This window comes from Pararge aegeria, chromosome 11 (assembly GCF_905163445.1).
Source record: "Pararge aegeria chromosome 11, ilParAegt1.1, whole genome shotgun sequence".
In the NCBI taxonomy this organism is placed as follows: Eukaryota; Metazoa; Arthropoda; class Insecta; order Lepidoptera; family Nymphalidae; genus Pararge; species Pararge aegeria.
The window spans coordinates 11725416-11792544 of NC_053190.1; the positions used below are offsets into that span (position 1 = coordinate 11725416).

The 67129-nt window shown below is 35.2% G+C and overlaps 1 protein-coding gene across 2 annotated transcripts; it reads right to left on the reverse strand.

Annotated features, from left to right (window-relative positions):
* Window positions 1-1068: 1068 nt before the first annotated feature.
* Window positions 1069-56308, reverse strand: LOC120627262 (ATP-binding cassette sub-family G member 4-like). Of its 2 annotated transcripts, none has more exons than XM_039895180.1 (10): window positions 56048-56308; window positions 39512-39629; window positions 13988-14174; window positions 11605-11750; window positions 8841-9079; window positions 6330-6440; window positions 5356-5507; window positions 4676-4862; window positions 3872-4128; window positions 1069-3535 (listed from the first exon to the last, which is right to left on the reverse strand). In XM_039895180.1, the coding sequence occupies exons 1-10, from the start codon at window positions 56166-56168 to the stop codon at window positions 3191-3193; spliced, it is 1863 nt and encodes a 620-aa protein (XP_039751114.1). In that variant the 5' UTR covers window positions 56169-56308; the 3' UTR covers window positions 1069-3190. The 2 variants fall into 2 exon arrangements, with proteins under 2 accessions (XP_039751114.1, XP_039751115.1); XM_039895181.1 differs by having other exon boundaries at window positions 39512-39624; window positions 56048-56151.
* Between the last annotated feature and the right edge of the window lie 10821 nt (window positions 56309-67129).

Sequence of the window (67129 nt, forward strand, 5' to 3'; positions counted from 1 at the left end):
CATCCTTTCGTCTTTATCACATACATTTACCACTGCAGTGGGATCATGGTTTTTGTTCTTTGTTAAGTTAAGTAAAGATTTTAATTTGGTCCACCAACTTTAGGATACGCCCATTTCCTAAATCCGGGCTGGTCTAAAGGCTGCGCCTGCTTACCCAGACGGCATTTTGCTACCCGGCTGCTTAAATTAATCCTTAAAGATTCGGGTCCTGCCTTTATTATTTTTCACCACATGATTTTTTACTTGTTGGAATTGTGTTTAGCTTCTAGTAGGTATATGTTATTTTTCAACTAGTTTACTGAGGTCTGCTACTGGATGTCTTGTTCTTCTCAAAGTTGATGGGCATCCTACTCAAAACACTACACTACGCATATTGGGCCAAGAGCACGTCTTCCTCACCGTCCTTACCATCACACAAATGATCGCGACTTTGGGGACGTCGGCCGTGTAAGCAGTGAATAAGCGCGGTGACAAACAGCTGCCCTAAGGTACTCCGATTTGAATTTGACGTGTTTAAGAATCTGCGTATGGCACTGAGTGAGTAAAACTTTATCATTCTTAAATTAGCTACAACTAGCACCATCGCGTTTTGTGTAGTGGTCTCGAGTAGTTTAGCCTAGGGTCCAGCGCGCGACATCTGGTCAAAGGAAACTCCAACCTTACAGTTCGATAAATAACTCACTGGCAAGATGACTGTTTATTCTCGTTAGCTATAGCGTCTTTCATGGTTTGAGCTGATCCCGGGAGGCTTTCGATTCACACTGTTCTTTATAGGTGATACTGCTATCAGATATTAGGGTTTTTTTATTATCAGGTTAGGATAACTCCTTCGAGTTTCGATTGTGTCAGTATATCTGTATAAGAGGAATTCGATTGAGTAATGCGAGAACGAACGGGATTAGCTGGTAGGTTATAAAATAACATAACTAGATCTCCGTTTTTAAAAAGTATGGAGAAGACTAAGATTGATGACTGTTTTGATGATGATAAAATTAATAAAGGATTGAATTGAGAACTATCATTAATCTTAGGGAATAGAGATAGAGAAGATAAAAAAAAACATAAAACAACAATCAATATTATAATTTGCTACAAACACCACTTTAATATGTACAAAAAGTAACAAAAAGGTAAAATAGTATTTAAATTACCTAAAATTCCTTCCGCACGTAATCTCATCATTTTTATTATATGGAAGTTTTATTAATATTATGTTCCACCTAAAAATATAGACGGGGGCTTTTGATGACTATGCAATATATTTACTGTTTCGTAGGTTTAATCAGACGATGATTATATTTTCAAAATCACAAGCGAGAAAATACATGATGTAAGAAACGAAATTAAGTCATTACAGTTTTTTAATTGATACACCTAAAATATTGCGATATAAAATTCTACGTTCTAAACTTCTCGTAAGCGTGTGAAATAAGAAATACCAATTTGCAGCATTCTACATCCAAAAATCTTTAAAATATTATTTAATTGCGTGGTAAAAGAATCGTTGCCCATGAACTAAAAAATACTATTTTGTTCACTGATTAACAACTAAGGCGCGCATTTCGAGCCAGCGAGGTGGAAAAAGTTAAAAGTATACGAGTGCGAAGTTAATATGAATCGCAAAAATACGCTTAAGATTTTACGGCCACAATAATACAATATGAAACCATTTGTGATTAATTTAAGAATCCCTCGCTTGCTCCAGAATCAAACTCGACGCTCGAAATACCTTCTAGCATTTGAAACAAATTATAAAGACAGAAAGCACGTTTCTAATCATTTCTGATTTTTGATTACGGTACCAAGTTTTAAAAAAAAATTGTATACATGCGAACGTGTATGTGTGCGAATGTTTATTTGTTTAGTGATACCTCAGTTCAGTTCAATTGATCTTGACGAAATTTTCCCTGGAGATATAATAATTTATATCCCGGAAATTCTCCTGATTTAAAATCTCGCATTTGATAACTATGCACGGTTCTACAGTTAAAATGATTTTGACGAAATTTTGCATTAAAATATCTTGCACTCTAGAAACGGACCTAGGAAACTTTCTGTTCCTGAAAAACTAAAGGTATTGTCAGGATTATTAAAAACGCGAGAATTTCGCGAGTGTAGGGGCCTTTTTAGTACAATATATGCAAGGAAAACCACCATACGCGTGTTCTGATACACATTCATCAAGAAATTTATCAGAGTCTTGCCAGGAATGTGACTTGGCTTAACATTAGGAGGCAAGGGTATAACATAGGTGGAAAATAGAACTAAGAATATATTTAAAAATCTTTGATCTCGACACGAGAAAACTGTGTCCCTTTTGATTTTGTAATCATATTTGACTGGGCTAATGTGTGCTCGCCAAGACACTTGCGCATATACCATGTACAAAAATTACCTCAAAGATTATGATTAAGAATTTCTGAGTCTGTATCTGCGCAGGCACTTGTGGCTCATTTCAGTCCGGCTAACTTAGATTGCGTATGATGCGACTCAACGTTTATTGTTACCGACTACCGTGCTTTCCTTTTAATAAACATTCTATTAGCCTTGTTAGTTTCATCGCATATTATATCCAAAAGTGTTTTACGGATTCCATACAATTCAATAAACTTCACTAAGTTGAACATAAATGCAACGAAATTGAGCAGTATTTAAAAAAAAACCTTAGCAACTTAACAATGCCATGCCATGCCATAGACTAGGTATTTTCTAGCGAACTATTTGATATTTGTAATGATTTGTGCGATACAATGTATTTCCAAAAATTTCAAAGCACCTGTACTTAAGCGTATGAAAAGTACCTCGTCATTGAGATTCTTATGGTACTAGAGAATATTTTAGACACAATATCTTAAGGCTATCAAAAACTGTACATAAAGTTCACCAAATTTCTATATATTCACTGAAGTACAGATGCACATAATACCTAAATGTGAAATGTTGTTACACAAAATTGGAATGTTTGTCCTATCTTAATATAATATTTATAACTTAGTTTGGTATGGATTCTTACATTATTATCTACATACAAAGAACTCAAAAATGGGTTTGAGTTCCATGTATACATACTATTACACATATCATTCAACCCTGACATTAAAACCACCATCTACCGAAAACGTTTTGAAAATTTAAATTTAAAAAATGTCTGAATCACAGTCTTTAATCACTTATTATGAAGATAGATATATTACCATTTGCTTTTTAATCTTATTTTTAAAACTATGTAGGCACACGCAATGAATACGAATCCTATGGCAAGAAGGCACATTACAGCCATTGAAAACAACTCTCCTGCCATGTCATTGTCCTTTATAAACTCAGAAGGAAGCGAGTAGTGGCAATATAAATCCGAACATCTGAGCTTAGACCGGTCAAGTCCGAACACGGATATAACTAAACCAACCAGTCCATGCTTCAAAAATGATACTTGAAATAGCCATCGAACAAAAAAGGGTGCATCGCTGTATCTTAGAAAGAAGCCGGAGAATACTGTGAATGGCATTATGAAGAGCGGACCGAAGACAACGCCATTCTGAAACATGTAAAAGAATACTGCTTAGGTACTAAAGGTAACAAAACCTAGTTCAGAAGATAGGGTAGAACAAGATACTAATAAATTGAAGAATAAGAGAATTAACATTCTGAGTGAGCTGATAGAGAGAGGTCATCAATTTTGGGTTCTTCTAGGTAGCTGAATCATCAAACACAACTGCTGGAATATAGGCCTCTCCAAAATGTAGGGCTTCTTGTTGTCACTCCACGCTGTACAGACCGGGTTGGTAATTACAGTAGCTGGTAGTAGTAGGACACTGCTCAGGCAAAATATAAGAATTGATAGCATAGTAAACAATAAAAAACACCGTCTTACCTTAACATTAAACATAGAACCGTTGAAAAGTCCAACGCATAGCGCAACGAACGAAACCAACATAAGCGTACAGCTGAATATGAGAAATCTCTTGTACTCCACCGGTTGACCTGTCAGCCAGTATGTGATGCAGGCAAATAAGATAGTACACACTGTTTGTGTGGGCAAAGCGGATACTAAAGTTGATGCGTAGTAAGCTCCAGTGTTGTACCATCGGTTAAAGTGTTCTCGTCTTGTAACTGGGATCTGTTCTGGAACTTAGAAAGGAGAGAAATATTATATCGTGTTGCGCTGGCCAACTGACAAAAGTACATCGTTCGGCAAATGAAACTTCATAAAGCAGTTAAGATTAAATTAACTATATTCAAGAACTATGCTGGTGGAACGGAATTTGAATTCATAACATAGAACAATATTTTAAGTAAAATATTTTAATACTCCTTAAAATACCAATGTGTGCAACAGACTTAAAGCCTCGTATAACGGGATTGTTTGCATATAATCACCACGCTCGGCAGATGGGTTGACGATCGCAGTAAAGGGTAGTAGAAAAAAAGGAGACGATGCTCCTGTTCTCCGTTATTGTCCCTTACTCGCTTCATACGACACCCTCCGGAAGTGGGGGGTTGGTGACAACAGTATTCTGATCTGCCGTCACCACACGGCACGTATATGTATGGATATTACCATGTTATACATATTTGTCTACAAAAAATATTAATGTAACTTAAACGATCCTTTAATCTAAATCATACAAAATACTGGGATCGGTACAGGGTTTTTGAAATAAAGATTTTTACTTACAACTAATAGTAACTGCATTAAATGCCGTGAACATAAGAAACATTAGGCTGAAGTAGAGGAAATTGTAATTGTCCCGGATGTACTTCGCGTCTCCGCCAATATTGTAGTAGAGAAATCCGATAAAAAGTGCCATGAAACAGTGAATACCGGTCATCATTATTGTGAAGGACGGACTGCGCCAAATGGACTAAAAAACAATACAAAAAACCTAATTTCAGGATTTATTCATTAAGTTATTTGCACATAAACTCCTAACAATGAGTAATAACTTAAGAGGGAATTAATTATAATTAAATTAGATAATATTTTTCCACATGTTGTTTCGTATTGGATACGAGTATCATGGTGTAGATCCTCAATTCTATATTCTTCTTCAAGTCTTCATCTCTTATTTTCTTTTTAGCAATAATCGCCGGACAAAGCATATTTACCAACCAGTGGGGTTGCTGCCCACTGCTGTCGAGCAATTATACCGGCAACAACTTCCTTCAGACCGGAACAAAGAAATACTGCTTGGAGGCAAAAGCATGGATACTATATATAGGTATACTTTTAAACTAAAGAGAATCAGCTAAATGAGTATTAGTTACTTGGTTAAAATTTGTGGCTAGAAGTTAACTACTAGAGATTAGTAGAAAATGTTGAGTTAAAAATAATGTTTTTAAATATTTTTTCCATACCAATAATGCTCTCCAAGTTAAAACTACGAACTGCTTCCAAGGTGAGGTAGGATATGTGCTTTTTAGGGCTAGCAATATTTTACGGGTTGGATCTTCTTTGGGGGCTGGTAATGACGTTAAATACACTTCTTCACTTTTACTCCTTTTATATTCTGAAATAAAAATATTATTTTCAATTGCACAACGTTTTTGAAGTGAAACTTTCTTTAGGCGCGATTTTTGGTGAACAAGAATCTTGGAACTCGCGTCATAGTTACCGAATACTTACTATGAGCTATATGTAAATTGTGTATATATTTACATAGATATCTATACCTTTGTGCGTTTTTAGTATACATTATGTAACACAAAGAGCACGTCTCATATAAAAAGTGTGTAATTTGTGTATCTTGTATCGTCGAGCTATTTATATTATTATTTGTATTTAATTATTTTTAGTTTGTAAAGAAGAGTTGAGCGTTGATAACCCAGTGGTTAGGACTTCAGCTTCACTTTCGGGGGGCCGAGTTCGAATCCCAGCACGTACCTCTAGCTTTTTTTAAGTTATGTGCTTTTTAAGTATCTAAAATATCACTTGGTCCAACAATGATGAAAAAAAAATCGTGAGGCATCGTGAATTTCTAATAGATTTCCATAATATTCTCAAATGCGTGTAATTTCTACAAAGTCGCACTCGGCCAGTATGGTGGACTACGGCCTAAGCCGTTCACATTGTGGGAGTAGATCCGTGCCCAGTAGTGATCCGGTAATTATGAAAGAAGTGTAAAGGACCAATTTACACAATAATAAAGATGAACCATTGAAGTTTAAAGTTCTAAATATAATAGTCTTATAGCTCGACGGTACATTTCTCAAGTAACTTTTCTGTTTTTACATTCAAATACAAAATTTTCTTTGTTTAGCAAGATAATGACGCGCTAGCAACTCTTTTTGCATAAAACTTAAAATTTTCTTACAAAATAAACCAACTTTACCTAAAAATTTTCTATCAGTCTCATTGGGTATATTTTGCGTCCATTGTTCGCTTTTTCCATTTTGCGAACATTGCACTAGTCTATGCTCATTCTCCACACATACTTCTAGAACTGAAAAAAAAATGGTTTCATAAAATTTTCATATCTATTACCCTTGGTTATATCCGAAGTAAGTATACTATAATCTTTGTAATGTAATGTATGTATGTACTTATCTATGTAATTGAGATTTATGTAAGTTTATAATAGCATAAATATATATCATAAATATCTATTATAGTATATATAAATTTATATCAGTATTTTTGTAGTTAATATGTAAATGAAGTAAGTTTATTTTATTTTTTGAAACATCTTTTATGCACCACCCACTTTCCACTTTTTTATCGGCTTCTTACGCTCATGTTGCTTTAAAGATCACTTTTAGTGATAAGGCCTTTGCACCCTAGCACTAAGTTCTATTACTGTTTTCCCTATTGTGTTGTGTTGCTACAAAGTTTTTCTATTCTATTCCATAATCTGAAGACTCAGCGATGGTTCAGTGACACGTGCATAAACTAATAAACCAAGTCTGTTTTTGTACATTTTCACCAATAGCCTAAACAGTTCACTGCTGAACTAATGGCCTCTCCCAAGGAGGGTTTGCCCATAGTCACCAAGCTGGGCATACGTGTTTGTGAACGCAGCAGATGGTAGTATTTGCAGAGGACGCTGCTATCCGCTCTCCTTTATATGATATGTTAATCAAGCAAAATACGTGATTTTTTATCAACAATGATATTTTTTGTATGGCAGTTCTATGTTATAGAGATTGATTGTTCAAGGCATACATTGATAAAATTGAATCACGAATGAATAAACTGCGTTTTTTCCATAAAGTATAGAATTATGATACATACTGCTACTAAACGGCAGGTTGACCTCCCTGGTGCAGTGAAAAGTGTCGTGATATTATGTCACCATAAACGCAAAGTTTGTAAGAGGATGGCTGATGTTAAATGTTTGTTCGTTTGTTTAATTTGAACATTAAAAAAAAAAGTCGGCGGTCCCGGTTTCTTACGTGGCAGTGGAAATTTATGATATACGATTTTTTTCTTAACTGATCTGGGTGGAGGCTTTACTGTACAAAGACGCCAAGCTATTTAGCTTTCCGTTGCGATACCGTGTAACAACCGATTGGGGATGTTTTAAATATACCTGCCATATTAAGGTTTTTCTCTCTCTATGTTTGTAGAATTGGAGATGTTTTTAATATAACTGCCATATTAAGGATTCCAGCTTTGAATTTGTTTAGTTTTCAATTTTAGTTAGTAAAGAGCTAAGTGAAATAAAAAAAGACAAATAAATTGAGTACCTACTTCATAGCGTTACACATTTTATTCCTAAGGACATGACTAATAACAGAAAATAATACAACAAAAGGTACATTCTCTTTGCCTTGAGGTTCAGTCAGTGTCACAACTGTTCATTTGTTGATTCATATTTAAACTTTGTGAGGAATAAGGATGTATTGCAACTACATGGGAAATAGACTTTGTCAGAGATAATGCTTTTATGTAACAATCCACATAAACATTACTTAATCGGTTTTCATGATAATTTTTTTCATTTAAAATGATTATTAGTGCATAGTTTTAACAATCGACGTTAGAGTGCATGTTTTTAACACCATACAGGACTTCTGTTTTAAAAAGTAAGGGTTTATTATTATTTTTGGATATAGCTACTAGTTTGTTTAGTTTCTTTGTTTGTTAATTATTTTCGGTTCAACCTTTTTTTCAAAATTTTGATGAAGTTTAGCACGTAACATGCATCCTAGGGATGGGCATAGGATAATATTTCTCCCGGAAATGCTGCTGGCCAAAAGTTACCCACGGGATTAAAATAATTAGCATTTGTGCTATTCAGGCTGGACAACTTAAATTATCTAGGTGAAGTATTATCGTGGTGACTTGAGTAAGCATTTATCGTATGGGTCTTTTGTCTGATGATTTATTTTTATGTTAGTTATAGGTACACCAATGCATCATGAATCATCCCCAGCCATATTAGTCTCTCACCACTTGGCATTGGCCATCTACCAGGAAGTAAGTTTGCAGTCAATGGGAAAAACTGGCTACTCAAGTCTGGCAACTGAGTCTGAGTTGTGCTTTTGAGGTTCATTATATCATCCCATTCCTGGCCCACGACATGGCACGGGTCTCCCACAATGAGAAGGGGTACGGCCGTAGTCCACCACGCTGGCCCAGTGCGGATTGGTGGACGCCACACACCTTCGAGAACATTATGTAGAACTTTCAGGCATGCAAGCAAGTGATACTTTAATTACTTAAATCGCACATAACTTAGAAAAGTTGGAAGTGCGTGCTGGGATTCGAACTCGCCCCCCGTGAAGTCGAGCTGGTACCCAATGCGCTACCATCGCTTCAAATCAGTCATACAGCGTTAATAAAGCTTACAAAAATTGTCTAGCTTCTTTAAAATATCAAGCTTTCTACAATGCATACTAACAAAAGTCTACAGTGTTGTGATACGGCGGGCAGATGAGCTGTATCTGCTTCAAATAAGGCAGCAAGAGCGGCACGGAGCCCATATAGGCGCACCTGCCAGCCGCCACCGCGTATAGTCTGTCCACCATGTGCAGCAACATCGCTGAGGGTTGGTGCATGCTGATCACCACCGTCCTCCCTTGTCGAGCCAATAGATGCAGGAGGTAGATCAGCTGCTTTGAGATCGAACAGTCGAGGCCGCTGGAACGAGAAATATTACATGATTGGTACATTTCAGTTCAACATTTTCAAACAAACCTACTGAGCTACTAGAGAAAGAATATTAACACAACATATATACCACCCAAAGGAGCACTAATTATTTTATTATATTACTGTTTCCCTGCATTGCAAATTTTATATAAATTTGTTGTAAACTTTCACGCGATCGAACTGGGAGATAGCATTGTCACGAGATAGCGCTCTTTCGATTCCATACAAATCGTAGTTAACTTCACGAGATCGAACTGGGAAACAGCATTTTCATGAGACGGCGCTCTTTCGATTCCATACAAATCGAAGTTAACTTTCACGCGATCGAACTGTGAAACAGCATTGTCACGAGATGGCGCTCTTTCGAATCCATACAAATCGTAGTTAACTTTCAGGTAACAGGCAAAATATGTAGGTAGAATATCTCACACTATGTTTTAATAGCTGCACTTAAACTCACACTGTATCCTAGCATAAAATGAAATTTTATGATACATTTAAGTAATCTTTCTCAGCAAGATCATTCTAGTTTATAATTAAATATCTTAACAGTACGTAAAAATCATAACTGTAAACTAGTACAAAAAATGCTCACGTTTTTGTAGGTTATATCCACCTGGGTACTTGAAAACTTCACAGTTCATTTATAACGTTAATTAAACAAACTGTAACAGCAAAATTGAATGATTGGAACGATAGAGTAAAAAAGGTTGTTAAACATTCTTTTTTACTAAACGAAGACATTCTAATTCTTCCTGTTAATTTATCAACAGTTAAGAAAAATTCCGTGTTTGAGATGAGAACTAATCAATAAACCAAAATTATGTAGTTTGACATATATTAAAGAGGTAATAAAAAACTGATAATTTTCATTACTTTGGTCAATTTCAAGTCAATGCCTGATAAGATTGTGAGTGCTATTTAAGCCTTCGTTATATAATTAACAATGTGTCTACCTATCACAGTGATTTGTGAATTGCAAAGAGCTCCGATAGCGATGACCAAGAGTCAAAGGTTAAATATCTTTGTTTAAATATGTTTAGGTGTTGTCATTTGTCTGATAACCGAAATGTATCGAGCATGAAGTATGCGCACCACAACAAATTATATGTTAAATTAAGGTAAAAATATATTTAGGCATATTGAAGAAGGTTATTGAAGATTGGTAAATATTGGATAGAAGCAGGCGTTACTTTGCGGAAATCCATTATATATTATGAAAATTAAGCTTAATTTTATTAACTAAGCTTATTTTTATAATTGAAGATTGGCATTGATTTACGAGTTATTTTATCATCATATCAAACCATTCCCATCCCATCCTCCCACAATGAGAAGGGTTTATAGCCGTAGTCCACCACGCTGGCCTAGTGCGTATACTTACACGCACTAGGCCAGCAGCAGACTCCACACACCTTTGCGAACATTATAAAGAACTCTACTGTTTACAGGTTTCCTTACGATATTTTCCTTAACTGTTGAAACAAGTGATATTTTAATGGCTTGAAACGCAGATAATTTAGGAAAACTAGAGGCGCGTCTTAGTATTCAAATTAAATCCAAAAGTGAAGCCGAATTCCATTCGATTCATCATATTTATAGGTCACAGACATTAGCCATGACAACTTTTCCTTCCGCTTGTGTCCCTCTTATTACGTTGGCAATGAATATTTTTACATATTTGTATGACAGCAATGATATAGTTTGGCCCTCGTTCTCGAAGCAGGTGTATTTATCCAATCGACGCAAGGGTTCAGTACTGGCAAACCAATAGTTACTAGTTAGACCCGCACTAAAACTAAAAGTTTGGTGCAACATGTTACGTTGGGAATCATGAGCTTTGAAACTCGTCAGTGCTTCGCAAGTGCATACAGCTGGTGTTGATGACGTAATAGTTTAATTTTCTTTGTTGTGGAACACAGATGACAATGAATAGATATATGACACTCGTTACACGAGGAGTCGTGCGATACGTACCACGCATTTGCTACGCCGCGCCGGCACTGCGTTTAGTATGATCATTTAGTTTAGTATAGTTGTACAGTAGTATAAGACAGTAGTAGTATGGTTCTTTAGACAAGTTAAAAATGGAAACTGGGACGGGTAATATTTTTAAACTTAGAGTTTAACCAATTTATCTTTGAATTTACAAAGGTAGACTAACTCTTCGACGTGTGTGTTCAATTCTATTTTATTCTAATAAAACATGCCTTTGCTCGATATACTTTCAGCTATATTAGTGCCAGCTCTTGGGTCACAAGACGCGGGGATCAATATTTTATGTTTATTTCATTATTGACTAGCTTATTGGCATTATCTTACTGTTCTAAGCGTTTATAATGTAATCAAGGTTTATACTCGCAACTTTGTGCTTGTATTATTAATTTTAAATTCCATATACAACCTCGTCAGAGATAGTTATTTGATGTACGATGTTATTAACAGAAATAGGACTTTACATTAGCTTAGTTAAAGGCTAAAAAAAAAAAGAAAATGAAATATTTTAAATTTACCTTGTAGGTTCATCTAGGAACATGACGGGCGGATCGCTGACCAGTTCCAACCCAATCGCGAGTCTTTTCTTCTGACCGCCCGACAAACTTCCCGCTCTGGTCCCCCGGGCTTGACAGACACCAAGTGAGGTTATTATTTCTTCTACCTGAAAAACACTAACTTATTAAGAAGCAACCAATCATAGTTTTACTAGAGTTTGTTTTTTTGATTGTTTAAAAGTTCTCTGGAAATGCCAGTAAGATTTATCATTATCAACGCACTGCAGGCCACGGGTGTCCTTGGGTGAGATGGTCGATTGGCACGCTTCACACGCCTATGATAACTTAACGTAGAACTGGCAGGCACGCAGGTTTCCTCACGATGTTTTACTTCGTCGGTGGTCCGTTCTCCGTCCGCGTTTATAAAGGTTTTCTTACAAATCCTGTGGGAAATGTTTGTTTTCCTGGGATAACAAAGTAGCCTGTTACTCTCCGTCCTTTTAACTAACCCTATGCAAAAAAGTAGCCTATGCGGAATAGGCACACCGGAAATTGTACTGTATATATACATGAATCGCATGTTGATTGGTTCCTTTTTACGATAGTACCCTTGCCTCGTCTAACTGGAGTACCAAGAAATCGACACATAAGATGTGGATCCAAAAACCTCACGAGAAAATAAAATTTGATTGGTTGCTTAGTTAAGAAGAAAAGGGAGGACAAGCAAACACACTTGAGCATTTATAACATCAGTTAGGACTAGTTTGGATTAGGTAGTCTAAAAATATTACTACATATATACATGCATATATGCATACATAATATGTGCATGTATATATGTATACTTAATATTCAACTAAGGTCTTAACTAAGTACATCGACAATGTACATAATGTACATAAAATCGTTATTTTTGTGAATTCTCATAATTACTTTTGTTGTTTTTTTTTGTCATAGCCGGCCAGTTTAGATATTTGGCGCCACATACAATGTAATTGTTCATTTTATGGACAAAAAAAAAAACTTTATTTATGCCATTAAAGAATTACGTATGCTTCTAGAAGGTTCGCCTCATATCTTTGTTTATGCTATTCAAGGATATTAATTTTATTACTGAAACAATAGCCCTTGTAATATAAGATTTAAATACCAAAGTGTGTTTTAGGGTTTGTTCCTTTTTCACGCTTAAAAGAACGTGAAAAAGGAACGTTTTTTTTTTTTTTTCTCTGGTTTTGTCTGGCTTCAGTCGTAGCTAGTTACCACTTCGGTCTATGATATATAGATTAGGACTTATGAGTAGGTACATGTATTATTAAGTCATTGACATTGTGCGAAATTACGTTTTTTGAGTCGGTTAAAAATGAAAGTAGTAGCAATGATTGGAGTCGATGCTCATTTACCTTGGCCTCAAATTTACAATATTATGCGAACCGAGTGTAAATTAAAGCAGATTTTCTGTACTTGAACAATGATTACAGTTTTAGCACTTTATGTGTGCGGTCGTTGGATCTTCTGCAGACTGGGTCAATCAATCAAAGCTTATAAATGACCCACTGATGGGCACAGACCCTTCTAAAAGAAGAGATGGAAATATAATATTAACCTACCATGCTGCTTCAATGGGGGCTTTAAAGTATTATTAGGAATCACATGTTAGTAATGATAACCTGGAAGTGCCGCTAAATTTGCTCCACGAGGCACAAGAGCAGATAACGACATTTTTTTTACTCCTGGCCAATACTGAAAATTTCTTGACAAAAACACATTGACTTGCAGGATGCAATAAGTATATGTGGACAATTTATTTAAACAAGATCAATTTTTTATTTATTTTTTAATGCAGTGGTTGAGTCGAACATGGACGGAACCTATACATTTGCGCATTTATTATTTAGTACGCGCGTTATAATTTTTTGCTTAGCCGTCGGGGTTGGCAGCGGAACCTCTTCCAGAGAATCTCTTCCAGAGACCCCGACCATCGCCGTTACCATAAACGCTGGAAAGCGCAACGTTGGTAGACCCCCCAGGTGGACAGACGACATAAAACAGAGTCACAGAAATAGCTGGATACAAGGAACACAAAACCGTAGCGATTGTAGATTATGAAGCTTGGTGTACGATCGCTAATATTTTGTCCCATTTGCCCCAAAAGAAGGCGTCAACTCAGGGAAGCTACTCAGCGAGCAATTCTGATCTGATGTGATTATTCTCAAATTCTCTTGTACCGGCTCGTTGCCACTATGCAACTCGTCGGGCGTCTACCAACGCTGCCTTTACTGGTGCGAGGTCGCCACTCTAGCTCCTTGGGACCCCAACGTCCATCGGTTCTCTGAGCTATGCCACTTCAGCTTCGCTACTATCGACTTAAATGATGATTAATATGACTATAGAAATATATACTTACTCTTCTACGTTTTTGATTACTGCTCACATGGTTTCCGAGCTTCAGCTCAGCGGCTATCGTGAGGGATTCATGGATGGTGAGCATGTCATGAACTTTGTCGTCTTGCAAGATGTAGCAGGAACGCCTCCTAAACATCTTCTCATTTCTCACCCGGCCATTTACACACACTTTTCCACTGGTCGGCTTTCTGTAACAAAGATAAATGAAATGTATTTAATTACTTTTTCTTTTTAAATTAGCAACGTTCTTTTAGGTAGGAACCATCCATAAATTACGTGTCACGAATTTTGTTACTCTATACCACAGTGTAAAGATAGTAAAAATCAAGTTAACATAAGTTATCAAGTATGTTACTTAATCGCGCAAAAACGGCTATCCGGATTTGGATGAAATTTGGCGTAGCCTTTGACATGGAATAAAACATAAGATATTTTTTCATCCCGGGAAATAAGAGAGTTCCCGTGAGCATAAAAAACCTTCATCCACGCGAACGAAGTCGCGGGTATCAGCTAGTAATAATATAGTTTTGTCGAAAAGTAAACAAAACAAACTAAATAAACAATCGACTTACTAGAAGTGGTTATAAAATAGTGATAATTGAGTATCGTCGAATGGTTCAGAACTTTCAGTATGATATGTTTCTATAACATGATTCCTGAGGTAATTTTGAACCGACCAATGAAGCCACCTTTGCTTGGAAGCACAACGCTCCGCAGAATAATAATTGTAAAAATACAACTACTGCAGCACTTTGCAGTGTGTAGAGTTATATACGCCATTTGATATGAAGCTTATATAAGCAATGTAAGCTAATTAAGGGCACATCAGCTTTAGCATCCACATTCATCCATCCACATCTATCCATCCATATCCATCCATATCCATCCACATCCATCCACATCCATCCATGGACACAGGGCGGCACTTTTTAGGACGTGTGCCTTGCATGTCCTGCGAAGTGTTGCTCTGTTTATGGCCATCTGCATGCTTCGAGACTTATTATAATAAAAAAAAAGTATACTTTGAGTTGAGTCGTTTTTCAGTTGATATGGTGTGCGAAAGCCATAAGCCATGTTTATAGCTTACACAAGTAACAACGAAGGCCACTAATACCCGTTTTCACTAACGACAAACAATGCAATGTCTGGATAAGTAACGCCTTATCAAAGGTGATTCCTAAGCATATATTCAATTCACCGTTCACTTATATATAACCTAGGAGTTAGTGGAACGTTTTTTCTATAGAAATCGCCTAAATAATTAGGTATTCGATTTCAGCGATGCCTAGGTTCAGTAAAAACGGGCATAAGAGTTCTTTGCTCGCCCCGTACTTCCTTAGTCGCCTCGTACAAAACCCGCAGTAAGAGAAGGGATTGTGACAACTGTATTTTGATCTGGCGGCATCACTCAGCACTAAGGTTAATGACATGTCGTGCTGGTGCTTTTGACAGTGGCCTATCTTCATAAATATTTTATAATCTCGTAACTGAAATAACCACCGTTAACTGAATCGGTACCATCTGTTATCAATACATATTGTAATGATAAGATCGTGGTATGACCTAAATAAAAATATTTATTACTAGCTTTATTCTAAGTACGAATTCGCATCAGAACGATTCGGAATCGGGGAACGTTGTTGTACCTATACGATATCTTTAATATAAAACATATAATCTTTAATTCGTCTCCAGGATGCAAGCTAAATGAGTGCTAAATTCGCAATCAAGTTCTTTCTCAATAAGGCTTTTTTTTTCCAATACAATGTAGTAATATAAGACGTATATTTTATGGTCTTTTTGAATCATACGAGATCATAAAATGCCACATAAAACAAGCTAACAATTCAGACATAACACTTCAATCAACATAGAGTCATAAATTAATGCTCATTTTTATAATAGAAGTTTTAGCTAGAATGCAAGTGAAATAAAAAATATTTTAAATAATAATAAGAAAATAAAAATATTAAAAAATTTGCAGCAGGTCAAGCTCTATTTCTTGTACTATAATTCAGCGCGGTGTTAAAAGTCTGGTTTCGTCCTAATTGGTCACTCAACCGATTACAAAATGGCGTTTTCACAATTTGATAGTTTATTTATGCAACTTTTGCAAAATTTTCTCTACGACCACGACAAATAATTTATATTGAAGTGAAGTCATTTCATACAACATTCATACAATCATCAACAAATAATCATGTACTTATAGGTTTTGTAGAATATCAATATGAGTTTTCCGATTTGCTGTGTGATGATAATGTCAGTTTACTTGGTCATATTTTGAATCATCTCTGAAAGTATATAGTAGGTACTTAGATACTTATAAACTTAAAATATAACCCAAATGGTTAGTTAGGTTAGGTTACACAAGACACAAGACTGCTTAGAAAAAGGTCGCTCCGCTCGCATCTCTCACAAGATAGGAAATTTTAAGATTGTAAACTGTAATATGATGTTGAAAAAAGAGCAATCTGCTGAGTTCTCCGCCTATTTCGTAAGATGGCTGTAAAGGTATCAACCTTTGCCATAGTTCATGGAAATTGTTAAAATTCAATACTAATCTAAAATTCATAATTGGAACATTTCGCAGCACGTATTTCCGTTCCTAGAGACAGACGTAGAGGTGCATAAAGTATCTATTGTTTGCAAATCAGAATTAAGCAAAAAGATTTCGTAAGTTCACTAATAAAATAAGTTGATTTAAATAATCTTTATTAAAATAGAATTATAAAACCTTGACTAACATGTTAATAATTTAATTGTCTAAATTATGTAGGTATAACTATTTTTTTTTTTTGATTTTTTTTTTGAACTATATGTAATTTAAATAACGAATATGGGAGATTTAACTATAGGCACTTTATCGTGCAAATGAAGTTAACAAATAAACAATTTTTATTTCTGAATTTTATTTCTACAAGTTGTCTAGGTCCTAGGGTTCCGTACCAAAATTGTAAAATTTTAACCCTTTCGGTGCGACTTTCTTCATCCTTTCATTCATCCTTTCATTTGGCACAGCTATCAAGCGACATGAAATTTGGAATAGTAGTTCATAAATAATAGTGGCTCACTTGGAACAGAAAATATAGAAATAAGATTTTCATTTGAATATTTTTTTTTTGTTTGGAATAATCTTAGGTGACAGTGTTCACAAACGCAGAAGGAGGCATATGATCACTTCTAGATTTTGTTGCTCTACATATCAATTCATTACCGGCCGACTCAAGGGCACAGGTATCCGCAATGAGAAGGGGTTAAAGCCGTAGTTCACCACGCTGGTCCAGTGCGGATTGATGTACTCCACACTCCTTTCAGAACATAATTTAGTACTCGGTAGTAGTTTGGTTTAAACTCGGTCCCCCTAAATTGAAGTCGAAGTCTTATCCAAGGAAGCAGTCGTTTTAATTGTTTAAAAAAAAAAAAATTGAGTTAGGAAATAGTTTTAATCCTGTTGTACCCATTCTCGCGGGAATACTGGGATAAAAAGTATTTTATGTGTTAATCCAGATTATAAAACAACCTACATGCCAAATTTCAGCCAAACCCGTCAAACCGTTTTACGTAAAACAGTAACAGACTATCACAAATCTCGCATTTATATTATTAATGTGATGTGTGATGTGGATTATTAGTATTTCCAATTCCAAAATTCAATAAAACGTAAGTATTTTTTTATATAAACCGGTGCGTAGCCGGACCGAACCTCTAGTCTTTATTAATATTTTTAGTCCTTTCTTCACGCCCTTACTTAGCAACAAATCTTCTTTATTTTAGACATAACTTTACTTGAAAGGACGGAGATTAACATAGGCTACTTTTTATCCCAGTAAAACAAACGGTATTTGTATTAAACGACGACGAAGAAAGCGGGCATAAGCTTGTAAAAAATATTGGTATTTATTTGTACATGAAGTTGAAAATATTTAGTAGACAGAGATTGTACTGATTAGATACATGCCGTATCTAGACTGCTTCAAACCGATGATTCAACAATTTAAATAGATAAAGACTATTCTTATTCATTTTGAGAAGGGCACTGCGGTTGTTGAGAATTATTTAATAAGTACTCCAATAATTCTCAACGAACAAAGGCGTAAGTATGTATTACCGTTACTTCCTAATAACGCAAACTAGATGAATTGGACGGAAGTAGCTGAAGTCATCTATTGAGCACTTCCTCTTGATCTAGATCCTTAAACAGAGGTGGGTGGGTGCACTGAAGTATCGAAATTAGAGAGCTAGGCCTGGTACCAAAGCATAGATGGGTGGCGAGGCGAGAAGTTTATTAAAACGCTAGCTTTTGCCGTTCTTCGTTCACGTTTATTAGACATCCCGTAGGAACCGATTGTCTGCCTACGTTAAAAAGGAAAGTATTTAACTCTTCGTCGTTACAACTAGCTCTATACCAAAAACCAAGTTAATTGATTGCCTTGTTAAGGTGCAAAGGAGGAACAATCTAACAAACACACTTTCGCCTTTACGATATTAGTGAAGACAAGCTTATGTGCGCAATTTCGTTCGCGTTTTTTTCAGTGTTTTTGGATTGGAGCTAAATATGTGAATTAGGCATGCGAGAGTATCAGTTTTGCTATCTCGCGACATCTAAGCATCTCTGCTACACCACTTAGCATTATTAGAAACGGTTACACGAATCTGCCACCTAGCACATTATATCTGTATTTCTCGGTTGACTAACGTAACTACGGCTCGGTCGTTGGATTTGCTCGGTGGGAGCACTTCTTTTAAAGGAGTCGGAGACCTGTATGTAGGCGGGGTGGACGAGCGAGCAAATCTTTTATTTAATAAAATTTCTTTTCAAGAGTCCTTTTCAAGTATGAATTTACTATAAAATGTATGTAGCATTGTGTTAAAGCTCAAATTTACCTAGAATTCATAAGTTTGGGCTTTTAAGTGACAGTTTCATAAAAAAAAATCAGAAGTATAGGATTTGCGATTCTAAGAAAAGTAGTATTAGGTCCATTTTACTAAGACAGAGATACAGAGTTTAGTGCCCGAAAACGACTCTTCGATTGCGAGCGAGAAAATTTTATACTATGGTTAAACCATTTACCTAGCTTAGCTACGAAATCGAGGCACTTTTATAAGTCGCTTTACACGCCTTTTACTGACAGACAATAGAGCACAATCTTATTGGTTGGTTTCAAATACGTCCAGGGCAATTCAGGCTAGAACAGCTTACGCGCTTGATAAAAAAAATATAAATTTAGTGATATACTTTCCTTTTTAATCATCATCATCATCATGTCAACCAACGGACGTCCTCTGCTGGAAACACGTTAATTGTAGGGTCTTGTTCAACTAAGGAACTTCAATGTGTGCATATTTGTCTAAATAAAACTATATATAAGTTCACTAATATAATAATTTACGAGTAAAACCTTGCTCATTATGTGGTCAAAAATAAACGGTCCATCTGTATTGCAACCGCTAATAAAGTGACAACGTCTTATAATTTGAAAGAGCCGGCTGCACGAACGAAAAAACATGACTTATGCGGCGTTACCTCGCTCTGAGGCGTTCCATTCAAGGCTTGAAGTGCAAGCGAGAGCGCGGAACGAGCGACAAAGAGGCACAGTCGGCCTCCGCGTTCGACATCTGTCTCTCTCCTACTTGAGTGAGCGATGCGTCCGCGTGGACAGCTTCTATACAATAATACATTTATGTTTTCGGCAAGTATGAAGTGCAGTTAAAAGTGAATGTGGTGCCAATTGTTTATAGCAACGATAATATCTATCAAACATATAAAATTAAAATTTTCTTTTGAAAAATGCAACCATTCCATCAGTATTTTTTTACGACGTTGTCACGTTCAACTATCGTCAGTAAGCCGACTTTACAGACAACCAATTTTTTTTTAAATTTGAATAATCGAACGCTTGAAAAGTCCACACACGTTAATAATCAATTTTTTTTGGTTTTAGATATGTTTATGATAAATATTGGATAGAAGCAGGCTTTACTTTTATTCCATGATATATTATGAAAATTGAGCTTAATTTGCTATACTCCGCGAACAGCAGGAGAATCTGTATGGACAGATGACAGCAAACGCAAGGAGCCGCTGGACACCAGTTGCACAAGAGCCTATAATTAACTTATGTCCAGCAGTGGACATCCATTGGTGGACATGATGATAATGATAATGAAGAAAGGAAAATATAACTAAATATATATATCTTTTTTATCAACTACAGGGAAGCTCTTGACTGGAGTATCAGATAGTTGTAAGTGATGATGCAGTCTCAGATGGTAAAGCACGCAGTTCTATAGATTTTGACTCATATACCAGAACATATCAAATGAAAAAAAATTACCCGGCTAAGTTTGTTGTGGGCTCTTCTTAGACCAGGGCGCGATTGGAACCCTCGTAGCTTTAGGTTTAAGTTGGCGAACGAAGTTATCACCATCCCCTTACAATTATGTAAACATATGTATGAACGCTCCATAAGTGCCTGTGACAGATCTACATGAATAAAAAAATTTTGAATTTTGAATTTGAATTTTGGAGGGTAGGGAAAGAAAACCATGCCACTTTTATTTCGTGTTTTTGTGGCTTAATTATCACATGTCCATATAGGTAGGTTTTACCTATCTCTATAAAACCAACAATACTATCTTTAAGTGGCTTCGCTCATCGGCATGGATATAATATATTGTTTTTAAACTGTACCGTGTTATATTCCGTACCGTAATATCATTGTTATTTTTTTTATTCGATCATACAACCTTGAATACGGGGATTGTAACCTCTTTGAAATGACCGAGGCATGCTTTACAATAAAAAATCAAATGAAAAATTCGAAAATCCATTTGTCATCCAATTTTTGTGGCTGGGCAAAATCTGCTGTGATTTATCACATAAGTAATGACTTATTATTTGGTTTGACTACGTTTTGTATCGAACATCCCTTGTTTAGTTAGTGTGCTATGTTAAGTCATCCATACAATACAGCCAGGCAATTATTATGAATCATGTCATCTAAGTGTTGTATCGATATCTCTCTAAACAGCTGCATAAGTACTTATACACCTGTTGCCAGTGACTTCGTCCGCGTTAATTCCGTTTTTTGAAAATCCTGCGTATGATTTCATTTCCTGGGAAAACAATATCCCAGGCCCGTTATCAGGTTGCAAGCTAGATATGCAAAATTTCGCCACAATCGATTTAGTTGTGAAACCGTGCATAAGTAATATTTGTTTAAACATTAATTACAACATTATCCGGTTGCTTTATCAAGATAAATTATATATATAGTATCGCTTTTTTGATATTAATGTTTGTTTTTAGCAACTGTACTGCCGCTTGGTAGGCAGATTCTACCGACCAAGAAGTATTCGACAAGAAACTCAGTTTAAAAATATAATTCATAAATGAATATTATCAGAAATTTCTTGGTAAAAAAACCCAATACTTACCAATCTTTGGCACGACCCGGTAATTGAATCCAGGACACGCTACCTGCTAAATTTACGAATCAGTTATGCGTAGGTATGCTCCGAACATAATCAGCCTACTAAGCACAGTTGGGAGAAGCCCTCGTCCGGTAATTGAATCCAGGACACGCTACCTGCTAAATTTACGAATCAGTTATGCGTAGGTATGCTCCGAACATAATCAGCCTACTAAGCACAGTTGGGAGAAGCCCTCGTCCGGTAATTGAATCCAGGACACGCTACCTGCTAAATTTACGAATCAGTTATGCGTAGGTATGCTCCGAACATAATCAGCCTACTAAGCACAGTTGGGAGAAGCCCTCGTCTCATTCATAGGTAAGAAGGATATTGGAGAATAGACCACCAAACTGTTCCAAAGCTGGCTGATGGAATTTAACTATGATTGTTACACATGATTGATAAAAAGATACGTGCTCTCCAAGGCACAGGTAATCAAACCGAGGAGCTCGTGATCTAAAGTCAAACATGGTAACCACTAGACCAATGAAACCACACGATAAGGTATGGTACTGTTGAAAGGTCGAAATACGAAATCGTGTGCACCTGTGGGTATTAAGATTAAGTTTCAAAGATTAGAAATTACGTGAATCATCGCACGTATCCTCAAGAGGATGCCCGAAAATATCATTAAGCCGTACCATCTTTAAAACGATTCTTGTCGGGTTAGCATACGAAAAGAAAGGAACGAAATTATACTTTTTTGTACGACGTGAAACAATATTCTCTATCTTTATTTATCTATCTCATTCAAAATCAATTGCGAACCCATTGCTAGCATTGGTGTAAATAAATAAATAAATAAATACATATAACAATACACACATCGCCATCTAGCCCCAAAGTAAGTGTAACTGGTATAATGGGTAGGTACTAAGATACAGGTAAATTAGTACCTTTCCATTATACCAGTTACACTTAACTTACATTAATAGCGGCTTTTGGTAGCGGACCAACTTGTTAGGGATTATTTCAAATTCAAATTCAAAATTTCTTTATTCATGTAGGCCTATCACAGGCACTTATGAAGCGTTCATACATATATGTTTACATAATTGTTAAAGGGGTTAAGGGGATGGTAAAAACTTATTTCGCCAACTTAAGCCTAAAGCTACGAGGGTTCCAAACGCGCCCAGAGCCCACAACAAACTTAGCCGGGTAATGTAGTCATATCCACTAATAAGTTTCTATGCGACATCCCACCGGAACACTAAATAACACCTTATTGTCATTAGAGTGGTAACTAACCACACCCAAAGTCTCCCATCAGACCAGACCAGAGAAAATTCAGAAATGTTAAATAACCAAATTGACCCTTCCGGGAATCGAACCCGGGACCTCTTACTTAAATTCACAGCGCTCAAGGAGGTCGTAGAATAACACCCAGATACTGAAAAACATTCATGGCAATATTTGGCAGACCAAGTTTATGGGCCACTTGATCATAATTGGAAAACTATAGCCTACAAAGAGAGCAACAATTCCAAGGGGATGACGAATAAATAAATGAATGATGAGTGAATGAATGAATGTGTGAATGTGTGAATGAGTGAATGAATGAATGAGTGAATTAATGACGAGTGCATGAATGAGTAAACGAATGAGTGAATGAATGAATGAATAAAGGAATGAATAAATATACTTTTATTGCACACCACAAAAAGTACATAGAACAAAAAGAAAAGTATAACAAAACAACGGATTATGTGTAGGAGCTAAGCCTCATGTGTATGTAATAACGCCAACAACCATGTCCTTGGGGAATAAGCATGGGAGGCACTTCCCCGGACGCGCTCTGGCACAAAAAGCACTACAACAAATTAACCAAATTCTCTAACTGCAAATTAAATTACCATCAAAATCCTTCTACTTGTCCTTGCCAGTATCACTTCTTTATTTGCTTATATTGATTTGACCTCTGAGCTGTGATATAACTAAAAATAATGACACAGGGAAACGCCATTACATGACGTACTTATTTAAAACGTCACACATTAAATATAACATTTTCTACATGTAACTATAATTTTATACGTAGTAAATAATAAAATTAAAAATAGTACATGTAATAATATAAAGTGATTTCATTAAAATAATCTATACTTATAATAAAACTTTAAATGGAAGATTTCTGTACATTTAATATATTTTGAAAATTTTCACCGGGGGATGCTTTATAATCGATATTGAGTCCAAAACAGATTTTATTTAATTTTTGTCTGTCTGTCTGTCTGTTCGGGCATCACATGAAAACTACTCAACAGATTTAAATTAAATTTGGTATAGTGGTAGCTGATATTCCGGGTCAACATATAGAATACTTTATATCCCGATAAACTATAAGATTTTTCCGGGAAATGGGATGAAATTTTTTATCTATTTTACTTCATAGCTCTGTTAAATTTGAACTTATTTTAATCATTCCTTTTGACGTGACAACGTCTTATAAATTGGTTTGCCGGGTGACACTTCAAGAAACTGCGTTACGCTCCGCTCACGTTATGCGCTCACAATGAGAGCGAGTGAGAGGCACGCGCCCGCCTAAGAGCGAGAGAGACAGACATAAAAAGTGAAAGGCACGCGTCCCTTTGTAGTAAACGCTGTTTCATTGTACGCAAATATATTGCAAGTTATTGTATGTATATTTGTATATAAATACGTATGTATGTGTAAAGGTAAAAATAAAATTTTGTTAATATGAAATTCAGTGCGAGATTCTATGTATAAATTAATGTTTTAAATATAATTCTTTGTATAAATAAATGTTTTAAATTGTTACTATTATTTCATCCTTCTTCCTACTATACGAATGAATATTCACATTAAAATTATTTTACCACTCGTTGTCACGTAAAACTTTCGCCCGTATACCGACTTTACAGGCAACCAATTTTGGTTTTTTTTTTATTTAAAAGTGTATACTATCAAGCATGTATTGTCTAATTTAGAATGAAGATCTGATAAATATTGTCGGAGATAAAGGACATAACTCTTCACAAACATCAGAAAGTTGCAAGGCATATGGGAAAACTATGAATGCATGCATACCGTCCTACTAATAATATAAATGCGAAATTTTGTGAGGATGGATGTATGTATGGATTAACTAATATAATGACAACTTACTAACTCAGTATACAACGTAAAATAATAATATGTACATAGCTAGCCACGATGATCATTACGTTAGCATCAGATCTAAACTAGCTTCACGATTGACTCATACGCGGACGAAGTCGCTAGGGTCCGCTAGTATATGTATAAAAATGAAATTGGTATAATATATCAATTGAAACTACAAGGTCTCGCAGCTGCTTGATATAGATAATACGTTATTCCAATATCATAGTTATTGATAACAATACCAAAGCACATGTTCTTGACATAGTATGCTTTGGTATTCTGATAAGAATTTGTGGATTGGACGCTGTTGTGAGGCGAAGATAACGTGGTAATAAGTCTTTTCTATTTACGCTTCATTGGAGAAGGGACTTCTAAACGGAAGCCATACAAAGGCACTGAGCCCTTACTACGGTCGCTTAAAAGAGTTTTACTATAATATTGTAAACGTTCTGTTTCAGGATTATAATCTCTTATTTTTGTACATCATAATGTCAAATTAACTGTAATATTAAGTTAAGATGAAATATCTTTTTAAGCGATGATTTTAAAGCTCCAAAATTTAACTTCATTTCACTTAACTTAAAGGTAAAGTTCTAATCTTTAGCTGTAAATAAAATTGCAGTTTCTGCTTGAGATTTCTAACTAACTGCCTTTCATTTGGATTAATGATAACAGAACCTAGTAGTAGTACAAAATTTATCACTAAATTTTGTCTGGTTTATCTTCAGAAGGCCTAAACCGATTTAAAAAGGAATTCCACAGACAGGCTTTTTATTTTGTAAATTAAATAAGTCCCTTAAATAAATTGGGGGTTTAAGATTACATGAGAGTCATATTCGCCGACTGGCGCAGTGGGCAACGACCCTGTTTTCTGAGTCCAAGGCCGTGGGCTCGATTCCCACAACTGGAAAATGTTTGTGTGATGTCCATGAATGTTTTTCAGTGTCTCGGTGTTTATCTGTATATAATAAGTATATATGTATATTATTCGTAAAAGTATTCAACAGTCATCTTAGTAGGTACCCATAACACAAGCTACGCTTACTTTGGGACTAGATGGCGATGTGTGCTTTGTCGTAGTATATTTATTTATTTATTTAAAGAGCTTAGCAGTAGGACTTTGTCGGTAGGATCGTAACCAGCTATGGCCAAGGCCTCCCACTAGACTAGAGAAAGTTAAAAAAAAAACAAATTCCCAATTTGCCTCTGCTGGTGATCGAACATGGGACCTTTCACTTATAAGACAACAGTAGTCATTATTGCGCTAGGGCAGTCAGCTTTAGCGGGGGATGAAAAATTTAAATTATAAAATAGTTATGGGAGGGAAATTTACGTGTTTGAGTAAGGAAAGTTCGGCTTCTATAATGCAACATGAAACTACTTTACGACCCCTAGATAACACCTAAAAGTATGGGGCACATATTTTCTGTCTCCTCACTTATCGTTCCGTCAAGAATTTGCCAAGAAGCACTGTTTGTTTAATAATGAAGTCCATGGTGAAGTATTCCTAATGAAAACGTGTTCTTTTTAAGTCAGTTTAAATTATATTGATATCGCACACGCTAATATAATAGTATTATCGCACCATGCGGCGTTCATTAGCTCCTTCGGTATTTCAGTAATCGAATTAATTATACATTGCTGCCGATCGTTCTCTGTGATATATAAAGCCAAGGAAATAACATGATAAAAGTACTTATAATCATTTTTATGGGCTGAGAATGAATGGTTTCCCGTGGTAGTGTAACTAAGGGAGGTGTCCGTTGGTCCTTATGCTATTATAGAGTTAATTTACGAATGATTAGTTCGGATTAAACATCGACATGTCAAATGCACGCGTTCAAGATGTACAGCGTCTTTAACAAACACAGGGTTCGCCTTGCGTGGGTTTTGAATGGAGACTAGGTTAGAAAAATGTGTTGCGAGACAGAGAATGAAGGAATGAGGGGATCATACCTAGTAAGGTATGATTGAACATATAAGAGTGAAAAGGAGCGAATGCTAATTTGAGAGAAAACTGATTCACAGTGACACACACGTCAGACATCAATTGTCTGTTAATTTTTTATCTTCCCTCAAATTTATTACTATATGCATTTGAGATCCACCGGAAGGTATAGATTACTATAATAGTACCCCTAACTGGCTAACCCTTTACCATCTCCACTGCATCAGCACTCACTACCAGGTGAGATTCCAGTTAAGGGCTAACTGGTAATCAATAGCCGATTATTAAACGTCCATCGCTGGACTAAAGGCCTCGCCCAAGAAGAGGATTGTCCCGTAATCACCACCATTCAGTGCAGAGAACGAACGGCAGCTCTGCTATAGGGTGCCTCCCGTCATGCGAACCTCAGCTTTAGTGATGATTGGAATGACGAGGATAGACGGTACTTATGCCTGTAAGTAACGCCTATTCCGAGGCATACTTTCACCAATCAATTTCTACTGGGCAACTAATTTTATAACCTAAATTGTCTATGGTTTACAAGGCGTGGTAGTTCGTATTTGCATTGTCATATTTGAATAGAAGCAGGCGTTACTTTGCGGAAAACTATTATATATTATGAAAATTAGGCATTTAAAAAAAAAAAAATTTACTATACTCAGATCTTCGGCAACCTTCTGTACCCTCTGCGCACGTTACGCCCCGAAACCGGAACATCCTCAGAAGATGTTGACATTACAATAATAATTGTTTTAACAATTATTCATTGCGTAACGTGCGTAGGGTACATAGCCGAAGATCTGTTTGGTGTGGAGTATAAGGATTGAAGAGTTATAAATAACACCATACAGATTCTCCTGCTTTTCGCGGAGTATAGCAAATAAAGCTTAATTTTAAAGGATTCAAGGTTATTAAAAAACCGAATTTATATTTTCTTCCTCTGTCAAGTGTCAATTTAGGATCCGCTGGCGTCGTAACTTGAAAAGGTGCCTTCCGTCGTTAGCGTTTAGACATTACAAATGAGTACGTGAAACTTTTTTGTTCTCTAGGAATCATTTAAATCAATAGGCATCCGATTAAAGCGATTCTTAGGTTAAGGCATTAATCATAGTCCAAGCATCGTGGACTGACCTCATCTATAAACATAATATAATATCTTGTGATTTCATACATATTATTTGTTATCACCATAATCACCCCATTACTAGCCCACTACAGGGCACGGGTTTCCTCTCGAAAAGGGTAGGGCTTAGGCCGTAGTCTACATAGCTGGCCGAGTATGGATTGGTGGACTTTTCGAACTCGGCGACCCTAATGTTAAGCTCAAGTACCACCCACTACTAGGCTGTCACCCCTTCTTTTCTTATATGTGACTAGCGGACCCGCGCGACTTCATTCGCGATTGAGTCAACTTCAAAAAGTTGTCGTATGCTGTCGCGGACTGTTTTATAGAACTTTAAAGAAACAATTCTGATAAATTTACTACCTATTTCAGTCGTTTGGCGTAACGTTTACCGTTCACGCATCGCACGCATCGGAATCTCTCAAAAAGGATATTTTTTGCAGTTTTTGGAACATTATTCATTAATGATGGTAGCCATTGGTTGTAGCGTGATGTTTATTAGCCTTAATTAATACTGCCAATGCAAAGTAAAATTGAAATCGAAACAGCGTTTTACAGAAATCTTCCAGTTACAGATTTATTATATATATTTATTATAGATATAGATTTCAAATTAATGTTATTTCAAAGAGCTATAAATTTTTTGACTGTTGAATGAATTGGTCTCGTGATTCTTTGTTCGAATTATACGTATCTACTTAATTAAACTTCTATAAGATTTATACGAGGTTTGATAAGAAGGAAGCATCGTAGGTATCACTACAATGTTTCAAATCTCAACTGATAAGGTAAGGATTTACATAAAACGTTTGATTGAGTTAATATGATAATGGCTATCCTACTGATTAGCCATGTAAATGTGTTTTGATGATCAGCCAATAAGATTAACTGTTCACAACTATGTATTGGGAAGGTCCCTTGGCCCTAGACTTCCCTGAAAAAAAAAGTTCTTTATTGAAATAATATCGTTAAGCTACCCTTTCTTTAATAGTAGTTTACGAAACGATTGCACAAAATATGTATTATATCACTAGTGGTGGTAGGGGTTATTAAATTACTAGTGTGTTTTAAAACAGCAAGTTTTAATAGAAGGTTGGTACAAAATGAGTTTTAAAATAGGAGTTATGTGCAGTTTTGAATACACTACTTTATCTAATATCATACATTGGGTTTATGAAATAATATTTTTTTCAACTTTGCTGGTAATAAGATTATGAATCACTTCGATCGCCAAATCTAAAATATCGGGTTAAGTCAAATTTTAATTAAAAAAAAATATCCCACCAATATTCAGTACAAAAAAACAGAAAACTTTAAATGTCTCTAAAACGAATAAGTAAAAATATTGTAATGCTAATAATTGGCGCGCCCACATATTACTATTTTCTTTTTTTTGGAAAAAAATGATTGATTTTTTTCTATGACCTTTATAGGTCTATCGGTATCGGTAGGTCGGTTTTGTAAAGCAGTTTAAGGTTAAAGTATTCATTTCCCGGATTTGTCCAGGTTATATCGAGATAGTAAAAAAATTGTATAATGAACATGAAAAAATTTAAATATTTATTCTTTTTTTATATTTATATCGTGTTAGTAAAATATGTCAATAAAAACTCGTTTTGAATTTTACGATAAATGAGTAGATAATGCTAGTTATGCGACTGTTACGTACTGACTAATTGCTTACAGTTGCAGTGGATAAACTTGGGTAATTTATCCACGCCCAGAAAACAAATTAATAAAAAAGTTAGATCAATTACAATAATGTGTCTAAGGGGCGAGGTATCTTTGGTGAATATATTTGCAGCAATAATAAATTATTGGTATGTCGGGTGCTGATGAGCATGGCAGCGTAAACATTTTTGTTAAAAATCAATCAAAAAATTAAAATTGTTAAAGACCTAAATCCAGTATAATAAATAGTAGTGACCTAATTAAAAAACAAATACAGATTTTATAAACTGTCTATTCAATGAATACCTAAAAATGAGCGGTGGCTTTGCAATAAAATTCAACTTGTTTTAGTTTACTCACAGTATTTATATTTATTTCTAACAAACAAAAAACTCTCTCTTCACGGATCTACAAATTTGATAGTTAATTTAAACAGTTGAACGAAGTCAGACGAACTAAATCATAAAGCATAAGTATATTATGCTTATAAGTTGTTTGCCAAATTTAACCATATTATACCTAATGATTATAATTATACTTTCGTGTTTTTTTAGTGCTTTATCTCAAAAAAAGAGACCTTTGTCAAAAAATATAGAAATTTTATGCCACATACTTTATAATCAAAACCTTAAGGTACTTCCCGTTGAACATGATGCAAGAAGCAATATCTTACAGCAAAATCAAAAGTACATATCCGAATATCATTTGAGTGTCCAATTTTATTTGGAGTATTTTATTTAATGAAAATCGCGTTATGGACAATACCGGATGTTTGGTGCATCGTGTGCCAAATCGAATCTGATGATTGGAGGGGTCTTTGGCTATCTCTTCAGCCCTCGTAAAAAAATCTTGCTCAAACGGTTTTTTTTATACTGATTTTAAATTGTTTTTTTAAAAATTGTAAAAATTCTACATTTAAATTTTAATAAAAAATAAAGTTGTTAAGTATTAATTAATTTTCTTTTTAATCTTTAATTTGTAACGTTTTACGCTTCTTTTGAAACTAGAATTACACGCCAGCAACATCTAGTTTTTGTTTTACAGCCCCGCAAAGTTTTTTTTACGTAAAAAAATAAGCTTGAACGTCAACTTTCGGTTTTAATAAAAAAAAAACTAAAAGTGATCATGTTCTTCCAATTTTTTTAAAACATCTCTGGACTGTCCCCTTTCTAATGGTGTGCAATATGCCATGAAAAGTAATTAGTAACATCACTAATTTTCAAATTTTCTAAACTTAGTCACAATTTTCTAATATTCAACAGATGAAAGAAAAACAAGTTTTTGCGTAAATAAAACTCACAAGCAGGTAAAATTTTTAAATTTCGTAGGTTTTACTTGAAATAAAAATAATACATTGCATTTGAAACATTTATTTCATAATTTTTACAAATTCTGCTCAAATTGTTCACCCCTGTTTCGAATGCAGGCCCGACATCTTTGACGTATTGTTACAGTTGTAGTCCGAAGCCGTATTTCGTTCTTAATTGTACCGAAGGCCGCTTCTATGCGTTGTATTAGTACCTCCCTCGTTGGGACTTCTGTGGCGTATACTAGCTCTTTGGCACGTCCCCAGACATAAAAATCTAACGGAGTTAAGTCTGGGGAACGTGGAGGCCATGCAATAGGCCCATCGCGCCCAATCCACGAATTGGGGAACACATTATCGAGGTATTCCCTCACAGTTAAACGCCAATGCGCGGGACAGCCGTCATTTTGAAATACTATGGGCACATCTTCATTAAACACGGGCACCTCGGCCAATAATTCCGGCAGATCATTTTGCAGGAACTCTAAATAATTATCGCCATTTAAGTTATCAGGCAGGTAGTGCGGTCCAATTACCTGATATTATACCTGATATTTTTGCCTGTTTAAACGAACAACGGGCGTATAACTTTATGAAAGAGACAGAAAATGTCATCTGCCTTGTGAATTGTGAGTGTTATTTACGCAAACCCTTGTTTTTCTTTCACCTGTTGAATATTAGAAAATTGCGACCAAGTTTAGAAAATTTGAAAATTAGTGATGTTACTAATTACTTTTCATGGCATATTGCACACCATTAGAAAGGGGACAGTCCAGAGATGTTTTAAAAAAATTGGAAGAACATGATCACTTTTAGTTTTTTTTTTATTAAAACCGAAAGTTGACGTTCAAGCTTATTTTTTTACGTAAAAAAAACTTTGCGGGGCTGTAAAACAAAAACTAGATGTTGCTGGCGTGTAATTCTAGTTTCAAAAGAAGCGTAAAACGTTACAAATTAAAGATTAAAAAGAAAATTAATTAATACTTAACAACTTTATTTTTTATTAAAATTTAAATGTAGAATTTTTACAATTTTTAAAAAAACAATTTAAAATCAGTATAAAAAAAACCGTTTGAGCAAGATTTTTTTACGAGGGCTGAAGAGATAGCCAAAGACCCCTCCAATCATCAGATTCGATTTGGCACACGATGCACCAAACATCCTGTAGATTTACGCACACACAAGTTTTGTCTGGTAGGAGGCTTTGGCCGCAGCTAGTTACAGCCTTACTAACAATTCGTGCCGCCGAGCAATTAGTACGATGCCGCCTCGAAGCCTATTAGGAATATGGGTTTAATGTCTTGTGCCTTACAGGTTTGCCCGCTACCATCTTAGATAAGTGATGACTTACCAGCAGGTGAAATTGCAGTCATGGGCTTACTTGTCATGCAATCTCTTGTCTTGTCTAATATTATATATGCTAAAGTGTGATTATATTTTTGTTTGTTCGTCAATCAGTCATCGTGATTTTTGACATAGAATTAGTTAAAAGGTTAGTTCAGGTCCTAACTAAGCTACTTGGTTTTTGGCATAAAATTAGTTGAAAGGAAGGAGAGTAACGTAGACAACTTTTATCCCAAGAAAAAATTGTAAATAACCGTAATAAATGCGGACGAACAGTTGCAACCTACAAGCGGCGCGAAGTAGGCGTGTGTGATCGCTACGCGAGAACCGGTTATTACGAGCGCACCTTATCGCTTTTTCTGTGTTTTGTTTGTAATAGTTATGTTGGGTCGTATTGACAATGGCTGAAGGCTCACATTTGTACACGAATGTCCCAACTTTTATGAACCACAGCACGAAGAATGATATATTTGTTGATGAAATAACAATGGAGGACGAAACAAATGCGTATGAGGAAGATATGGATACCACGGAAATGCGGAGAAAACGAAATTGGGAGGCTGATAATGGCGAGGAGTGGACACAAGTTAATAGAACTGCGAAGAAAAAAGTTAGGATAACTGAAAATCCACAGGAAGATTTAATCCTTATTTGTGTTACGGGTAAGCAAGTTATACCAAAACAATTTGCCTTGGCGAAATTATTTCGGGAACATAATATTTTAGGTATTTTGAGAGTAAAATATTTGAATCACTATAAAATTCATCTAAGTTTTGATACAGAATCGAATGCTGAAATTTTTTTAGCATGTAAAGCATTTTCTGAATTGGAATGGAGATGCCAGAAGACCTGGGAAGTAGGTCTTTCATATGGCATAGTAAAGAATATTGAGAATGAACTTACCGAGGAAGAGATTTTTAAGAACATTAAGTGTGAAATTGAAATAGTCTCAGTGAAACGTCTCAACCGTCGAGATGGGGATATTTGGGTGCCGAGCGATACTGTGAAGGTTGGGTTTAAGGGCCCCAGTTTACCGAGATATGTTTACCTACTAGATTTAAGAATTAAAGTTGAGAAATACATATTTCCCGTCACTCAATGTTCTCGATGTTGGCGATTTGGGCACTTAAATAAATTTTGCCCGTCTAACAAAATAGTATGCCCGAAATGTACCAAGAACCATGCTAATTGTGAGACAACTTCATATCTGTGTTCCAACTGCTCCGGTACTCATATGGCATTGGATAAAGATTGCAGTGTTTATAAAAAGGAAAAGAAGATACGAGAAATTATGTCAGAATTTAACTGCTCATACAGAAAAGCAATGAGTATGTTCGTCCCATCTTCTCCTCCCCCTTTAGAAAGCTATAACGAATCACTTACAAAACAACGTGTATACGCTCCTGTAAATGAACCAGACGCATTCTCGTATTATGATGATAATATTCATCAAGAACAGGAACCTTGCAAGGCGAATGCAGAATCAAGTACAAAACAGAAAAAAAAGAAAAAGAAAAAGCGTGTTCTGATAGCTGAAAATGTACATGCAGATATAGAATGTTCATCAGACTCTGAAGGTATTGAAGAAAAAGAAGGCAAGGAAGGAGAAGAAGAGAATCGGAGACAGGAGTTTAAATCGTTAGTAGGGGAATTATTGAATAAGATAAAAAACATTATATTTAATAATAACCTTAATTTTACGTCTAAGTTTAGGCACATAGTTAAAACTTTTATAGAGTGGAGCACTTTAGTTGTTGTTAATTATTGTTCAGGTTTCCCTATAGTTAAGAGTATTTTTAAAAATATTTTTGGCAATGGATAATACACCAGCAATAAGTAAAACTGTGAAATTAAATATCTTTCAATGGAACTGTAGAAGTTTAAAACCAAAATTGAAGTGTTTCGAACAAGTTTTAATTAAAGAAAAAGTTCACATAGCTGTTTTAAGTGAAACATGGCTTGAACCAGATGACTTTATTAAAGTATGTGATTATAATATTTTCAGACTCGATAGGGATGACAGTTATGGTGGAGTTGCTATTTTAACACACAAATCAATTTGCGCGCACAGACAATCAGTAACAGGGGTGAATAGTGGAATGGAAGTTATTGGCATTAAAGTAACAAACTGCGAACACATTAATAATATATATTCGATCTATTGTCCAAGCGATGTAACAACGACTCAAAATGATTGGGAAGAGTTACTGTCGATAGCTGGAAGGAAAACATTATTATTAGGAGATTTTAACGGGCATCATGTTAGTTGGTCTAATAAAACTGATAACAGAGGCACCCAAATTTATAATTCCATGTTACAAAGTAATTTTGTCCTTTTAAACAATGGTAGTATTACGAGGCTACAATTGGTAGATAATGAATTAAGGGAATCGGCACCGGACCTATCTTTTGCTTCTTCTGATATTTGTTTGAGTTTTGATTGGTCAGTTACTAATGAGACACTAGGTAGTGATCATCTTATGATTAAACTGAGTACTGCTTTACATTTTGATATAAATATTATTAAAAAACGAAATTTCAAGAAAGCCGACTGGAATAGGTACACCTCTTATTTAGAAACAATATTTTCAAATTTTGATTTTACACATAATATTCAGGAGGATTATGACCATTTTTTATCTCTTATAAATGAAGCAGCCGACGCATTTATCCCAATTATCAAAATATGCACCAACCCGAAAAGCAAGTTTGTTCCCAAGTCTTATTGGACCCCTGAACTATCAAGGGCAGTAGCCATTCGTCGAATAGCTCTTAAAAATTTCCGGCGTAATCCAATACCACGTAATTTGGAACTCCTGAATGAAAAAATCAGACTAGCTCAAAGACTTCTGAGGAAGGCGCAAAATGAATCATGGCACCGATTCTGTTCGACATTAAATGAGGTTTGCTCAGCAACTGAAATGTGGTATCGGATGAAGTGGCTAAAAGGGTACAAATTACCTAGAACACATATAAATGAGGTTACTGCAAATAGTCTATTAAAAAGTCTATGCCCCGATTATGCTAATCGTGAACGACCATCATTTTATTCTTTTAATCAGACATTGGAAGTGTTAATTACATTACATGAGTTAGAATCTTGTATTAAATCTAAGGATACTTCACCAGGATATGATTCCATCTCATATTCTATGATTAAGCACTTACCTTTAACAGCCAAATTAGTATTACTAAATTTGTTTAATAGAATATTAGTATCGGGTATAGTGCCTAAGCAATGGCGGGATATATCAATTATTCCCATACCTAAACCTGGTCGTAGTACACAAAATAGTACAGATGTGCGCCCCATATCTTTGATATCATGCATTTGTAAAATTTTTCACTCTGCTATTACTAAAAGGATTGAATGGTATCTCGAGAAAAATTGCTGCTTTTCTTCAAATACTGTAGGGTTTCGTAAATCACAATCTTCCTTGGATAGTCTTAGTATTTTAGTATCTAGAATTCAAACAGGATTTTGTAAAAATTGTATAACATTAGGATGTTTTATGGACATAGACAATGCGTATAATAACATTGACATTTACAGCCTACTTAATGCTTTGGACAGCCTGGGAGTGGGTTCAATAATTTGTAACTATATTTGGAACTTTTTATCTGAAAGGTATCTGAAAATAAATGTGAATGATATAAGTATAACTCGCCAAACCGGTAAGGGTATAGCACAAGGAGATCCGATGTCCCCTTTGCTTTTTAATGTAGCCACTATAAATATTTGTAAAGTCATAAATAATGTTTATATATCACAATACGCAGATGATTTTGTGTTGTATACTACCAAAAACAGTATTGATGAAGCTGTAAATCAATTACAAAGTGCGGTTAATATATTCGTGAATTTAGTTAGCCAAATTGGATTAGATATATCTACGACTAAGAGCAAAGTATGTGTTTTTAAAAAAGGTCCTTGTAGGCAAGGAGTTAATGTAGTGGTAAATGAAAGAACATTAGAAGTAGTAGAAAACGTAAGATATTTGGGGCTATGGCTTGATAGGTCCCTCAGGTGGGGAAAACACGTGAATGAGACATGTGACAAAACAAGTAAATTCTTAAACATATTTAAAATTTTGACTGGATCAGGCTGGGGAATACACCCAAAACTTCTAAGACAAATTTACTTATCTATTATACGTAGCCGTATGGATTATGCTAGCTTTATTTTTGGTGACAGTAGTGATTCTCATCTTATAAAATTAGATAGGATGCAAAATCAAGCCTTACGTACAATAGGTGGATATATTAAATCAACTCCCACGCATGTTATGGAATCAGATTTGTGTTTGCAACCTTTAAAGATTCGCAGATATTACCTGGCTGGTAAATTTTGGCTCAAGTCAATGTCACTCAAAAACAGTACCATAATAAATTTACTAAATGAATTAATATCATCTAATAATCTGAGTTCATGGAAAAGAAAAAAGAAACCACTATTAACGGAAATACATGATAAGCTTAAAGATATTAAAATTCACCGAAGTGACCAAATTGAATTATTTGCACTAAAAACGTGGGTTAGCAGTGTTAATTTAAAGGAAGCTATTAAAGTAAATATCAGTAGTATTAATAAAGCCAAAAAACAGTATGATGAACGTTATTTAAAAAATGTGTGTGATAGGTATATTGATGAACATTACAATGGATTTTACCAAATATTTACAGACGGTGCTAAAGAGGAAAATTTCTCTGGTGCAGCCTTTTTAGATTATCAAACATTAAAATATTTAAAGTTCAAAATTGATGATAATGTTTGTATTATGTATGTAGAACTTTTAGCAATTCTGGAAGGTTTATCGTATATTTCGTCAATCGATAGGGATAAATTTGTTATATTTTCAGATTCCAGAAGTGCGCTCCAACATATAGCTCGATGTACATCTAATACTAGAAGTACACCCGTAGCTTATACAATTTTGAATATCATCCATGATTTAAATAAACAATCTAAAAAAGTAGTTTTACAATGGATTCCTTCACATGTTAATATAATGGGTAATACAATCGTTGACCGAATGGCAAGAGAAGCAACTTCTGAGGGAGTTGAGATATCGGTATTGCCGTTTTACACGGATTGCTTACATCTGGTCAAAAAAATGTGCTGCGAGTTATGGAAAGAGTTCTTTGACAAGAGATCAAAAGAAAAAGGTATCTGGTACAAGACCATACAAGCTGAGCCTTTGATGACTCCTTGGATTCGAGACACTTCAATGAATAGGAGGGACACTGTAGTTTTGTTACGACTTCGATCCGGACACATTCCATTTAATAAATTTGCCTATTTAATTGGTAAGGCTCCAACACCCAACTGCACAGAATGTGGTGTGGTGGAAGACGTGTTCCATATTTTGATGGAATGTGTTCGGAATGAGTCCATGAGACGTTCCATTTTTAATACAAATTGTATATACCAATCTATTGGCGGTATAAATAATATAGTTTTAGGAAACATATCATCCAAATTATCAAAAAACTTAATTGATTTATATAATGTAGCGGTAAGCTAAATATAATTAGTGGCTTTAACAGAGCGGCATAGTCGCATTGACGACAAAGCTCTTTAAATAAAGATTAAAAAAAAAAAAAAAAAAAAAAAAATGCGGACGAAGACAACAGATACAAAAAAAAAATAGAAAAAAAAATTGTACGGCACCCTCGTTCGCAACTTTTTTTTTTGTTATATGTCGGAGAATGTCCTCTTTTATAGCAATACAATTATGGTGGAATTGCATTATCGTTATTATTAAATGTTTCGTTAAAATGTTGTCTGATATAAAACGAAAAGCCTTAAAACAAGGGCAGCACTGTACTTGTTATTATATTGCCTACGTGTATGTTATTGGTGCGATAACAACGCGACCGTTCTGTTGAAATTTATATAGAATCAACTATTGTGTCGCTCGGGTTACTGTTTAGATGTTATTCATCCGTTGCTACTAAAGCGTTTGATTTCGTTAATTATGTAATAAAACACATTAACAATATTTGTTAAGTTGGCTGTAGCTAAAAATGTTCAAAATCAAAAAAATATCTTTCAGTTTGAAGTAAATAAATAAATAATAAGTAAATATACACATCGCCATCTAGCCTTGTTTTATTGGAACTAAGCTGACTAAAGAATGTTTTAACGAATACCATACATAAATACTTATAAAATTAAAATAAACACACAGATACTGACAAACATTTATGTTCATCACACAAACATTTTCCAGTTGTGGGAATCGAAAACTCGGCCTTAGAAAGCAGGGCTACTGCCTATTGCGCTTATCGGCAAGTAGATATGTTGTGCTGTCCCACAAAACGTGGAATAAGAATGAGGGCAAGAAGTTGTAGTAGTAGAGCATATTGTGACAGAGCTCGTTCGGGGAACTACTACCGCCTTGCTCATTTCTACCGTAAAGCAGTTTGGTTGCAATGCTGCGTTCCGGTTTGAGGGCGTGGTTGCCTGTGCAATTACAGGCATTGATGGACTGATGCTCTTTTTTTTTATTCATTCAATCATAAGATACCGTTTGACGTTAATACGACGTTAATGACGCTCTGAGGATGCGAATGTTGCTCTGTTTATATATGCTATGCAATGCGGGGTCACCCGTAATCCATTACTAATTTATAAAAGCCGATCCCACGACATAACAAGTAATAACAGATTAATGCTGTTTTCAGAAAAGTTTTCTTTGAAATATTTTCAAAGCAAATCAACATATTAAAGACGCAAAAAAACTCCCATTTCAATATCAACGCTGCAACGTTGTCTCATGGATGTACGCAAAAAAACTTGTAAGAAGTAGGTACCTACAACTTTTTTTCGGTAGCTACAAACGGAGTACATAATTATTTACCATAAAATAATTATAAATCTACAAAATAAGAGAAGTTCCTTGTAGGTTTCTACAAATTATAATACTATAGAATAACTTAGATGACCCATGAACTATGGAGGTACAACCTAAATAACGCAATCTATTGAAAGTAATCCGAAGTTGCGCATTTCACGTAAAAGTATTAATTGTCAAATCATCAATATTGACGAAGCACGAATAAAAATACCACATTATACATTGATATTATACTTATAACAAAATTAATATATCACCAATTTTACAAGACAATTTTACGCATAGGCTTGACGTTTGGTATTCGATAATAATATATTACTTTTTTTTTTATGTAACGCTTCACAATTATGCTAACTAAACTAAACCAGATTTTAGATAATAATGTCTACATAATACAAGCTTTCCCGCCGAGTCTGTTTTCGGTTGTTTTCTGCTTTCACTAGTTTCTTTATGAAAAAATTGATCGTTTTTGAACGAAGTTACCAATTTTCTAAGGTATAAAAAATCATGGATCACAGAAACTTAAGCCATATCTATACATGTAAAGGTAATACTCGGATGAAGATTTAATAATGACCGCATAACTTGTTATATTTCTGAAAAATACACTCTCATCTTACTTTCATAACGTAACGTAATAGAAGTATAACTTCAAAAATGGTTAGCCAACTTACGTATACCCTGCTAAGATGTCCATTAGAGAGCTCTTGCCTGCTCCAGACTGGCCTACGATGACGCTCAGTTCGCCTGCATTGAACTGCCCACTGATTGCGTTCAGGATGGTCTTCTGCCCTAGTAAAACAAATATGTTTTTAAAACAATAAATAAATAATAAAATAAATATACTACGACAATACACACATCGCCATCTAGCCCCAAAGTAAGCGTAACTTGTGTTATGGGTGCTAAGATAGCTGATTTATATTTTTTGAATATAATACACATAAATAGTTATAGTATACAGCTAAACACCTAGACTCTGGAAAACAATCATGTTCATCACAGAAGCATTTTCCAGTTGTGGGAATCGAACCCACGGCCTTGGACTCAGAAAGCAGGGTCGCTGCTCACTGCGCCAATGGGCTGTTAAAATTATAAATAATTGACACTGAACATTAAGTTTAATTTGCTACACGAAAATCCCCCGATTGAGACGTTGGAGTCCTGTCTAGTGGTCAGGCTATCGACGCACCGCACATACCTTCCATAATCCACTCTCTACGCACGTTTCGGTACCACACCTCAGTGGCGTGCATAGAGGGTATGCACAGGGTATGCAGATGATATAAAATTAAAAAAAGAACCTCCAGTTCGAGTTATAAAAACTTAAGGATAGGCATTGTAAGAGTTATAAAAAGCCTCTTAAGTATTTATAGTTTCAACTCGAGATTTTCTTCATTTTATATCATCTGCATACCCTGTGCGAGTATGCATAACCTCTATGCACGCCACTGCCACACCTGTATTCACTTTTCGATTTTAATAGAAACCAACTTAAATAGCCACAGTAGAACAGCACCAAAAAACCTGCTTAATCCATATTTTGCGTTCTTATATCGGTTGACAGGTACTATTAGCTAAATTTGGTGTCAACTTAGATAATGAATCGGCCTGCAGAGCATCATTAGATGTTAACGTTACAATGCACACTCGGTAAGTGAGTTTGTCTTAGACCCTTAGCCACAGCCCTTAGCTAACGCGGCTGAAACTGCGGGACACTGTTAGTAAGGATTAGAGACAACACAGATTTGTATGGTCGCAGATTCATCTGGAGTATATTAGTTCAGATCAAACGGAAAAATGGAGTAGACAAACTATACACCGTCAATACGAACTACAAACACATTTTTTTTATTTAACTGTCTTCAATGACTATCAAATTTAAACAGGACGGGAACTTCTCGTTTAACAAAACATTCAAACATGGAACATTCTTTCATTTCTGAAGTCGCTATCAAGCGATTAAATTATTAAAGCGTACTAAATTATTAAATTTAGTACGCATTTAATCCAATAAACACCTAATTTTGAATTGCAATAAAAATATAATCTATCAACAAATACCTACTTGCCTAATTAACAGCATTCAATTGTAATCTTTGAGGAAATAACAGGACGTCATAATACATCATTATTCGTAATAAATAAGCCTTGGTCTAATTACGTACCTACTCTTAAACAACAAGTAAAAATATAACTTTAGGCTTCACGTTTGAAAAATTTCGACCTTCATTAAATTAATTATTTTTATTAAGAATTGCGTGGACTGGCAACAATTTTTTGTAAATGGAGGTTGTAAGATATATTTTATTACTTCATTTTAAGTAGATTACTTGAGTTAAATTATTTTGTGCGTATGTCAATCTGTTCATCTTATTTAATATACATAGTTGGAAAATACAATTTAAATAGAGCACAAACAAATTTTACATTAAATCTTTAGACCTTGATTTTTAACAATTTGGAAAGTCATCAAGTTAGCTATTAAATAGAGGTATAGTGTACGCGTTTAAATAGGTTTCATCTCAACTTTTTATAATAGGTAGGCATGTTATTTTTTGCAGAGTGACTTGCCTCCCTGTAAAATTTTCTTGAATGCAAAAACTTACTTAGTTCCTAACTAATATTCTTATATATCTGAAAAGTCGATAGATGTATGATTTTCTTTACCAATCTACGTATTTTCACCATATTGGGTTTGTCGCGACTTAATAGATTCTATCTATCTGACATGCCCCTAATTGGTTTCTTTACGGGATTGTACTGGATAGCTAACTTGCTTGGCGGCACATCTTTGTCGGTAAAATGGTATCTAGCCTCGGCAGAAGCCTGACATTTGATATTTCCAGATTGCTCTTGCTGGGGATCGTTTCCGCAAACTTCTATTTATAAGACACCGCACACAGCACTGAATAAGGTGATTGAATGAATTAATGAATGAAATACACTTTATTGTACACCAAATTAAAAAAACAAGCATTAAAAAAATATATACAGTTTAAATAAAGGAGAAAAGGTACAATAGGCGGCCTTATCGCTTAAAAGCGATCTCTACCAGGCAACCTATCAAATCAAATTGAGTACATGAAGTTAAGAAGAAGGGTGAGGATGTACACAAAGTAATAAGGTGTCATTCAACATTCAAATTTAAAAATCCTACCTAATGCCAACGCCACATTGGGCCAAAATGTGGACAGCATATTCGTCAGTACAGTCGGGTGAAAATAAGTATCTATTTATAATTGGCTAGGAATAAACAATTAACGAACTTAACCTAACCATTGTGGTTAACAAAAAGTGCAAAATATCTTTTGTTTATGTTTTACGTACTCGTTCTAGATTGCGGCAAATAGGGCTGTCGATATTGTACCAACTAGGTATTGTGATTTCATAAGAATGCGTCATTCTAAACATTAATTAGGTCCAATAAAAATAACATGAGTAGTGAGCAATAAATTAATTATGCAAAACTCTTTGTCGAAATAAGTCTATAACTATGATGAAAAGCAAAAGAATGCATAAAAAATGTTAATATATTATGTGGATTATTATGTATATACCCGGTGGAACGCATAACAGTTATTCGAAGTGACAATCCCATGTAAAAGATTTTTTAGATATTTTGGCAGTTCCTTTGAGTTTAGTTATTCCCTTTTTTTAACCCCCTCTGTGCGAAAATATCTATATATTATCATTGACGTGGTTACTTTGTTCTGTTTGAATACTTTTGTATAACTTTCATTGTTTTTTTTTCCTTTAGAAGTTGATAACCCTAGTTCAGTACGTGTGCACTGAATGCACTTGAGTTCGTTCGTTATAAAGGCTGTTCACATGAATTAATTGTTTTTTTTTAAATAGTAAATTGGGGTTTTTTAAGTGCTATGAAACTTTAATTATTGCTTTTTGTGATATAAATTTGATTCTCAACTTTGTACTACTACAATTCTGTTTTTACTTAGGTTTAAGATGGCTTTACTTAATTATACATTTTATGGTTGTTCATATATATATTTACACATTACTAAGATTAATATTTTTTTCTTAATTTAAGTATAAGTAAGCTTTTAACTTTAAGCATGTAATATTAAATTCGTATAACCTAACTTAATGTAGCCGATTTTGATCTAAGTTTGGCAGTGTATAATATTTGAGATGCTAAATTTTGCATGCCACTCGCTGAAACAAATTAACCGACAAACGATTAAATATTAATAGATTTGCCATACAGAACTCAACCATTTCGAGGCGAAATATAAAATGCAATATATCTCTCTGTCTATGTCTGCAATAATTAATGATTACTCACTGCGAGTTCTTTGTTATAGGAAAATATAGTCAGGAATCTTGCACCTTGTGGAGGTAAACTATGTAGGTAAACCGCCAGTTCTTCCATATAATATGCGATAGCTTGAACGATGTTAGTTAACTTGGTATTTTATTAATTATATTTGTAACTGCTAGTTTGTCTGTGCTCAGGAACAACGTACTTACATGAACAAATTTAAAAAAATGATTTTTACATACACACTTTAGAAGTTAGGGTACATCTTTGGCGTAAGTCATAATTTTTGAATTATTCTTATAGATGTCTTTTTTTGCAGAGTGGTAATTCAGTTCTCAGAGAATATCATACGCATACTTATCAAAAGTTACACGTGAAAGAGGTCGCAGGCAACAACTAGTACAAAATAGCTGATAAAATATAGATTTGATTATAGTCGACATCAGATACTACCACTTACTCATTAAATATAAGTAAAAACGCATCAAGATTCCCTAAAATAAGTTTAAAAAGTACGAGCCGTGTCAATCTTCAGTAGCTTGACGTTTCGTCTTCGATATAGGTAAAATAAGTATTGCTTATTCAAAATATCTTGCTAACGCTAAACGTTAACAAAAACACTACATTCTGTGATGTAGTGTAATATTAAACTCAATATTTATTTTTTAAAAGCAATATTTATCCTAACAAAGTTTTCAAACTATTGAGGAGTCACTTTCCTATGTACCTTATATAGGTAGGTAAATAATGTCTTTAACTTCTATGACCTCAATAAAAAAGGTATCTTGAATCTCTCTCAAGGAATGCATTTCTGGATATATCTTAGACCACTGACGATCTGTATAAAAGTTTAAATTTTCGACCTAAAGATTTTTGATCAGAAAGACGAGCAATTCGACGTCTAAATATCATATGTTAATATCATCCTATTTTAGTTCCGTGTCAGAATAATTCAGATTATTGGAACACTATAGGTATGTTCACAACAAACATGTCACTGAGTAAAATTTCCTGTTACGTGGTAAGTAATGCCGTCAAGGCTGATTATGGCTTCGGATCTATAAAATTACTGTTAGTTAATGGAATAGATGTATCTTATTGAACATCTCAAGTGAGTAAGATTAAGTTATTATAGCAAACATGCAATTTTTCCATCGATCTTAGGTTATACTTTAGACGTTGTTAGGCAAGGCGTAGGCTTTAGTAGGTTGGTTTTTTTAAATATTTAATAGCTTTTACATTTCTTACGAACATAATTCTTCCATTTTCATATAATTTGTAATTATATTTTTCATTTCAAATCCTGTTTCGGACCGAAGCTATATTAAAAGTGCCGATTCTGTTGTACTCAAGTTTTCTATCTGAACTCAGTTCATAGGACTAAAAAATGGCTGCCCTTTTACACGAAGAACGTAATGAGAAGCATTTGTCTTTTTTGTATTATTTTAATCACATAAGTAGGTTACTAGGTACATTTTTTCAGGTGGGATGGTTTACCTGCCTGAATAAAAAAAACATCTTTCCTTTAGATCTTTAAGAACATCTTTTCACACGATATCTTATGTTACGTTATTCTTCTAACGAAGTTGAAAAATAAAGTATCAGCTATTTGTGGTAGAACTTATCAGGGGCAGTACTACCGCCATGCTTTTTTCTGCCGCCAAGCAGCATCCTTAATGCTGTGTTGCTGTCTGAAGGGCTGGGGTTACGAATGATAGTGGAGTTACGAAAACTGTAGGTATAACACTTATGCCTCATGTTTATTATATATACCCGTCGGGTGACACGTTGCAGGACTTCCGAAGTGTTGCCATATATATGGGAGATTTTTTATTTTTACCGGTCCGTAAATTACAGTACAGACTTGTTATGTCGATTATCTCGGCATTTATTACAGCTTCGTTCGCGGGAATCGTTTAACCCGGCCCAAGTCAGTTTAACATACGATGCTAAATGCAAAATTTCGACGAGATCAGTTGTGCATTGATGACGGTTATTTCATTATTTAAATTACTCGGTAATTGTTAGTGGATATTCCAGGATGAAAAGTATCTTGGGGCCATCTCTTAGATACAACCTATAGAAGTTTGTGTGCTTCCGATTTTCACGAACTAGTCTTGGAATATAATGACGGTCGGTGAAGAGAACTTTAGTGTCGTGTAGCTCTATCCAGGGCTCGCTGACTTCTGTGTTTCATAGTCTCTAACCGCTTTTAAATGTTCGGTGACCCGAGTGGCTATGGATCTCTTTGTTTGTGACGTTCTTGGTGTAGTGTGTCGAGCAGTTCGTGAAATGACGACAAAAAGAACTCGAAAGTGGGTGGTCAGATTCTGCCCGTGACATCCAACTTGACATCCCGTACCTAGTAACTAGTCACCACGATACATGCAAATGGGTCGAAATATCGACAAATCCTATATATTATCGTGGTATGTACCCGTTGAACTATAAGGTTGCTTTGTGGTGCATTTGCTACTCTGATAAAGTTTAGTGTGTAGGTAGGCATCAGTATCTACGCTAGTGCATGAGGAAATTCCTGTAAACTAGTCGTAAGTTGGAAATAAATAAATAAAATAAATATTTAAGAAACATTTGAACTATATCTGGCTAATGATTTAATGAGCATAAACAAATCAAACATATTACTTTATGCATTATACAATTTAATTACAGTAACTTGACCGTTAAGTGTACGCATTAGTTAGTACTTACAGTGTTGATTGTGCGATAAACAAGTTAGCACCTAAACCAGGGTATCGTAGGGTGATTCATGCACACTCGTACGAAATTATGAATCACGTGTTTAGCCCATATTGTGTTGATAGTTGTTGCCCGCAACTTCATCCGCGTGTAATTTTTAATACGTACATTTTCCTAATATAAAATGTTTATCGCCTATGGGTCGTGGTTCATGGGTGTTTATCTATATATTATAAGTAATTATGTATATTAATCATAGAAATTATTCATCAGTTATCTTAGTACCCATAACACAAGCTGCGCTTACTTTGGGACTAGATTGCGATGTGTGTATTGTCGTAGTATATTTATTTATTATTTATTAAAAAAACAACTATTAATTTAACTTCAGATTTTAATGTTCTTACTTCATAGGATTTAAACAGCCTATTTAAGACTATATATAATTTATGGATTTTCTGTTCCGGTCTGTTGACAGACTTCGGGCGTTGCTAGTTACCACACCCTGTCAATAAAGATTTGCTGTGCCGCCAAGCGATTTAGGGTTAAACTGATAAGGGGGATATGGATTCTGAAGAACGGTCATAGCTCTAACAGCTCGCAGTAGCAGTGAAACTTACTACCATCTCAGACTTTGCTCTCTCTTACCACAAGGTGTGGTTGCAGGCAAGTCCTTTTACATACAAAAAGCTTATAGATTCTGACTTTAAAAGTTTTCGCGTGAACGGCCGTTAAAACCTAACCTAACCTAACCACGCACATATTCAAATATATTATGAGGTACATTTCATATGTTAGTATAGTACCTATAAGGATATGTCTGAAACCTAACGCTATTTAACTTGTGGAACAGCAATGATAATAATTTTTGAGCATAGTTTTTGGATGAGTTAAAATAAAATTAATATATATTACTCAAACTTACACAGTTTTTTGTTTTATTTTCATGTTAAGCCTTAAAGTGTCTATTGTCACGCTTATTTACATAACATACATAATAGGCGATAATTTTGTGGCAAATGATGTTCTCCCTGCGATATATTCTATAATAATCTGTATTGTGAACTACTTATTGTTGTACTGATTACCGTTCATTAATATATAAGACAAGCGACTAGCGGCGACCTAGTCTGCACTGAAAAGGCCGTATAACGACACATAACAAGTAGAAAAAGAAGAAGAACAAAAACTTTTTTGCATTTGTATAACATACAGGAAAAGAAACAGTAAGGAGTATACAGTACACAATGAAGACATGCAAAGGCGGCCTTATTGCTGCAAGCAATCTCTTACAGGTAACCTTTGTAGACAGGACTATACCAAAGTGTATAGATACAAATACATAGATTATTTAAATAAATGTACGTAATACATAATTAAATTATTAATATAAATATATAACTATAACATTATAAATGTCAATGTAAGTTGGGTTGTTACGCTTTCACGCAAAAACTGCTTAACCGATCCTCATGAAACTTTGTACACATATTCTTGGAAGTGTTAGAAGTAATATGGGATTATTTTTATCCCGACATTAAGCTCGGTTCCTTTGGAAGAGGGGATGAAAGTGTTTGACGATTTAACACCATAACTCCGACAAATTATAACCGATTTAAATAATTATTTTTTACTATAGAGTATATATATGTGTTTAATTTTGCCCGAACTTTGTGTAGATCTGATGAATGTGGTTGGAGATAAAGGACAGAACTCCTCAGCGGACAGCAGCAAGCCTCTCATTTAAGGCTTAACGATACTGAATACTTAATTTTTTTTTAGAACAGCAACTAAATTACATGCCACATCAAAAACAAAATCAAACGCAGACGAAGTCGCGGGCAACTGCTAGTAATATATATATGTATTCAGTGGCGTGCACTTTTTAAATGCACAAAAGCACTGCATACCCTAAAATTTAAATATAGCTCGTATACGAGGAGGATTTTATCCATTTTATGCAATTTTCCTACTGTATGCATACCCTGGTAAGAAACCCAGTGCACGCCACTGTATGTATTTAAGTAGTAAGTCAAGTATCTAAATATTCGAACTAAAACTTGTTTTACTGACAAAGTGAGTGCGTATTGGGTTTGGTAAAACCTTACTCTCCATTTATGTGTTGGTATTCAGCGGCGACTTTGTTTGTTTGTCGGTATGTACTGCCACCCCTTTTTGTGCGCAACAGCCTTTGATATAACCAGTTCTAAATTATATATTATTTGTTTGTAGGCTCGTATAATAAGAGCAAGGCACTCGCGGTCTGATAGACACAGAAATGCATGCATTTATAATATTAGTGTTATAATATAAGTTTTTAAGAATCCCAAATAAAAACTTTAAACAACGTGGCACTCCCATACCGACGGCTTGTTTCATGGGATCCTCTGACGAATTTGACATTATATGTGATTCCTTGGGTTACAGTAAGGAATTTAGGTTGATTGTAACATATTTTCATCCATTTGCAAGTGTTATCACCCCGTTTTGCTAACCGAATGCGCATAATAATTATGAATTATTGGAATAATTTATTAAAACGTGTTAGAATTAACGTTTATAGCGTATAGATTCATTACAATCGGGTAAAAGTTTCGAGACCTCGTACGTAAAAGTAACTACGTGCAATGAATGAAAGCGTTTTTTTTTTAATTTTGACACCTTTAAGAAATCTTTCTTCCAGAGATCTAAATATGGGTCTTAATGAAACTGGCAGGTAAATTACAGTTTTAATTCAAGTTAAGTGGCTGTTAAGACACTTCACTGCGTATCCACCAGAAATTTCTTAACTTTTGTAGCTAAGAATGTGTGTTATCATCAACAACTCATTACCGAATCAATACAAGGCAAGAGTTTCCTCTAAGAATAAGAAGCGTTTAAGCTGTAGCCCACCTCGCTGGCCCAGTGCAGATTGGTACACATCACGCCTTTGAGAACATTAGCTTTTCTTTCATTGTTATACATTATCTTAATATATATAAATCTCCTGTCACGATGTTTGTCCGCGATGGACTCCTAAACTACTTAACCGATTTTAAATGAAATTGGCACAACGTGAGCAGTCTGGTCCAACTTAAGAGATAGGATAGCTTAGATCTTTAATTATAGTCGCAATTTTATTTTATTGCAAATTATTTGTCTATAATTAATTGACAGTCACATGTTATATATATATATAGATATATATACTACTATACTCATTTAAGGCTTAGCAATACTGAATACTTTAAAAACAAAATCAAACGCAGACGAAGTCGCGGGCAACAGCTAGTATATTATAAATGTATAAGTGATATTTAATTACAAAAAACAGCTCTCTAAAACGAACTCTAACATTTTGAAGCCTCGTGCGGCTTCAAGAACTTAACACGTAGTTATCACCGTACGGTACGTAGCTACGGTAAGGACATGTAGGGTATCTACCAATAAGGATCCTTTATCTATATAGCTAAGCTATGTTTCTTATCTAGAGAGATGCGTAGGATGGAAGCTGATTAAATGACCTGAGGATGCTCTAGAAATCGCTACATAACTTAGCATTACTGGAAATGGTCACATAGTTTCGTGACCTAGCTATGACCGTTCAGTGTTTAGCTTCATCGCCACCACTGGTTTGATAAGCAGAGCTTTTTAGGCCAGGTTCGCTCGGTTCTATCACCACGCTTATTTTTGTCATCATGCAGTATTGCTGTGTTCTGGCTTTAAGGTGGTTGTTGCCGGTGTTATGGTCATAAATTAATGACATCTGCATATCGTCTGCGAAAGGTGCAGACGTCATTTGTGGGATTGAGTATACGCTTTTATAATATGATTCCTGAGGTAATTTTGGACCTACCAATGCATAAGTTTAAAGAATGTGTTAAAACACATTTATAACAGCGAGGTTATACAATTGATGAGTTTCTTAATGACAAGGTTGCTTGGAAGCCTCCGGCTCCGCTTGCATCTCTCACAAGATAGAAAAATGAATGTTAAAATGTAAAATGTAAATTTTTGATGTTGGAAAAGAGCAACTGCTGAGTTTCTTGCCGGCTTCTTCTCGGTAGAATCTGCCTTCCGAACCGGTGGTAGAGTCACTACACACGGACAGACTTGACGTTTCAAAAGTGCTTGTATTAGGCCTACTTGAAATAAATGAATTTTGAATTTTTTGAATTTTGAATATTACAAGCAAATAAGCCTTAACATCTACCACTAAGATTGATGGACACAGCCTGTGTCGAACAGGGAGGCACTTTGTAGGACGTTTTCCTTGATGAGTGTTGCTCTGTTTTTTTTTAAATATATATATTAATAGCGGGCAAACGAGCAAGTGGGTCACCTGATGCAGCACCAGAGGAGCCACCGAGGCGTTGTCGGCTTTTATAAGGCGATTTCTGCTTGTAGGCGATGCCTTTCATCAACATTAGGCCATCGGCTTGGTCTGTCTGTTATTACTATAATAAAGCACAGTGTGCTGTGATTTGTGTAAGTTCATATTTTGAAATGGCTTAATAATATTGCTTGGCTATTTTTTGGTCATGCACAGTGTATGCAAAAGCATTCAAGGTAAATCAACATGCATAAAATTTCCGCATTTCGTACATAAATGTCTTTATGGTCGAACAAAATATCAAGTGGAATATCAACTAACATTATTCTTACTTTTGGGAATGATGAAATGAAATTTATAACTTTGGGAATATATTAAAATCATAATATAATTAAATAATGTCAATGATGTCATAAAATGATATGTTAATAAAACAGTTCTCGATAGATACCAGCCAGCGTTACTAACAGTATTATTTTAATATTGTTGACGTTTTGTTTTAGGATTATAATGTTTGTTTGTAAGTTATTGTCTGTCAAATAAACTGGAAATGTTAGCGAGGCCCTTGGTATGTTTGGTATACGCATGGTATAGGTACGTTAGCATTGCTCATTGATCATTACTTTGAATTAGCTTTTCGCAGGCGTTACTTATATGAGCCCGGAACTCTGATTACTTGACCAAACTAATATTTTAAAGTTTGAGTAGATACGTCTAGGTATAAGTGCTAGAGAGACAAACTTTATTTATGAGCATGCCAAAGCTTAATTTTGTACGGCCTTTTAAGTCGAATTTATAACAAATAAGGGATCGCTTAAAGTTTCCTAATATCGTTTGTTAAGTTTCAGTTTTAAGTAAGGAACTTTTTTTGATAAGCTAATTATGAATAATTGATGATAGACATTTTCTAAAATAGTTTTTTCAATATCGATCTACGTCTTTACTCGTGTTATTTAAGTACCTACCTATATATTGTTGCCAATACTTTTGTACACCAATCTTTAGACTAAACTGACTTTTCGACAAGTAGTGCTCTCCTTTTCATTATTCTTTTGTGAAAAAGTGACCCTTGTTATTTAACCTGTACATTTATTTAAGTTTAGAGAGTTGCAAAGAACCCTATATGACCGAATTGTCACCATTTTCATTTATATTATAGTGGTAGATATCGTTCGTTATCGCCAATTCGTATCGTTTATCTTCCCTGTTTCTGTCAATTTAGTGCGTGTAGGTATAACTATTATTGCTTGTAGAGAATTGATTTTTTGGTCTGGACCCACTAATATTAATAAAATTAAAGTTATAACGATGTTATATGGATATGTTTTCTCTTTTACATAAAGGCCACAAATCAGATTTTAATGAAATCACACAGTTATGTAGCTGACACACTATAATAACATACACATTGCTACTCACATTATAAATGCTAAAACTAACTAAGCAATCAATTAACTTGATTGTTGGCATAAAGTTACTTGAAAGGACGGCGAGTAGCATAGACTACTTTTTATCTCAGGAAAAAAAAGGCCATAAACGTGGATGAAGAAGGCGGGAAACAGCTAGTAAATTGGTTAAAAAAAAAATACGCGCCAGAAAGTCGAAATAAATTGAGCAATCTGAGAGGTCTTTCTTGGCATGTGCTGCATTAACTGTTGTTTGAGTTAGGCTCAGATACTGTGATTATGGACTGTTTTGGACAGTCCTTTAAAAATTCAGCAGCAGTATACACGAGATTAGTTATCCTACGTCTTTTACGTGGAAGCTATTATATTTATATATATTAAAAAAAATAACTATACATTCATACTGGATATTATATTTACAATGCATATTTTGTAGCATTAAGTTAATTCTTAACAAAACAAATACTTTTATCGCTATCTAAAGAAGATAAACTTTGTTCTCTACAGTGGGTAATTAGGACAAATAGTTTAAAAGTTATCGACAATATTTAGCTAAAACGTCTTGGTAACATAGAATAGGTACTGCGGCGGGCACGGCAGGGAACGATGCGATAAAACAGTTCTTACTCAACTTAAAATTAAATAAGAAATTTTACGTTGACCGAGGTCGCGGGAATCTGTAATTTTTAAAAGCTCTCGAAGAAAAATGTGTTTCAAGGTTAACTCTTAAGCTCGATATTATGTTTGTTGAGGAATACAATGAAATGGAAATTACGTTAAGGTTTAAATTATGTATTACTGAAATCAAATCAGTATCGGAGCAGCTTGGGTAATAAATATTTCTCCTCTATGGACAGGGGATTGTGCCTAGCCATAGCACATTAATAGGTTGCTGTTATCACTGCTATTTAAATCTTTACTAGAAATTTTAGAAACAGAACTAACAAAGTTATGTTCAAAGTTTAAATTACCGTGACGCGTTCAATGGTGTATGATGTATCTATTTAGTGTTAAATTGATAAGAGGATATTAATGTATAGACTCTCAAACTTCCCAACATAAATTTTTATCTTCTCTTGTAGTATCTGGCCATCAGGTTTTTAACCGCGGTGAATAAATAAACATCACAAATAAATACCTCACTCAAAAACACCTTATCTAACGCAAATATACAAATTTTATCGTGGCTTTTTTGATATTCAACTACAAGTTAGCCCTTGACTGCAATCACACCTGGTGAGTCAGTGACGATGCATTATAAGATGATTACGGGCTAACCTGTCAGGGTACCCCATTCGGTTTCTACGCGACATCGTACCAGAAAGCTAAATTGCTTAGCGGCATGTCTTTATAGGTAGGGTGGTAACTAGCCACGGCCGAAACATCCAGACGAATTAATTGGTACTAGTTATGTAGTAGAAAACAAGGTATCGCCCTCATTAATTTGTACAAAATATAAGTATCCTTTTCCCTTCTTGAATAACATAACTATAAATCCTATTAGCTCCTTCAAACCTTTAACTCCTTCAAACTATCGACCTATCTCCATTCTTCCCTTTTTGTCTAAGGTTCTTGAGCGTGTTGTTCATCAACAACTTAGCCTCTACTTAACAAGGTATGAGGTCTTAAGCCCATTACAGTCAGGATTTCGGCGTGGGCATAGCACAGCTACGACCTTAATTAAGGTATGTGATGATATTCGGTACGCTGTTGACAATAAACTCCTTACAGTTATAGCTCTCTTAGATTTTAGTAACGCATTTAACACTGTCGATTTTGACTTGCTTTTGGCTGTCTTGAGGATGATAAATTTGTCACCACTTGTTGTCAACTGGTTTCAGGGATATGTACGTAATCGACAACAGTGTGTACGGTTGGATCATAAATTATCTTCCTTCATTTCTCTTACTTCTGGAGTGCCTCAAGGCGGTGTTCTCTCTCCTCTTCTTTTTTCTATCTATATAAATTCGATTTCCTCTGTTATATCTTCGTCCTATCATTTATACGCTGATGACTTGCAGATTTATGTTTCGGCGACCATTGATGATCTTGCATATGCGATTGAATCTCTCAATACTGATTTGAATAATATAACGGCTTGGTGTCGATCCTTTGGTCTTCGGGTAAATGCAGATAAATCTCAAGTAACTATTATAGGCAGTAGTTATTTCCTTTCTTCCATATTGTATAATAGTTTACCGCCAGTTCTCTTTGATGGTACGGCTATTCCGATTAGTACTTCGGTCAGGAATCTTGGACTCATTATAGATAATACTATGTCTTGGGTACCACACGTTTCTCAAATGAGTCGCAAAATTTTTGGTGCTGTTCGGTGTTTGGGGCGGTGGAAAAACTTTTTACCTATTAAAACTAAAATTCTTTTAGCTAATACATTATTACTGCCTATTTTGGATTATGCAGATGTCTGCTATTTGGATTTATCTGAGACCATGCTAAACAAACTTGAGAGGCTGCAAAACTTGTGTATACGGTTCATTTTCGGCATACGTAAATTTGATCATGTGTCTCAGTATCGTGCTCAATTGATGTGGCTACCAATTCGTTCTCGTAGAAACTTACACGCTCTTTCTCTCCTTTACTCCATTTTATATTATCCACAAACTCCACCATATTTGAAAGAGCGATTCACCTTTCTTGGTAGCAATGTTCACTTAAATCTGCGAGCTAATAACGACAGCTTGTTACACGTTCCTGCTAGTCGTTCATTGGCGTATGGCAATTCTTTTACGGTAAAGGTGGTTAATTTATGGAATGAGCTGCCAAGGGACATAAGACAGTCCAAATCATTAAACATCTTTAAATCACGGTTAAAAGACTATTTCCTGTCTAGTATGTAGCAAAATATCTATGTATTTTATGTGTATGTTTAAATAGTAATATGTATTTAAGTTTATATATTGATATATATATATATATATATTGATATTTATATACAAATATATAAATATATGTTTTACTATATATATGTAGTATTAGTATGTAATGTTTATAATTAGCACAATTTAATTATTGCACTATCCCGTTTTCTCTCATATGTTTCTTCAACCAAAGGTTGTCTGGAGGAGATCGCTCCAAGCGATAAGACCGCCTTTGTGCATATGTATAGTTTTTATTTTTTATTTTTTTGTTAACCTGATTTTATATTTGTATGTGCAATAAAGACTTTTTCTTCTTCTTCTTCTTCTTCCTATATAAATGTTATTTTAAATTCCCCTATAGGTACCTTGGTACGTATGAAGTGCTTTTAAACATACATACAAACAAACCTCAGTTTTATAATACCAATTAGGAACTTCCTAGTATGGATTTTATTGTATTGTCTTATTGTCTTATTGTACGAACTATCATAGTTTAATCCGCAAGTGTAAGTAGATAATTACGACAATAAAAAATAAAATGGTAGGTACAGTTAGGGTACCGGCATAGAGACGTTTTTACCATAACTTATTCTTACCTCCAATATAAACTAGTCAATACCAATACCATAGAAATCAATATTCTATAATAGGTAGTCTATTTTTAGAAGATCAATACTTGGAGTACTTGGAGGTAGGAGTCGATACATATCAATATAAAATTATAAATTCTTTATTTCAAGTAGGTAGGTCCAGATTATTAAGCTCTTTTGAAACGTCAAATCAGTCTGTTTGTAGTGACTCTAATAGTATATAGGTCAATACCTTCTTATACACTTATTTAATTTTGGTTTAAATTAAAATATCTAAATCAACAAAAAAAAGATGATTATAATTATGTAGGCCGGTATATAAAAAGCTTTTGTTTTTGATTTCGAAAGAGGTAACTGACTCTTTAAACCTACAGTTACACCTTAGCATAAAACCACCGCAAAACACACATTTTTAAAATTGTTGACTTCCTTGTGTTCTTTTATACCTATCTCTGTTTGTCTAAGCTTCATTAGAGAAGATCTGAACCAATTTTGAAGGGATTATCTTAGGCCTTCAAATCCATGTCCAGTTTCTGGTACACATACCTACCTACTTAAACGTTTTGATGTATTGGTCATGGTTTACAAAGGGATATTTTATCAATTCATTGTACCTGCCTACTCACGGGAAATGAGACTACAACACATCAAGTCGCAGGCATCCGCTAGTTTACTATTAGCTTATATTACATAAATAAAAGGCCGTTGACACCGACCATAGTGAACAGTGAGCATTGAGTGAATATAGTTCAAAATTTAAGCAACCGGGTGGAAGGTAGATACCTACTTACTTAAAGTAAAAGTGGAGTCTGCTTTACCAACTTAATTAATATCTTATGCAATTAATTTATATTTTATTCGCGAATTTAGTTAACAATTAAATTCTTTGGTGCGTAATTAGTATATAGGTAGGTACCTACTCTTTTTATCATCGAGCGTACGATAATAAACTTAAAGATAACTAGTGTAATGATCTATCATTTGTTAATGAGCTAAATAGTACGATGTTTATCACTGAATATTATGTAAGGGTTCGCCCACCTCCAGCCAAGAAACCATGTCGAACTTTGTAGTAAACGTCTTCGAAGGTGATGTTTATAGAATCCTCCGCCAGCGACGTCGAATTAGTCTCTTGGGAGTCCGACTGGTTGTCGAGAGCCATGGCCACTGACACTAATACAAACTACACTAGAACAAAGACTTCGTATTCCATCGCGCGGAGCGAACACAAAGACTCGTGTTGGACGAAAACAAAGAGCAATGGAGCAAATACAAGTCCGACTCGCCTGAGCGCCAAGGCGATTAGCGGCACACTAGCAGCGCAAGCGTCTCTACCTCCTCGCTCCTCACTTTGTAATTATCGGTCGTTCTCCCCACCCGATGCTTGTCAGCTGTCAAACTTTAAGCAGCTGATTGTTGTTATCGTGACCAGACAAATAGACTGCAGTCGAATACTGGCCCTATTCGTAAAATACATGACTCTTTTACATTGCGGTATCCGCTTATAGGTTTTTTGGGTTGCGATGCGTATAACTTAAATCAGATTACTAACGTGGTTAGCGAAGTGGCCGTCAAGGTTGAGTTCAGTTTCTAACTGGACGGACGACCTAAATTTTTTGGTAGAAAATACAGTATACAATACGGAAAAACTCAAGTTAAGCTTACATTGGACTCTACAATTTGCCACATTCTTATAGCAAGGCATCGTTACGAATAACTACATAGATTTTAACACCATATGGCCTTAAATGAAATTTATTCAATACAACGATCACTCTATAATATCCTTATGATCAATTCAATGGCGCGTCAGCTCTTTGTTAGTCCGAACCTGTTGCTACTTGTGAAAATAGGCTAAAAGTCGTCGTAATCATCATCATTATTATATCAATCCATTACCGGCCCATTACAAGGTACGGGTTTCCTGTAAAATTAAAAGGGTTTATAGGCTGTAGTCCACCAGGCAGGCCTTGTGCGGATTGATGTACTCCGCCTTGAACAACATTATGGAAAAGTCTCAGGCATGCCAGTTTCCTCACGATGTTTTCCTTCACCGATTGAACATGTGATATTTTGATTATATTTAAATTAAAGGTGCGTGCTGTGATTCAAACTCGCCCCCCGTAAATGTTACAGCTTTATGTTCCTCGAATATATATAGCGCGTGGGATAGCATGGTAATGCTAAAATCCATTTGCAGTTGTGAGGCTTTTCTATCGCATCCCAGATATATTATCAATATCTTATCAACCTATAAGCCTTTTGTAGGATATTTAGGCGAGGAGGGGAGGTGAATACGAAATCTTGTCGTCAAAAGTCAGATCTTCAGGTACCGACTTGGCAAGCACTATTAATTTATTTGAGCCAGTTCCACATACACAGTACACCACACATAATATTGTAGTTGAGACCCAAATTTTATACGAGTAGGCGCACTAAAATCTTAAGTGATTTTTTTTAGGAATAAAGATTTTATGGCCGATTGGCGCAGTAGGCAGCAACGCTGCTTTTGAGTCTAAGGCAGTGGGCTCGATTCCAACAACTGAAAACTGTTTGTGTGTAATAAACATGAATGGTTGTGTCTGGGTGTTTTTCTTTATACTATAAGTATTTAGGTTTATTATTCATAAAATTTTCATCAGTTATCTTAGTACTCATAACACAAGCTACGTTTACTTTGGGGCTAGATGGCGATGGGTGTTTTGTCGTAGTATATTTATTTATAACCAGCTCTACCCCGTGGTGTTTTTACGTTAATAGACTTGTTCACCGCGGGGTGCAGCTAGTATAAAGTGTTTCTGTGGTAAACTATATCTATAGTAATTAATGACATAAAATCCAATCCAAATCTTTAAAAAACTTGCGAAAGATCAATTTTTGGTTCAATCATCTGATGACCATGACCCGTGATAGTTCACTGCTCCAGGATAATTTTTTATTTTATTTATTTGGTTTCATATTTAATTTATTATATTACTTTTAAGTAATATAATTTTTATATATTATATTTGTATTGGTAGTTACTTATTTAGTTATTTGTCTTTAGATACAAATGTTGTTTTATATATATTATATATATGTGCACCACCAAACTATTTTCTTTATTTGTTTTCTTCGCCTTTGGTTGGAAGCGATAAGGCAAATTGTATACATTGTTTTGTTATACTTTTCTTTTTTTATGTACTTTTTGTGGAGTGCAATAAAAGTATATTCATTCACTCATTCATAAAATTCATTTCTTTACAAATCACGCGGCGAGCATAGATTTTTCGGGGTTAAAGCCTAAGTGTTGTTTCCAAATTTCGGTGAAATCCGTTTATTCGTGAATGAGGAACAAACATCCATAAATCGTCACAAACTCTCACGTTTTTAATTTTAGGAGGGAGTAGCATATGATACTGTGTATATGTGCGATGGTAGAACCAAAGTGTGACTATACTATCGACTAGAAACATTTAGGACAACTGACAAGCTATTCTATGGTTCTGATGGAAGACAGGTTTGCCCTCTTTAAATGGTAATGCAAGAACCTGTTTGAAGGCATGCCGGTTTAATACCTGCGACAGTTTTAGTGGACTTTCTCAGCAATTATTGATTTTCGCTACATTGATAGGTTAAGATTGATAAAATACTGTTTGATTTTACTTCGCGGACCTCAGATATATCGACTTTTTGGATAAATAAAAGAATACAAACAAAAATTTAAGGGTGAAAATCATAAAAAATAAAAAATAAATTCTTTACATATAGCATAACAAATAAAAGATATATGTATGTTGGAGTACAAAATAATTTCTTGTTTTTGCTTCATAAATCACCGCTTTGTTAATCAATTTGACGACATGTTACCACAATAATATGTAGTAATTTGTCCTGATAAGGAATAAATTATCCTTAAGAACTTAATACATACTCATTTTTGAATATTAACGATAATATCAAAGAAAACAGGATCACGAACATCCGCCTAGGAACGTAAAGGATATCAATCTAGGTTTGTCTTTTGGTTTCTTCTAGGTCTTACTTTTGGGGCACCGTTTTGGATTCTTGGATTTTTTCTCAAATAGTGTATTTATCCATCCTAAAGAGATCATCCACATTCTTATTGTTTTTACAATAAATTTTGAAAATATATTTTTTGTTAGATAAAATCCCTTATCATGCTTTAAATCTAGAAGGAATACTGTCACTATGGGGTAATACCATCTCACTGGTAGTATTTAGTAGAATACGCTTACATCAGATTCCACTGCCAGGTACAGGAAAAACAAAGAACTTTCGAATTTAGTCCCACCCGGCTGTTCTAATTCGGTTGGCAGACATTAAAGATCATTATTACATGCTAGTGATAGTAACCGGAAACAAACAAAAATAACGTCTCCGAGGCACGAGGGACGTTATACTATATAAATTCCCAACTCCGGGGTAGTAATGACAGTCTTCTACAAAATAAACGAACTTTTTCGGCCCAACACGGGAATAAAAGTCAGAGCCTTATGATCCGTAATCGAACAGGAAAAACACTAAACGAAAACCCTTGAAATATTCACAGAATATTTAGTTATATTATATTCATTATGAAAATATTATAATTAAATAAAAAATAAAAACAATATTTAAGGGAGCTTCCATTCAACCGTCTAATGATTGATGTTTTTTGCCATTTTTATATAAAATGGTACGGAACCTTTCGTGCGCGGGTCCTACTCCTAGTTGGCCGGTTTTTCATATAGTTCAAGCGTAAGTCCTAGTCACCTCACACAGTGTTGTGACATATCGCCTGAGTCTTGCGCGTGGACTTATATTAAATTACGTTATGGCAAGTATCGCACTCTTGCCATAATTTAATTGTCATTAAAACCGCATCAAATAAATAAATATTTTATCTCAGTTTACTATTATTGACTGACTTTACTGTAGGTACATTTAGTTAGTTAAGTACGCATAAAAATTGCTTTATTAAGGTATATAATTAACCGCAAATGATAGTATATTTTCAGAGCGCTATTATGTCGCTATTATTTGTACAAAGTAGGTACCTACATAATGGATTTAAAAATATCTCGTTACTCAAAATACCCTAATGGGCAAACAATTTAAAAACGTTTTCAATAACAAAAGTACAAATTATATTATTGTCAATAAAAAATATTAATGTTTTATGTGCTGACGCAAATGGTGACTGCGCACTGGAAATGGTAGACCTCCACTAGATGGACAGACTACATCAAGCGAGTCACTGGGAGCCGCTTGAAACAAGTAACTCAGGACCGTGGATGAACTACCTCCAAAGACCGATGTCCAGCAGTGGACGTCAATCGCCTGAAATGGTGATGACGATGAGGGCACTAGTACAGATTAAAGCGGCGTGGAGGGCTGAAAACTCTATTAAAATAAAGCTTTAAGTTACTTTACTCTCTCATATGAGTCAAGAGACTCCGCAGTAGTCTGAGAATATGAATTTGACGGCCCACTGGCGCAGTGGGCAGCGACCCTGCTTTCTGAGTCCGAGGCCCTGGGTTCGATTCCCACAACTGGAAATTTTTGGATGATGAACATGAATGTTTTTCAGTGTCTGGGTGTTTATCTATATATTATAAGTATTTGTGTATTTTATTCATAAAAATATTCATCAGTCATCTAAGTACACATAACACAAGTTACGCGTACTTTGCGGATGGTGATGTGTGTGTTGTCGTAGTATATTTTTTTATTTATTTAGCAACCGTTAATAAAATCTGAAAGCGAAGCGGTGATAGCCCAGTGGATAGGAGCTCTACTTCAATTTCGGGGGGCCGATTTCGAATCTCAGTATGCACCTCTAAAAGTTATGCGCGTTTTAAGTAATTAAAATATCACTTCAAAACCTGCATGCAAATTCAAAATTCAAATTCAAAATTTCCTATCACAGGCACTTATGAAGCGTTCATACATAGTTGTTTACATAATTGTAACGGGATGGTGATAACTTCGTTCGCCAACTTAAATCTAAAGCTACGAGGGTTCCAAACGCGCCCTGGTCTAAGAAGAGCCCACAACAAACAGCCGGGTAAATTTATTTTTTTGTTATCACCATCTTCCAGTAAATTCATTTAAGCTATGAAGCTAGAGCAATTCACACCCAAGCTTTTTTTATCGTTTAAGTAATCCTTAATATTATAATAGGATTTTTCTGTAAGCTTACGTTTTATATAAACTTTGAACTTATTGAGAGACATCTCAAAGATTTCATTTGTTAATTTGTTATAAAATAATATACAATTGCCCTTGAATGAATTTGCAATTTTGTGTAGCCTAGTAAACTGCACAACGAGTTTATGTTTGCTTCTAATATTTATATTGTTACAGTGCATTTTCTTTTTAAATTTTGATATATTTTTATGGACATAAATTAAATTTTCATATATGTACTGACCGATTAAAGGGGTTGATATGATGATGATGATGATTATGACTAATGTGTAAAGTTTTAAAACTAAATTTTTCGACTTTAATCAACATCAACAGTTTATATTTCGACCCGGTTACATCGATCGTGGTCACGTCTCAAAATATCAAAATCTGAATTTATTATCATGGTATATCTCCGCTTAACTCTTTTAATGGCGCTAAAGGTATCTCTCAAACACATTTTGTTGCTATAATTATACATGGGAAGTTATTCTAATCTTTATGTTTAAATGATGTTGTTAAGGGACTGGTTTATGACTTTGTTGTTATTACTGATACATCATACAAGAAATAAACCAAACCGGTTTTTTATGGATATCGCATTTTTTTTTTTTACAAGATAGCACTTGAATGTTATCTCACCCGGTGTTAAGAAATGATGCAATCTAAGATGGTAACAGGCAAACTTGAGGGCCCGGGGTATGGCGGTATGTAATATACCCGTTACCCAAATTGGTTACTAAACAACTTCTGGTTACTAGACCCGAGAAAATTTGGAAATAAATTCCCAAATTCCCCCTACCGAAGATTGAACCCGGCACCTTCCCATTTATAAGACCACGCCTTACCCATGCGCAAGGAAACTGTTAAATAAGACATCTAAAGTTTTAAGTTTTAACTTTAGATGTCTTATTCAGTCCAACCATAAGTTCAACGTGGCAGATTTTGATAAATCAACTGGCTGACTGGAGAGACTTTTCTGATGTTTATCATTAAGATCCCTAAAGCGTGCTTAATATATGTATCGAATTTTACTTTGTCATAGTAAATGTTTTTTTAAATAATCTTTAAAGCCACCAACCCGCATTGTAGCAGCGTGGTGGGTCAGTGGACCAGTGCTAAGACTTAAAAAAAATATCTACAAATAGGAATAAAAAACAGCTGCAAGCTTTTAGTAGCTTGTGTAGTAGCTTTATTTAGTGACCGAGAAATACAAAGTTTCGGAGAACAGCTGGTATGAAATATTTATGGTTTTTAAGTGGAAACAAAACATCTTTACTATATATATTTTTTGTCCGGTGGGAGGCTTCTGCCGTGGCCAGTTATCACCCTATCGACAAAGACGTGCCGCTTAACGTAAAGCGTTTCGGTACGATGTCGCGTTGAAACCGATTAGAGGTATGGGTAACTGCCAAAACAGGTTAGCCCGTTACCATCTTAGACAGCATCATCACTTATCAGCATCTGAGATTGCAGTCAAGTGTAACTTGTGGTAGAATAAAAGAAATGATCAGTTGAAGTCGGCGAATACAGTTGTACAGACAAGTATAATACTTAATGATATAGTTTAAAAACTACTTAACCAAAGTTAACGAAATTTTAATGGGACTTAATCGAGGACATCCCCTGCTAAACAATTTTTTGTTGGTTTTAGGACTCAATGTGATGTTTTTATGAACGAACATTTAAAAAATGTATACTTTCCGTGTAAATATAATAAGCTAGTCTGGGTGAACAACCACAGAATCAACTAAAAGCGATTGAAAATTTTCATCATCATCATCGTAATATCAACCCAATCATCATTATATCAACTCAATCATCATAATATCAACCCATTAGTTGCCCACTACAGGGCTAGTGTCACACAATGAGAACGTTTAAGGCCGTAGTCTATCATGCTGGCCCAGTCCAGCTTGGTTGACTCTATATGCCTTGACAACATTATGGAGAACTCTCAGATGTGCAGATTTCCCCACGATGTTTTCCTTCACTGTTTAAGCAAGTGTTATTTTAATAGCTTAAAGCGCACATATCTTAGAGGTGATTGCTGGGATTCGAACTCGGCCCCCGGAAGTGAAGCCGAAGTTTAACCACCAGGCCGTGATAGCCTTAAGTAGCGCTTAGGTATTTTAGTTTACATAAAAAATATCTTACTAGGCGTTACCACACTATGTGTCCTTTAACAGTGATTCTTACAACTTTCCCTGACTAGGTGTCTAAACACTTTGAATAGTCAGGTCAATGACCTATATAAAGAGCGAAAAAACTTACACTAAATAGCAAAATTCCTAAAGGCCATATCATTCCTCTATTTAAACGGATGGAGCAGAACATAAATATTAACTGTTGTAAAAATGCTGTTGACTTTTAAAATAAATAAACAAGACTTGTATGAAGACTTGACGCCATTTTTTTTACGAAACGATACACTTTATTAAAATTTTATCATTTGATACAGATAGGCTGGTGCATTGTTTGTGCAATGAATCAGTCTTTATTCATAATAATACAATCCCAACCAATATTATAAATGCAAAAGTGTGTTTGTCCTTCCTTCAGGGTCGTAACCAAGCTACCAAATTTTTATCTTATAAAAAAAAAACGGTTCCCACGGGAAGAACTGTAATGAACGCGGACGAAAAACGCGGGTAATAGCTAGTCAAATATAAAAGTAATCTATCGGAGGTGCTATCTTCGATTAAATATTTTTGAATCAAGGTGCTCATTATTCTAATCCGTATTTGATAGGCTTTTTGTTTATCTGACCTTCGTAACCGGTTTAGCAAACAGTAGTATTATAAATCGGCAAAAAATTAACCCACTAACCAGTAACCTAGTACCTATATGATTCACAGTAAATGAATTAATCGATGAATTAATGAATTATCGTGAATAAATAATTTGTTTTTTTGACGTGACAACGTCTTATAACTCGATGGAGCCGGCTGCACGCACGAAAAAAACATGACTCATGCGGCGTTACCTTGCTCTGAGGCGTTCCACTTAAGGCTTGAAGTGCAAGCGAGAGCGCGGAACGAGCGACATAGAGGCACAATCTGCCTCCGCGTTCGGCAGCGTTCGTCTGTCTCTCTCCTACTTGCGTGGTTTATGCAACCGCGTGGACAGCTGCTATATAATAATACATTTACATGCTTTCGTCAAGTATGAAGTGCAGTGAAAAGTGAAAGAGGTGTCAATTGTATATAGTAAAAAATTGACATAATTGTATTTATGCTTACAAATAAAGGTAACTTGATCAATTCAATTGTGATTTCCATTTACTTCCTTCTCTATATATATATATAAAAATGTCTATCAAACAAATAAAATTAAAATTTCTTTTGAAAAATGCAACCATCAGTATTTTCTTATGAAGTTGTCACGTTCAACTATCGTCAGTAAACCGACTTTACCGTATTTTTTTTTTTATTGTAATAATTGACGGGCCAGGCAGAAGGCCCAGCTGATTGTAAGAGGAAAACAATCGCCTAAAAATAGAGCAATACTTCACAGGGCATGCAAGGAGTACGTCCTGCAACATCCTTGTCTCCATCAATTTGAGACGTAGGTTTTAAGCCTCACGAGCCTTTAATTTCACCGATTGTGCAAGCTAGAACAATTTATTGATTGGACCATTCGTCAAAATGAAGGTAAATTAGGTCTGTATCTAGTAGTATATAATATTATCTGTAACTATCCCTACTAATATTAATAAATGTCAATGTAAGTTTGTGTCACACATAACATACGAGTACGTGGTGTCGTGAATATTGTAATGTGTGGCGCAATGTAAAAATTTTTTTTTCTTTCTTTATTTGTTACGCTTTTGCGCAAAAACTACTTAACCGATCCTCATGAAACTTTGTACACATATTCTTGGAAGTGTTAGATGTAATATAGGATACTTTTTATCCCGACATTAAGCTCGGTTCCTTTGGGAGAGGTGATGAAAGTGTTTGACGATTTTGCACCATAACTCCGACAAATTATAACTGATTTAAATAATTATTATAAAAAAAACACAGAGGCTAGGCTTGTAGCCTACAACACAAAGAAAAGTGACTCAGAAAAAAAATTAACTCATTAGGGTGGCATAAAATGTTTTTTAAGGAGTCTCTTGAAAATCGGTAGTGACTTGCGCGCGCCTAATTTGAAAGGGGAGAGAGTTCCATAGCCGAACAGCTTTAACTGAAAGGATTTACAATAGAAAGAAGTACTATGGGAAACTCCGCCACTGGGGTCACTCAGTGCCAGTTCCAAGCCTGGATAAAGGAGGAGGGAGGGCCTCGAACACCTGGCCCACACTCACAAGACCTACAGAGTGAAGAGGCTCCAACCGCACCGACGTGCGGTACCAACTTATAGCAAAGTCGAGAAGTCTGAAAATACTCGTCTATAAGACCTTGCTCCGGCCAATACGGCGTAGAATGTTGGGTCTTAAGCAAGAAAGACGAAAACAGTCTGCTCATTTTCGAACGAAAGTCTTGCGACGAGTGTTTGGTGCTATGCAGGATAATGGTTTTTGGCGCATTCGGTATAATCACGAGCTATAAGAACTATTTAAAGAACCGAATGTCGTCAAAACTATCAAACTGTTAAGAATGCAATAGGCAGGGCATGTGCAACGCATGGAAGGCACGAGAGCGCCAAAGAGGTTGATGGAGGGCACTTTGGAGGGGCGTAGAAGCCGAGTACGACCTAGGGGTCGGTGGAGTGACGGAGTTGACGACCTAGGGGTCGGTGGAGTGATGGAGTTGGCGACCTAGGGGTCGGTAGAGTGATGGAGTTGAGAGGGATATTGGCGCAGTGGGCAGCGGCCTTCTAAGTCCAAGGCTGTGATTTCGATTCCCACAAGTGGAAAATGTTTGTGGGATTAACATGAATGATTTTCAGAGTCTGGGTTTATCTGTATATTATAAGTATTTTTGTATATCCCAATGAAACCCATTACCTCATGGTCCACCACCCTGGCCCAGTGCGGAACTTAAAACAACGCAGGAAAGTTAGGGGTGCGTGCTGGGATTCGAACTCCCCCCCCCCAAGATAAGATGAGCTCTTACCCACTGGGCTATCACCGCTGCGTTTTTTTTGTAGTAGTAAGTCAAGTCCGCTGAGGGCGGCCCGTGCATCGGTGTACCTGGCTGGTGTAGTGGCTATCTGCCAGTAGGCAAAACTAGCGAAAGCTCATGAAGCAAACAAACTCTGCTCCAAACAGCGTCACTTCATGATGACTACAATCACTCTGACAAGAGTGCAATGACTAAGAAGCTATTATTAATATAGAAACTCACTTTTCAGCTAGTAATATTAAAGTTGCTTAAAAATAAATATGATGCACGTTTTACAGCAGGCGCGTATGTAAAACTAGCTGAGGGCTACTCCAGATGTAAAAATCATCATCAAGTCAAAAAACATTATTCATTTAATAACAATATTTTCTAAACATTTCTAGCAGAGATATCGCATACTTACTGCGCGTGAAACTTTCATACATTAACTTATGATGCGTCTAAATTTCGATAAGAAAATCTAAATTTTGGTAAGATAGCGTTCCAAAATCAAAAGCACTATAAATAACGAAGAGCAATATCTATAACATAAGGCTTTTAGTAAACAATACTCTAGGGTTTTGAAATTTGGCATAAAACCATAGTGTTTTAAATAGAAAGTTTGTAAAATTTAAATGAGTAGTACATAACTTACAACTCGCGAGTTGTAATATTATAATATTCAGACATAAAATGTAATAAGAAGACCCCGCCGGGTAGTAAGTTGGTGGGTTTAGTCCGGATAAGTAAATTAGAAAAATCCCATCCCATATCAATCAGGAGAAAATCTGAATACCTGAACTGACGGGCAGTTCAGGTATTCAGATGAGTAGGTGTATTTCATCACCAATCAATAAAAAATATTAGAATAAGAGTGATGCTTCTTAATGAAATGCTAACA

Coding starts and splice junctions, on each gene's coding strand:
- LOC120627262 (XM_039895180.1), bottom strand. CDS start 56,168: ATGGCTCTCGACAACCAGTCGGACTCCCAAGAGACTAATTCGACGTCG. Junction 14,175..39,511: donor GACATCTTAGCAGGGTATAC/GTAAGTTGGCTA, acceptor TCTTTGTTACAG/AAAGCCGACCAGTGGAAAAG. Junction 4,863..5,355: donor TAACTTGGAGAGCATTATTG/GTATGGAAAAAA, acceptor ATTGTTTTTTAG/TCCATTTGGCGCAGTCCGTC.